The 72,089-nt window shown below is 47.2% G+C and overlaps 2 protein-coding genes and 1 pseudogene across 2 annotated transcripts in view; all 3 read left to right on the top strand.

Annotated features, from left to right (window-relative positions):
• Window positions 1–1,394, top strand: part of LOC137536332 (zinc finger protein 665-like) — a 15,841-nt gene extending 14,447 nt beyond the window's left edge. The window contains exon 2 of the mRNA XM_068258505.1: window positions 1–1,394. This exon is cut by the window's left edge and continues 854 nt beyond it. Within this exon, the coding sequence (XP_068114606.1) occupies window positions 1–900 (900 nt within the window). The 3' untranslated portion in view covers window positions 901–1,394.
• An 897-nt stretch (window positions 1,395–2,291) lies between these two features.
• Window positions 2,292–4,308, top strand: LOC137536333 (oocyte zinc finger protein XlCOF6-like). Its single transcript, XM_068258506.1, has one exon. The coding sequence runs from the start codon at window positions 3,043–3,045 to the stop codon at window positions 3,742–3,744; it is 702 nt and encodes a 233-aa protein (XP_068114607.1). The 5' UTR covers window positions 2,292–3,042; the 3' UTR covers window positions 3,745–4,308.
• A 7,771-nt stretch (window positions 4,309–12,079) lies between these two features.
• LOC137536823 (zinc finger protein 665-like) lies at window positions 12,080–40,734 on the top strand (annotated as a pseudogene).
• Window positions 40,735–72,089: the final 31,355 nt, after the last annotated feature.

Raw genomic sequence — 72,089 nt, 5'->3', positions numbered from 1 at the left:
CAGAAGAGTGATCTTCTTAAACACGAGAGAAGTCACACAGAAGAAAAACCATTTGACTGCCGTGAATGTGGGAAGGGGTTTTCCACTAAGTCTAATCTTCATGTACATGAGAGAATTCACACAGGAGAGAAACCGTTTGAGTGCCCTGAATGTGGGAAGGGGTTTTCCACTAAGTCTTATCTTCATATACATGAGAGAATTCACACAGGAGAGAAACCGTTTGAGTGCCCTGAATGTGGGAAGGGGTTTTCCACTAAGTCTTATCTTCATATACATGAGAGAATTCACACAGGAGAGAACCCGTTTGAGTGCCCTGAATGTGGGAAGGGGTTTTCCACTAAGTCTAATCTTCATGTACATGAGAGAAGTCACACAGAAGAGAAACCATTTGACTGCCGTGAATGTGGGAAGGGGTTTTCCACTAAGTCTAATCTTTATAAACATGAGAGAAGTCACACAGGAAAGAAACCGTTTGAGTGCCCTGAATGTGGGAAGGGGTTTTCCACTAAGTCTTATCTTCATATACATGAGAGAATTCACACGGGAGAGAAACCGTTTGAGTGCAATGAATGCGGGAAGGGGTTTTCAGTGAAGTCTTATCTTCATATACATGAGAGAAGTCACACGGGAGAGAAACCGTTTGAGTGCCATGAATGCGGGAAGGGGTTTTCAGTGAAGTCTTGTCTTCATATACATGAGAGAAGTCACACGGGAGAGAAACCATTTGAGTGCCGTGAATGTGGGAAGGGGTTTTCAGTGAAGTCTAATCTTCATATACATGAGAGAATTCACACAAGAGAGAAACTGTTTGGGTGCCCTGAATGTGGGAAAAAGTTTAGCCAGAAGAATGAACTTCTTAAACACAAGAGAAGTCACACTGGAGAGAATCTGTTTGAGTGAAATGAATGCAGGAAAAAGTTCTTCTGCAAGTCTAAACTTCATAGACATGAGAGAAGTCACACAGGAGAGAAACCGTTTCTTTGTGCAAACCGCATATTGACAACACACATGCTCATTCCTTGGGTCCAAAAAGGTTGGGGACCTCTGCCCTACATCATCACCTCTCTACTGTGCATACATTAACTCTAGCATCCAGTATATCCAGGTCCACAAATAATGTCCAGATATCAGCCCATACAGAGGAGGGTCCTTTACAAAGTCCCAGATCTCGCCTTGGTGCCCCTAAAAATAATGTTTGGTTTGATTTTCCTTCTTCAAATAGAAGGTACTTGCGATAATTCAGCTTTAAAGGAACCCTATTGATTAACAGCATGTTTTTTTTTCAGTTGAGATAGGAATTGTTTGGTAAGTGCTGTTAAGTACATTTGACTGCTAATCTGTTTGTTAACTGTTATCAAATTCCTTTCACACTTCCCTGATGCTGATTCAGCTGATTCTGACAGACCAGTGAACCTTGAGAGGAGGGGGGGGGGATTCCCTCACACTACATCTGTTAACCCTGTGTGTAACCCTGTGTGTGAGGGAAAGCTCTTAGCAGCTGCTGTGACTATGAGAGCTGTTTTCAGAAAGCAGTGGCAAAGTATATTATGTGCAACATGAACATTTGTAATATAGTGTATGAAACCAGATTCCAGAGGCATTTCATATAACTCAGCTTCAATATTACAGTTATCAGTATGTCAGACTGCTGAGAATCACCTATGCAAATGAGATATTCCAAACGTAGCTAAAATCTACACACAATGAATTAAAGCTTTTGCCTCTGATAATATTTAACATGAAAAGTAGGAAAATGTTTACAGAGCTACTTAGACATTTATTTTACATTGTCATTTTAGAACACTTGGTTTGATGTGTTCCTTTAACCTCCCTGGCGGTATGCCCGACACAGTGTCCGGCTAGCCACCGCAGGGGATCGCATGGCCCCGGGAGGATTTTTGCCCATAAAATGTTATTTATAGCCTTCAGCTAGCACTGCGCTAGCTAAGTGTGCCCCCCCAAGTGGCTCCCATCCCCTCTGATCGCCACCCATTGCCGCCGGTATGCGTACCCCCAGGGATCCCGCGATGGCGCAGCCTCCCAATCAGCTCCTGGCTTCGCTATGGGGAGGATCGGGACTGCGCATGACGTCGATGACGTAATGTCCGGTTGTCGCCATAGCGACAGTGAAGCTGCTTGGAGAAGCTGCGGCTCTCGCGGGATTGCGGATGGGTAAATATTACCGGCGGCGATTGGGGGGGATCAGAGGGGACCGGAGCCACTTGGGGGGCACACTTAGCTAGCGCAGTGCTAGCTGAGAGCTATAAATAACATTTTATGGGCAAAAATCCTCCTGCGGACGAGGTCATTTAAACTGCGTAACGTCAGGGAGGTTAAGTGAACATGTGTGGTTACCCACAACGCACTGCTAGTGAATATGCAAATTATCTCTTTATGCCCTTAAAGCCAGGCTTGCATCCAGAACCGCTGGTGTATAGCATGATTGTAGCTTTAAATTTGACAGCGCCACATCAACGCCACATGTAGACAGTCTGTTTTGTACTTTTTGTCCTCCTCATCAGTACATGGCAGCTGGCAGGGATTGATATGGCTCTATGGGATAGGGATTGGACCAGTACAACAGAGTAACCAAGCAGCTCAGGGTGACCCAAATCACTAGGAAAGTATAGGGGACTAAAAGAGCCCAAAAAGCCCTCCTACTAAAAGCAATGCTTGGTGTGATCTGTCTTCTTAAAACAGAAGATATTTGTGATAATTCGTCTTTAAGTGAACATCTGTGATTACCCACAATGTACCACTACTGAATATGCAAATTATCTCTTTATGCCCTTGAAGCCAGTCCTGCCTCCAGAACCGCTGGTGTATAGCAAGCCTATAGCTTTAAATTTTACAGAAAATGTATGAGTGTTCTGAGTGCCCCAAAGTATTTACATATAAAAAAAAAATCACTTCACTGTCCGCTGTAGAACTCCCTCCGGTTACAAAAAAATGTGCATACCAAGATTGTGGGAAGAACTTTACTCAGAAAGGGCAAATGGTTGCACATAAATTGAAACAACACGGAGGAGAGAAGACATTTCAATGCTCTTAATGTGGCAAATGCCACATTTTTTCCTGAAATCTGACCTCACATACCATAACAGAGACCACACTGATCTCACATACCATATGAGAGGCCACACTGAAAAGAGACCTTTTACTTGTTCAGAGTGTGGGAAATGTTTTAAAGTGAAAGCACATCTGGTCACTCACCAGAGAACCCACACTGGAGAAAACCCATATTCTTGCCCCATATGTGACAAATCTTTTGCTGACAGAGGCTCTCTGGCAAAGCACAAGATAATTCACACAGAAGAGAAGCCTTTTGTGTGCTCAGAGTGTGGGAAAAGCTTTAGGCAGATCCTGCACCTTGAGTCTCATCTGAGGATCCACACTGGTGAGAAACCTTTTGTGTGCACTGAATGTGGGAAGGCCTACAAAGATAAGGGAACCCTCATCCTACACCAGAAAAATCACAAGGGGGACAAACGTTTTACCTGCTCTGAATGTGGGAAAAGAATTTCTGTAAACTCTGAGCTTATGAAGCACAGGATGAGGCAGAGTGACGAGAGACCTGCCCCTTGTCTGGAGTGTGGCAAATGTTTTAGAGATAAGAAGAGTTTGGTCATACATCAACGAAGCCACACCGGAGAGAAACCATATGAGTGTCAGGAGTGTAGAAAATGCTTCAGAAATTATGGAAGCTTTGGAACTCATGTGAAAACACACAGCTCTCTAGACTGAAAGCTATTAACAGTGTGAGCTCTCTATAACAAAAATGGCTGACACAGCACTGGTCTGATCAAGGGCTGCTCTATTGGTAGCCAATAGCATGGGCAGGTACCCCAAATCTGAAAGACAAGAAGAACAAAAACACGTTTCTCTGGTGTATTAATGTTTTAGTCTTAAAGAGGAACTCCAGTGAAAATAATGTAATAAAAAAGTGCTAATTGTTACAATAATTATGTATAAATGATTTAATCAGTGTTTGCCGATTGTAAAATCTTTTCTCTCCCTGATTTAAATTCTGACATTTATCACAGGAGACATCTTTACTGCTGGCAGGAGATGTCAGTGAAAGGAGATGCTGCTTGCTTCTTTGGCAGTTGTAAACAGCTGTAAACAGTTGTTTTTCCCACAATGCAACAAGGCTCCCACAGTGTAATGTCAGAACCATGGTCATGACATCACACTGAGGGAGGGGTTTCACCACAATATCAGCCATACAGAACCCCCTGATGATCCATTTAAGAAAAGGAAAAGATTTCTCACGGGAAAGGGGATATAAGCTACTGATTGGGATGAAATTCAATTCTTGGTTATTTACATGGGGGGGGGGGGGGGGGCGTTTGGGGGGGTCAGGCAGCCGGATCCCCAGTGTTGCTTCCCGGTCCTCCCTTTAGCCAGCAGCATTTACTAACTTCCCTGGCTTCTCGCCGGCATCTCTGCTCGTACTGCCACTCAGTTCCGAGGTGCGGCTTAATGACATCATCAAGCCAGGACCCGGCACTGACATCAGAGCGAGAGAAGATGCCGGCCAGAGCGGAGGGGAGCATCGATCGCTGGGGGAACGGCAGGATGGTGAGTGGATGCATTTGCATAATGCATTTGCATTATGATGCAATTTCTAATGGTTTTTAGAATTTTTGTATGAATATTGGATTTATTAAAGATTTTTCTATTTTTTCACATGCCCCCAAGAGTCAATTCTTCCTTTGTATTATTTCATAGTTATTGTTGACATGGTGCATGTGAAGCAATCATTTATGATATTTACCCACATGCACATTCACTGTGTGTGGGTCTGTGTTTCTAATATTACATACTGTATATAGATTTTTTTCTGGTCTTTTCAGGCACCAATTCACTGTATTTAGCAATTATATTGAGGAACAAGCAATGTGCAAGCATGAGGCTCTGGCAACTGGAGATCCACCTGATTTTCCCCTTGCCAGCACACCATGCAGTGCAGGGGGGTGGGGCCCGGGGGGTCTTATCCCTTGTGGTACCTGGCTTATCTACACACTAACAACAGCACAACAAGGTGTGCTGGCAAAGGGAAAAACAAACAAATTTCCCTGTGCCAGCGCATCGGTTATGCATACCATCTCATGTCCTCGATGCTACCAAGAGAAACAGCTGCACAGGCAAATGTTCTGGCTTAAAGAGACACTGAAGCAAACTTATTTTCCCCATTCTACCTTATAAGTCGCTTCAGTGCTCTAATGCCAAGAAATCCGCCGTGTCCCCACCGCTAAACGAGGGCTGCAGAGCCCCCAAATCCCCGGGGGGCAATGCAGCCGGCATTTCCTGGATGGGTCAGAGCGTTCAGCATCAGCTCTGCCTCTCCTGACGTCAATTGCGGCGATGGCTGCCTCTCCCCGCCCCTCTCACTCTTCCTTCACAGAGAGGGGTGGGGAGAGGCGGCGATCCGTGCGGCGATTGACGTCAGGAGGGGCAGAGTTACAGCTGGAAGCTCTGCCCCTCAGCGCTGCAAAATCCACGACCAAGTTGGTCGTGGATATTTGCAGGGGGATTTGGGGGCTCTGCAGCCCTCGTTTAGCAGCGGGGGCGCGGCGGATTACTAGGTATTAGAGCACTGAAGCGACTTATAAGGTAAAATGGGGAAAATAAGTTCGCTTCAGTGTCATGTGCTTCTTCATTTTAGCTACTCAACGGGCCTGCTGTCTGATGTATGTCAACCATCCCTTGCCACAACATCACTACCCGCTGTGTGGCTACTTGTACCAGCTGTGTCGCTAGAAGCAAGAAGACAGCTGGCAAGAGACAAAGGGGGACGTAGACAAAGGGTCTTACCACCCATGTCCTGGCTGCACAAGACGCTTTCAGTAGCTCATCAGGGTGGATGGCAAATGAGAGAGATAATGATTTCTCCTTGGCTGGCACACCAGCGGTGCCACCTATGTCGATAGCAGCTACACGACACAGTGGTAAAAAATCTGGATGCCAGGTCAGGTATGGTATGGCCTTCAAAACAGCGTTTAGTTGTCAACAAAAAAAACAGAATCAACAGAGTTTAATTCTGTCTGCAATGTGCGGTGTAACCAAACAAAACACACTCCATACAGGAGTAATCTCTAAAACATGTGTCAAAAACACAGAGATAAAATATTCAATTGGAATTGCAGTTTGCGGCAAGTAAATCCTAACAGGATTAGCAAACTGGCATCTGCATTCTTTGCAGAGTCATCAGGGAAACATTGCACAATACCCCAAAGGTAGCAGCAGTGTGTCCTGCACACAAAAGTACCATGATTCAGTTGTTCCTTCTCCCACAAAATACACAGAATAAAAGATTGTCATCCTTGGAAGACCATTGTTCACAGAGAGCGCATACATACTGCCACAATAGGCAGATTTCAGCCTGTCTGGAAAGTGCAAAGGAAAACAATGTTTCCACATAATTGCTTTAAGTCAAACAAGAAAGTAAAACAATAAAAACAAACAAACGCCCCGAGTAGTCTGGTTCTCAGAATGGACATGCATGCCACCTGGCCAACCCAAAAATGGGAATATAGGCACATATTTCAAACAAAAACCCTCAATTTACCTGGCGCTTTCACCAGCCCCCATCAACTGATCTGCACCATGTTGCAAGCTCAGAGTTCCAATGCCGGGTTCATGGTAAGGTGCAGAAGAAGTAAGCATGCAGAAAACACTACACACCATGCTTGAGTGATTGACAGCACAGCACCACATTAAGCTAGCGCACTATTGGATGGCATTTGCAGGCCATACACTACACTGTCGGTGACCAGGGGCCAGCAGGTGAGAACGTAGCTGTGGCGAGGGACAGATCTGTTGCTAGGGGACAGAGAAAGACCCTGGTAAGGTACTGTCCTTTTTTGTATGCACCAAAGTATTTATAAGTGAAGTTGGGTTGCAATTACATTTGATCCCAAAAATTATAGTAAAAAAAAAAAAAAATCACCACCAAGCGCATCCTAGTTAAAGAAACTCTGTATTGAAAACAAAATGCCCCTGGGGGGTACTCACCTGACCTCGGGAGGGGGAAGCCACTGGATTCTATCGAGGCTTCCCCGTCCTCCTCCGTGCCACGGCGGTCTCGCTGCAGCACATGGAATGCACAGCTGCAATATTTACCTTGCAGGCTCCAGCGCAGGTGCAGTAGCAGCTCTCAGCTTGGAAAAAGGCGGAAATAGCCGATCTCAGTTGGGTCCGCTATACTGCGCAGGCACAGGAGACTTGTGCCTGCGCAGTAGAGCGGACCCCACTGGGATATGCTATTTCCGCCTATTTCCAAGCTGAGAGCCACTACTGCACCTGCGCTGGAGCCGGGAAGGTAAATATTTACATCCCCGCCGTTTGGGGAGCTCTATCACTGCCGCCGTGGGACGGAGGATGATGGGGGAATCCTTGATAGGATCCAGAGGCTTCCCCCTCCTGAGGTGAGTACCCCCCAGGGGCATTTTGTTTTCAATACAGATCCTCTTTAAAGTAATCATCAGGCATGTTAAGGTAGCACAGATCTAGAAACACAATGGGCTTGATTCACTAACCGGGGCTATACTAGGTGCCCCCAGTATAGGTAGCCAATTTTTCCCCCCTTTCCCCCACCCCTCCTTCACCTCCTCTAGCTGGAGTCTGGATCCCTGCTGCACTGTCCAGCACGCCGGGTGGTGGAAGTACTTCAGTCTTTAGATCAGCACACTAAAGACACAGGAGAGTGGTGTCCATGTCCCTGCCTCACTTCCTGTATATGCGCGCTAGCAGGCAGGCAGTGGCACAGCTACAGACCTCAGGGCCCGGATGCAGAATTTGGACCCGGGCTCCCCCACCCTACATTAACTAGCCAGGTATAGGGGCCTCCAGTATAGGTAGCCAGGAATAGGTGCCCCAGTATAGGTAGCCAGGATTCAGTGACCCAGTATAGTTGGCCAGGAATAGGTGCCCCAAGTATAGATAACCAGGAATAGGGATCTATCACATTTGGTAGCCAGAAATAGGTACTCCACTATAGGTAACCCAGGAATAAGTGCTCCCAGTATAGGTAGCCAGGCATAGGTGCCTCAGTATAGGTAACCAGGAATAGGTACTTACTATAGATAGCAAGAAATAGGTGTCTCAGTGTAGGCAGCCAGGTGCTCCCAGTGTAGATAGCTAGGAATAGGTGCCCCAGTATAGGTAGTCAGGAATAGGTGCCTCAGTATATAGATAGTAGTGATGACCGGAATGTGCAATTTCCGATTCCGCGTAATTCCGGAATTCCGTCGGAGCGAAATTCCGTAACCATTACATTCCGTCGGAATTTTTGCGGAATTTCAGTAATCTCAATTGAAACCTCGTTTTTGATAAATCGTAGGCCATGGGACCTAGTGACTGTTCCACCGGTCCTGCTCGGTATAGATAACCAGGGATAGGTGCCTCTATATGGATAGCCAGGGATAGGTGCCTTGTTATAGATAGCCAGGGATAGGTGCTTCAGTATAGATAGACAGGATTATATGCCTCAGTATAGGTAGCCAGGGATAGGTGACTCAGTATAGGTAGCCAGGCGGAGGCTGGGCGCAGCGGCACGCACCAGCAGAGGCAGAGGGGACATCAATTACTCACTTTGCCGCAATCCAATCAATGTCTGCATCTACTTACTTCTTCCTGTTCGTTGCGTTCCAACTCAGAGTAACAGCATCCCCTAGTGGGCACTGTTACTGTGAGCTGAAACGCAGGACAGGAAGAAGTAAGTAGATGCAGCGCTTGGATTGCAGTGAAGTGGGTAACTGATGTCCCCTCTGCTGCTGCTGATGCGCATGCCACTGTGCTCCCCCCCCCCCCCCCCCCACAGGTGACTGCTGTGTCTGTGGCCTCTGCAGGCAGGGACACGGACACTGCTCTCCTGTGTCTTCAGTACACTGGTCTGACGTACTGCCACTGCCCACTGCACCAGACAGTGCAGCAGGGATCCGGACTCCAGCCAGAGGAGGTAAAGAAGCATGGGGTGGGGGAAAGAAGGCAGGTGGGATGAGTAGGAAGGGTTGAGGTTAGGCATGGGGAAGGGGATGGTTAAGGTTAGGCATCGATAGTGAAAGGGTTCACTGTGAGAGTTTGCATAGGTTTAGCTATAGACAGGGCCGGTTTAAGCAACAATGGGGCCCCAGGGCAAAATAAACCTGGGCCCCCCCCCCCCCCAACAGATACCCCGGAGCAAAAATTGGCATTAAGGGACCTTTTTGGCAGCTGGTATAGTCAGGGTTTGAAGCCCCAATCGGTCGGGGCTCCACATTCTGGCTACCCCGGCCTGCAAGGGGGACAAGGGGTTAAAAAGTTTCAGGAGGGAGGACCCCACATAATTTAAAAAAAAAAAATTCCACACTCTAAACATAAAAAAAAAAATTGGGAAAATAGGAAAAAAAATGCCAGGGATCTTCATACAGCCATATTGCGGCTGTATAGCGATCCCTGGCCAAAGCGCTGCGGCTGCGTATGGACCCCCTGGAAACAACGTCAGGAAATGTATTGCTCTTTCTTTTGATACATGTAAAATTACACTACCGTTAGGTTTGCTACTAAAAGTGACATTTAAAAGTATACTTTTTTCCTTCGAAACTTTAACCGGTTCAGCGCCACAGTGCCGAAAATCTCATGCATCCGAGCAACGTTCACCTCCCATTCATTTGCCTATAACTTTATTGCTACTTATCACAATGAATTGATCTATATCTTGTTTTTTCCGCCACCAATTAGGCTTTCTTTGGGGGGTACATTTTGCTAAGAGCCACTTTACTGTAAATGCATTTTAACAGGAAGAATAAGAAAAAAACTGAAAAAATTCATTATTTCTCAGTTTTTGGCCATTCTAGTTTGAAATTAATATACGCTACCGTAATTAAAACGCATGTATTTTATTTGCCCATCTGTCCCGGTTATTACACCGTTTAAACGATGTCCCTATCACAATTTATGGTGCCGATATTTCATTTAGAAATAAAGGTGCATTTTTTCAATTTGCGTCCATCACTATTTATCTATATCAGGGGTCTTAAACTCGCGGCCCGCGGGCCATTTGCGGCCCTCGATACAATATTTTGTGGCCCCAGGGCCCCAGAGCTTGTAGGGGGCCCCAGTGGCTACAAGAGGAAAAAAAAATTTCAAATCGGCCTTATAGTTTTTGAGAAAATCGATTTTAAAGTTGCAAAGGAAAAAAATACACATTTAAAAACCCGCCGACTTTAATGGTTAATAGCAAATCCACCTTAAATGCTAGAAACCCTAAATTTGCAGGATATGTTAAGGAGATCATTAGGAATAAGAGGAAAAAACAATTTTTCAAAAAGACCTTATAGCTTTTGAGAAAATCGATTTTAAAGTTTCGAAGGAAAATAGTATACTTTTAAATGCGGTAAATGTCACTTTTAGTAGCAAGCCTAACGGTAGTGTAATTTTACATGTATCAAAAGAAAGAGCAATACATTTCCTGACAGGGTTTCCAGGGGGTCCATACGCAGCCGCAGCGCTTTGGCCAGGGTAGCGCTAAACAAGGGCTGCAGACCCCCAAATCCCCCGTGCAAACATCCACAACTGCGCTGAGGGGCAGAGCTTCCAGCTGTAGCTCTGCCCCTCCTGACGTCAATCGCCGAATGGATCGCCGCCTCTCCCCCGCCCCTCTCTGTGAAGGAAGAGTGAGAGGGGCGGGCAGAGGCGGCGATCCGGCGATTGACGTCAGGAGGGGCAGAGCTGAAGCTGAAAGCTCTGCCCCTTCCAGGAAATGCCGGCGGATTGCCCTCCGGGGCGATTTGGGGGCTCTGCAGCCCTCGTTTTGCGGCGGGGACACGTGAACTCCCTTATGCGGCCCAGCCTCATCCTGACTTTGCCTCCTGCGGCCCCCGGGTAAATTGAGTTTGAGACCCCTGATCTATATATATAAAATCTGATGTGTGTGTGTGTGTGTGTGTGTATGTATGTGCCGCGATCACGCGAAAAAGGCTTGACCGATTTGAATGAAACTTGGTACACAGATCCCTTACTACCTGGGATGATATGTTCTGGGGGTCTCGCGGCCCCCCTGCACACGTGGGCGGAGCTACAAACAGCAAATCAGTTTCCACCCATTCAAGTCAATGGAAAAAATGGAAAAGGCTGCCATTCTCACAGTAATCAAGCCAGAGTCCCCACACATGGCACAGTTGGTCACTTGGTGACCGAGGTTACAAATCCAGGAAAAGTGGGCGGAGCATAAAACAGCCAATCAAATTTCAGCCATTCATTTTACATGGTAAAATGTAAACTGCAGCCATTCTTAGACTGTTAATCGCAGGGTTCTAAAACTTGCCACCCATTCAAGAAAATGGGTGGAGCCTACAACAGCCAATCAAAATTCACCTATTGCTTTTCGAGGGGAATATTTAAACTGCTGCTATTCTTACACTTTTAATGGCCGAGACTTCAAACTTGCTACAGTCGGTCATTGGGTGACTGGGGTCCAAATTCACCAAAGGGGCGGGGCAACATACAGCCAATCAGATTTCTTTGGCAGATAAACTGCTTCCAATCACACATTTTTGATGCCAAGGACCTGACAGCTCACAAACTTGGTCATTGAGTGACTGTGTGCCAAGGTTACAAAAAGTGGGCGGAGCCAAAAAAAACTTTTATTGGGAAAATATAAACTGCAGCCATTCTTACACTGTTAATGGCAGGGTTCTCAAACTTTGCACAGTTGGTCATTGGGTGAAAGATTAGGATTTTGGAAGGTGGGTGGAGCCTACAACAGCCAATAAAAATTCACCTTTTGATTTTCAAATGGAATGTTTCCTCTGCTACCATTCTCTTATACTGGTAAAAGCAGATGCCTCAAACCTGGTACAGTTGGTCACTGGGTGACTAGGGTCCAAATTCAGGAAGGGGCGGAGTCACAAACAGCCAGATTTGTTTATTTTTCAATGGCAATATACAAAGTATTGATACCAAGGACCCCAAAGCTGATAACTTGATAATTGAGTGACTGTATGTCAAGGTTAGAAAAAGTGGGCGGTGCCAACAACTTCATTTTTTACATTGCAGGGTTCCCAAACTTTACACAATTGGCCACTGGGTGACTGGAATGAATATTCATAGGTCAAGCTTTCACCCTGAGCATGTAACCAAGGCGATACCCTATGGCCAGTTCCTCAGACTTCGCCGGAACAACGCGAGCGACGTAGAGTTTCGTCACCAGTCTGAGGAGCTGGGATCTAGGCTTATCGCCAGAGGTTATGAAAAGGAATTAATTCAGGAAGCCTTCAAGAGGGCCTCATCCCAAAGCAGGCAGACCCTCCTCCAAAGAAAAATAACTAAAAAGGAATATGAGAAAAAGAGAAAAATCCCCTTCTCGTTTGAATACACCGCCATGGCGGATGTTATAAAGGAATCGATAATTAATCATTGGGACATTCTGACCAAGGATGCAATTCTCAAACCCCTGGTGGAGGAAGGACCATTATTCTCCTTTAAGAAATGTCCTACTATTGGATCCTTCGTGAGCCGGAGTGAGTTCAATTCCCCTGATGGGAATGCCTGGCTACGCAGGGGTCAACCACAGGGCAACCACAGATGTGGCCGATGTAAGTCATGTAAGCAGATGGTCGTGGGTACAAATGTACAAATAGGACCAGTTCAACGGCGCATTCGTGCGTTTATCACATGCAAGACCAGGTTCGTGGTATATGCCCTGTGGTGCCCCTGCGGCAGGTTCTACATTGGAGAGACCACCCGATCCCTAGGAGAAAGATTCCGAGAGCATTACAATTCTATAAGCTCCGGGAAGGGATCACCAAGAGTAGTGGAACATATGAGAAACAATCATAAAGGGGACCCTAATGCATTGACTTTTGCAGGTTTACTACAGGTCATGCCCCTCTCTAGAGGGGGAGACCGGGAAAAGAAACTGAAACGTGAAGAAGTTTTATTAATTTTGAGAACTAATGCAATGGGCCCATTAGGTCTAAATGACTACACTGATCTATCATGCTTCTTGGACCCTTGAATTTAGTTACCTTTGTTCTACCCTGAAACAGTAAATAGATAACTATTATGCCACCAGATGTGCATTTTTACACCTGGTATTAACTATGCCTGAGTTTTACTAGCCGCCCATGACTTTACCTTCCATGTCTTTTTCGCTAATACCGTTCCATAGAATAGGTTGTCTTGGCATTTGACTCCTATGGGTACTTTTTACCACTTTAGGATCAGTGCAAATGGCAACCTCTTCTGTATTGATTTTAAATCACTTTCTTTCTCTAACTGTATTACGTTTTAGCAGTACACTGCTATTTCACTAATAGCACTGTTGCATTTTTAGCAGTATTTCTGCGGCTGGGACAGCATCCTGCAATGATGGTGTAAGGGCACTGATTCTTTTCCACCTGATTTTTCCCACTTTTCTAGTTACTGAATTTATATCCTTCACCTTTTTTTCTGCACTGCACTTACCCTGAAACCGCATTGGAGATGCTTTCTCTTTTTTCGCCACAAGATGGTGCCAAACTGGCCCAACTTGTGCTTAAGGCGTGCGATCGAGGCGTAATATACGCTACACTGACCAATTGATTCAGTGCGTTCTCGCCGCCATGACGTCAGACGCTACTGGCACGCAATGCGTTCCAGTCGCCTTCTGACGCGAGTAGGAAGTTAAGGGGCGGAACGGGCGAGCGGCATGTCACCGCTATGCGCGCAAGTTATATATACCGGCAGCCCGCCCCCCCCCCCACAATGCAGCCTCCGTAGATGCGCAGACGTGCGCGAAACGGCCGTCAGGCTTAAGCACCCAGCACCCACCGCACCACAACAGGTATTCCACTAGCTACTTGAACTTTGCTTTTTTTGTATCACAGCGCTAACAGCCTGTTTTATTGCACACGCATGTACCACTTATTTATCGGATAATAAATACAGCTTCTAGCAGTGCCGGTTTCCTCCATTTCCTGCCTCCTCTGCCACTCCAATCAAAATGTACCTATTGATTTTCAAGGGGAATATTCACATTGCTACCATTCTTACACTGTTAGTGGCAGAGGCCTCAAACCTGATACAGTCAGTCATTGGGTGACTGGAGTCCAAATTCACTGAATGGGTGGAGCCACAGCCAATCAGATTTGTTAGATTGATTTCAGCCATTCTGTTATTGGCAGGGTTCTCAAACTTGACACAGTCGGCCACTGGGTGACTGGGACTAATATTCATAAAAGTGGGTGGAGCCTACAGCAGCCAATCTAAATTCACCTTTTGATTTTCAAGGGGAATATTTACATTGCTGCCATTCATGCACTCTTAATGGCAGAGGCCTAACATCTGCTACAGTCAGTCACTGGGAGACTGGGGTTTAAATTCTGAAGGGAGCGGGCCAAAAACAGCCAATCAGATTTGTTTAATTTTAATGGTAAAATGCAACTTATTGATGCCAAACACCCCAAAGCTCATAAACTTGGTCTTTAAGTGACTGTATGTCAAGATTAGAAATAGTGGGCGGAGCCAAAAACAACTAACTTTTTACATGGGGAAATGTAAACTGCAGCTTTTCTTACACTGTTAATGGCAGGGTTCTCAAACTTCACACAGTTGGTCACTGGGTGACTAGGATTAATATTTGTAAAAGTAGGTGGAGCCTACAAGAGCCAATCAAAATTCGCATATTGATTTTCAAGGGGAATATTGAAACTGCAGCCATTCTCACACTGTTAATGGCAGAGGCCTCAAACCTGCTACAGTCGGTCGTTAAGTGTTTGGGGTTCAAATTCAGTAAAGGGGCAGAGCCAAAAACAGCCAGCTTTCTTTGCTGGATAAACTGCTTCCATTAGCACAATTTTGATGCCAGGAACCCAAAAGCTCACAAACTTGGTCATTGAGTAGTGACTGTGTGTCAAGGTTACAAAAAGTGGGTGGAGTTAAAAACAGATTTTTCTGGGAAATTGTAAACTGCAGCCCTTGTTCACTGTTAATGGCAGGGTTCTCAAACTTAGCATAGCTGGTTACTGGGTGACTGGGATTAATATTCAGAAAAGTGGGTGGAGCGTAAAAATGCCAATCAAAAATCACATGTCACTTTTCAAGGAGAATATTAAAATTGCTGCCATTCTTGCACTGTTAATGGCACAAGCCTCAAACCTGGTACAGTTGCTCATTGGTTCACTGAGGTTCAAATTCAGAAAAGGGACAGAGCCACAAACAGTGAATCAGATTTGTTTCATTTCATGGGAAAATACAAATTATTGATGCCAAGGTCCCCAAAACTCACAAACTTGGGCATTGAGTAGTGACTTTGTGTCCAGGTTACAAAAAGTGGGCGGAGCCAAAAACAAATTTCACTGGGAAAGTGTAAACTGCAGCCCTTCTTACACTGTTTATTTCAGGGTTCCCAATCTTTTCCCTGATGGTCACTGAGTGACTGAGATTAATATTCAGGGAAGTGGGTGGAGCCTATAATAGCCAATCAAAATTCACCTGTTGATTTTCAAGTGGAATATTTAACGTGCTGCCATTTTTACACTGTTAATAGCAGATGCCTCAAACCTGCTACAGTTGGTCATTGGGTGACTGGGGTTCAAATGCTGGAGAGGGGTGGAGCCACAAACAGCCTATCTGATTTGTTTAATTTCTATGGGAATATACAAATTATTGATGCCAAGGACCCCAAAGCTCACAAACTTGGTCATTGAGTGTTTGTGTGTTAGGGTTAGAAAGTGGGCGGAGCCAACACCAGTCAAATACATACCAACGCCGGGTCATCAGTGGGTGGAGACAAATACAAATAGCGCTGGGAAAATGTAAACTGCAGCCATTCTGTTAATGGCAGGGTTTTTAAACTTTGCACAGCTGGTCACTGGGTGACTGGGATTAATATTCAAAAAAATGGGTGGAGCCTACAAAAGTGAATCAATCTTCACCCGTTGTTTTTCAAGGGGAATATTTAATTGCTACCATTCTTGAACTGTTAATGGCACAGGCCTCAAACCTGGTACAGTTGGTTATTGGGTGACTGGGGTTCAAATTCAGACAAGGGGGTGGAGCCACACACAGCCAATCAGATGTGTTTCATTTCAATGCAGATTATTGATACCAAAGACATCAAAGCTCACAAACTTGGTCAGTGAGTAATTGTGTGTTAGGGTTAGAAAAAGTAGGCGGAGCCAACACCAGCCAAATACATTCCCGGGCAACGCCGGGCAATCAGCTAGTAAGCTTATAATTTTAAATAATATAATAACATATTCTCTTGACATGCATATTTAAAAAGTTCAGACCCTTGGGAAACTATTTATGTTGTTTTTGTTTTTTTTAATTGTATTTTTTTTTTTTTAAGTGTATGTGGGTAATTTTTGGTGTGGGAGGGAAACTGCTAATTTTAAATGTAAAATTATATATTTTTTTAATCAAAAATGTATGTGGGTGCAGTGAAAAAAGTCCTGGATGCGAACGATCTCGCATCCAGGAACTAAAATGCTGGGGAGAAGTTTCCTGGGGGCAGAAATACCGCGCTCTCTGGAGAGAAAGCGTCGGTATTTCTGCGGGGAAGTTAGATCGGCGAATGGGAATTATATTCCCATTCACTGATCGGGGGGCTAGCGGCGGGCGGCGGGTGCACGCGGCCGACCGCGCGCACCACGCAGGGAAAGCAGCAAACTCGTCCAGAGAGGCCGAACTGGTTAAAATCGATTTTCTCAAAAACTATAAGGTCTTTTTAAAAAATTGTTTTTTCCCCTTATTCCCAATGATCTCCCTAACATATCCTGCAAATTTAGGGTTTCTAGAATTTAAGGTGGATTTGCTATTAACCATTAAAGTCGGCTGGCTTTTAAATGTGTATTTTTTTTCTTTTGAAACTTTTAAATCGATTTTCTCAAGAACTATAAGGTCGATTTGAAATTTTTTTTCCTCTTGTAGCCACTGGGGGCCCCTACAAGCTCTGGGGCCCTGGGGCAGCTGCCTCCTTTGCCTTTATGGTAGCGCCGGCCCTGGCTATAGAAAAATATCAGTATTTAAAGGAAACATCAGGCTTTAAAAAAGAAAAGAACAAACAGATCTACTTACCAGGGGCTTCCTCAAGGCCCTGGCAGCCTATGTGTTCCATGCTGCAGCTCCGCTCCCAGCCGTTTTCCTGGGGTCTCCTCCGTAGCACTGGTGACCGGTCGGGAAGTACAGCACCAGCATAGAGCGTTCCCAGTAACGGGAGTGGGACCACAAGTGGTGTGGCCATGCACAGGTGCAGAAGTGGCCAGGGGCGTATCTGGGTGACATAGCGCCTATGGCAAACACTGAAATTGCGCCTCCCCCTTCCCCTATCAGACCACCTTGTCCCATAATAACAGCTTATTTTCTTGCAATGATACAAGTCACCCCAGTATAGGTTGCTAGAGTTAACCGCCAAGTAAAGTAAGTACCAGAGGTAGCACCCTAGTATAGGTAGCCAGAGGTAGTTCACTCAGTATAAGTAGACCCATGTTTACGTTTCCCTCCCAGTATATGTCGTTAGAGATGTGATCCCAGTATAAGTAGCCTTCTTTAGCATAAGTGGTAAGAGGTATCGCCCCAGTATAAGTAATCCCACAGTATAGGTAATGAGAGGTTCTCCTCAGTATAAGTAACCCCCCCCCCCAGTATAAATTTGGCAGGTGTCCCCCCCGTATAAGTAGACACCCCACCCCCCCCAGGATAGGTAGTGAGAGATGTCCTCCAGTATAAGAGCAGGTACAAATGCCTGAGAGGCATCCTTAAGTATGGTGGTGAAGGATGAGGGAGGAGGGGGCAGCCATGGTGCCCATGGCACAAGCCATGCCCGCACCCCTCTAAATACGCCTCTGGTAGTGGCCGACTTCGCCAGGTCACTGACTGCTACAGAGGAGACCACGGGACAACGGCTGGGAGTGGAGCTGTGGCGAGGGGCACATTGGCTGCCAGGGGCAGGAGGAAGCCCCAGGTAAGTAGATCTGTTTGTTTTAATGCCCGATGTTTCCTTTAATACTGATATTTTACCATTAGGATTATTGGGAGCCAAAATTTCTATGCACCCTTTTTTGACATACGCATTACCTATAGCCTCGAGGCAGGTGAGCAGGTGGCGAAAGCAAAGACATATTAAAAAGTTTCACTTTGCAGCTACTAAGCAGCTCGGCTTTTCCATGGCCCTGGCTGGACACACATGAGCTGTGGATTTTATCATTTCAAGTGGAATTTGTATCTCTGCCCTTTGGTAACACCCAATGAATGGAGATCACACACCTGGATATTTACCCAGAGGTGTAGGGGGGCTGGGCACACTAGTGCTGCTGTGTAGTAGCTTCCAGCCCCTCTCACTGTCTCTTCTGGTGTATCACAGAGCAGGCTGTGTGTGCAGATCTCTGCCTGGCCCCACAGGTTATACATCTCTGAGCAGTATATTGCTGTGCAGGTCTGAGATGAGAGGAGTGCGCAGTGTGATGGTGACGGTGTGCCAGCAGGATGGAGCAGATACAAGTTACATTCTATCTGCAGGAAAAGAGCTGGAGAGGCCAGGAGAGCAGACAGGCAGCTCACAGCCCACTGGTGAGTAGACAGAGGCTGCTCAGCTAACTGGGACACTATTAGGGGGATGGTACTGGTGTGTGTTGTACTGTTAAGAAATTAGCTACATTTTTTGGAGTGCATATTGTTATGGTACTGGGCAGTTCAGTGCGGGACGAGCCGAATGACGCTGCCGCAAAACTCCCCGGCGGCGGTAATTACTATCCCCCCTCCGGGTTGTTGCAAATTGGAGGGAGATGTAATTCGGGGCCTGGCAGCTGCCAGAGCCCTGAATTGCCGATACATGCCGGCACAGCATTAAATTACCGCTGTTGGGCGCCCAGCCCCGCTTAGCACTGTCCCCCGAGATAACCTGCTTCAACATTTTTGATATCCTCCATTTTGTGTTGCCCATCTCCAATTGTGATCTCTTAGCTTAGCATAGCTTAGAAAAGTGTATTTTCTAAAAAAAAAGGTCTCTGACTCTCAGCTTCACATGCCAACTAGCACATGATCGCTATCAGAGGTTCTTCGCACACCCAGTCTAGACCCTCTGAGGACACAGGACAAACAACTTGCTACATGGACTATGTGCTCACATTTCTGACTTGATTGCATAGCTCCCAACTGTCCCTCTTTCGGAGGGACAGTCCCTCTTTGTGAATCCTGTCCCTCTGTCCCTCTTTCCTCCTCATGTATCCCTCTTTCAGGACTTTGTCCCTCTTTCTATGTAAATATATATATTTCTCTACTAAAAAATGTGTTTGATTGACTCTAAACTTTATTCCTATCCTTTAAAGAGAATCTGAAGCGAGTATAAAACTCGCTTCTTCTCTTATATTCAGCAGGGGCATGTGTGCCCCTGCTAAACCGCCGCTATCCCGCCGCACAACGGGGGTCCCTTATCCCCCAAATCCCCTCCGTCCTCGCCGGGGATCTCTTCCTGGTGAGGCAGGGCTAATGTCCGCAGCCCTGCCTCTCACGCGTCTGTCAGCGCGTATCTTCGCCTCTCGCCCGCCCCTCTCCCTCTTCCTTCACTGAGAGGGGCGGGGAGAGGCGGAGATCCGCCGCTGATAGACGGCGCTGAGAGGCAGGGCTGCATCTATTAGCCCTGCCTCTAGGAGCAGCAAAATATATGACAAAGTTGGTCGTAGATTTTGCAGGGGGGGAATTGGGGGGTAAGGGACCCCCGTTGTGCGGCGGGATAGCGGTGGTTTAGCAGGGGCACACATGCCCCTGCTGAATATAAGAGAAGAAGCGAGTTTTTTACTCGCTTCAGTGTCTCTTTAAATAGATACAGGGGCGTCGCTAGGCCTGTTTTAAGGGGGCATGTGCCCCCAATCTGTCCTGGGGTGCCACGGATCTCCGCCCGGCCGCCCCCTCTGTCAAGACTCAGCGGCTCCCTCCAGCCGCCGCGTCACTGACAGTCTCAGACCTCAGGATCAGGCGGAGAGCCGGCGACCAATCGTGCGGGCGCTGGGTCCTAGTGACATCACTTCCGCATATCGAGCGGGTGCGTCCAGCGCCCGCTCGTACATCTGGTCGGGTCGCCGCTGATCCTGAGGTCTGCTGAGAGGTAGGGGGGGAGCGGCGGCGGCTAGAGGGGGGGCCTCCCTGTCACTCACTCACTCACTAAAGGGGCTCCCTGGCACGCACTCACTCCCTAAAGGGGCTCCCTGGCACGCACTCACTCCCTAAAGGGGCTCCCTGGCACGCACTCACTCCCTAAAGGGGCTCCCTGTCACTCACTCACTGCCTAAAGGGGCTCCCTGTCACTCACTCACTCCCTAAAGGGGCTCCCTGTCACTCACTCACTCCCTAAAGGGGCTCCCCTGGCACTCACTCACTCCCTAAAGGGGCTCCCTGGCACTCACTCACTCCCTAAAGGGGCTCCCTGGCACGCACTCACTCACTCCCTAAAGGGGCTCCCTGTCACTCACTCACTCCCTAAAGGGGCTCCCTGGCACGCACCCACTCCCTAAAGGGGCTCCCTGGCACGCACTCACTCCCTAAAGGGGCTCCCTGTCACTCACTCACTCCCTAAAGGGGCTCCCTGTCACTCACTCACTCCCTAAAGGGGCTCCCTGTCACTCACTCACTTCCTAAAGGGGCTCCCTGTCACTCACTCACTCCCTAAAGGGGCTCCCTGGCACGCACTCACTTCCTAAAGGGGCTCCCTGGCACGCACTCACTCCCTAAAGGGGCTCCCTGGCACGCACTCACTCCCTAAAGGGGCTCCCTGGCACGCACGCACTCACTCACTCCCTAAAGGGGCTCCCTGTCACTCACTCACTCCCTAAAGGGGCTCCCTGGCACGCACCCACTCCCTAAAGGGGCTCCCTGGCACGCACTCACTCCCTAAAGGGGCTCCCTGTCACTCACTCCCTAAAGGTGCTCCCTGGCACTCACTCACTCACTCCCTAAAGGGGCTCCCTGTCACTCACTCACTCCCTAAAGGGGCTCCCTGGCACGCACTCACTCCCTAAAGGGACTCCCTGGCACGCACTCACTCCCTAAAGGGGCTCCCTGGCACGCACTCACTCCCTAAAGGGGCTCCCTGGCACGCACTCACTCCCTAAAGGGGCTCCCTGGCACGCACTCACTCCCTAAAGGGGCTCCCTGGCACGCACTCACTCCCTAAAGGGCCTCCCTGTCACTCACTCCCTAAAGGGGCTCCCTGGCACGCACTCACTCCCTAAAGGGGCTCCCTGGCACTCACTCATTTCCTAAAGGGGCTCCCTGTCACTCACTCACTACCTAAAGGGCCTCCCTGTCACTCACTCACTCCCTAAAGGGGCTCCCTGTCACTCACTCACTGCCTAAAGGGGCTCCCTGTCACTCACTCACTGCCTAAAGGGGCTCCCTGTCACTCACTCACTTCCTAAAGGGGCTCCCTGGCACTCACTCACTGCCTAAAGGGGCTCCCTGTCACTCACTCACTTCCTAAAGGGGCTCCCTGGCACTCACTCACTTCCTAAAGGGGCTCCCTGGCACTCACTCACTCCCTAAAGGGCCTCCCTGTCACTCACTCACTCCCTAAAGGGGCTCCCTGGCATGCACTCACTCCCTAAAGGGCCTCCCTGTCACTCACTCACTCCCTGAAAGGGGCTCCCTGGCACGCACTCACTCACTAAAGGGGCTCCCTGGCACGCACTCACTCACTCCCTAAAGGGGCTCCCTGTCACTCACTCACTCCCTAAAGGGGCTCCCTGGCACGCACCCACTCCCTAAAGGGGCTCCCTGGCACGCACTCACTCCCTAAAGGGGCTCCCTGTCACTCACTCACTCCCTAAAGGGGCTCCCTGTCACTCACTCACTCCCTAAAGGGGCTCCCTGTCACTCACTCACTCCCTAAAGGGGCTCCCTGTCACTCACTCACTCCCTAAAGGGGCTCCCTGGCACGCACTCACTTCCTAAAGGGGCTCCCTGGCACGCACTCACTCCCTAAAGGGGCTCCCTGGCACGCACTCACTCCCTAAAGGGGCTCCCTGGCACGCACGCACTCACTCACTCCCTAAAGGGGCTCCCTGTCACTCACTCACTCCCTAAAGGGGCTCCCTGGCACGCACCCACTCCCTAAAGGGGCTCCCTGGCACGCACTCACTCCCTAAAGGGGCTCCCTGTCACTCACTCCCTAAAGGTGCTCCCTGGCACTCACTCACTCCCTAAAGGGGCTCCCTGTCACTCACTCACTCCCTAAAGGGGCTCCCTGGCACGCACTCACTCCCTAAAGGGGCTCCCTGGCACACACTCACTCCCTAAAGGGGCTCCCTGGCACGCACTCACTCCCTAAAGGGGCTCCCTGTCACTCACTCACTTACTAAAGGGTCTCCCTGTCACTCACTCACTCCCTAAAGGGGCTCCCTGTCACTCACTCACTGCCTAAAGGGGCTTCCTGTCACTCACTCACTGCCTAAAGGGGCTCCCTGGCACTCACTCACTGCCTAAAGGGGCTTCCTGTCACTCACTCACTGCCTAAAGGGGCTCCCTGGCACTCACTCACTACCTAAAGGTGCTCCCTGTCACTCACTATCGGGGTCCCGGTCACTCACTACCTAACTGGAGGCGCCTGTCACTCACTAGCTAACCTGGGGGTCCCTGTCACTCACTACTTAACTTGGGGGGCTACCATATTAAGGGGGCATTCTGCCTATTTATGTGAAATGCTGTCTATTTATGTGCCTCATGACTGCTGAATGTGTCTTGTTGGGAGCCTTATGATTTGTTGGGGGCCTCATGATGGCTGAATTTGTCTTGTTGGGGGCCTCATGATTTGTTGGGGGCCTCATGATTGCTGAATTTGTCTTGTTGGGGGCCTCATGATTTGTTGGGGGCCTCATGATTGCTGAATTTGTCTTGTTGGGGGCCTCATGATTTGTTGGAGGCCTCATGATAGCTGAATTTGTCTTGTTGGGGGCCTCATGATTTGTTGGGGGCCTCATGATTGCTGAATATGTCTTGTTGGGGGTCACATGATTGCTAACTGCGAGACTATGGGAAAAGCTGAATCCTTATCATATGAGACAATAGCATTAAACCTACTTTTTTAGCGTTTTAAAACAGAAAATAAAACTGGGAGGTTCTAAAAAATTGAATACATTTTTCAGGAGTAGGATGGATGAAATTGTTTATCTTCACAGTTTATTTTCAACTTGGATTTTCCACAATGTTCATGTATGAGTTAAAACGTTTGTACAGTATTTAGTTTAAATTGCTGTTGCCACTTTGCGATAGATAAGTGACTTTTGGGTTGCAGTTTGGGCACTCGGCCTCCAAAAGGTTCGCCACCACTGTCCTAATCTGATGTCCCACCATTGCTAGGTTCATGTAAATTTGTCTCCACCCGTTACCACACCTATATTCTGGTCCATGGCCCACCCATTTTTTGGTGCGGCGCGATAAGCACGCCGCACAACGTGATCGTCATATTTTTGGCACGCTAGCTGCAGTGTGCTGAATTCTGCTGCCTACAGTATGTACAGTATACGCTGTTATCTAGTGCTTGCACTGTGTGCTGATTTACCTCCAGTGCGTACAGTGTAAGGTGTTACTCTGTGCCTTTATTGATTGTAAACCAGCTGTATTGTATGCTGATCCCTGCTACTTTCAGTATGTACAGTATTAGCTGTAAAGCCTGGTACACACATACAATTTTGATTAGCCAATTTTAGCTCTGTTCATAAAATTCATTGTCTGTTGGCCCACTTACTGCACGGGGGTGGGAAAATTGGGGGTCAGTGATTGACCAATCAAAATTGTATGTGCGTATACATCTTTGATCTATGCCTATACTGATTGTAAATGATCGAAATAAAGGACAGGGGGCTCCGTCCAATATTTCGATGGGCAGGCCCGTTATCCGTAGCTTACACCGCTGCTAAGTTCATGTACATCTGGCCCCACCCATGGCCACGCCCACTCACCTCATGGCCACGCCCATTTTTTTGCCCCGCGCGCGCCGCATGTACCTCCCCGCCTGGTGCCCACAGGTGCCACTGATCTCCAAGGACCCTAGAGACGCCCCTGAATAGATATATTACTAATTTTAAAATGTTAATATGAAGGAAAATGAACCAGGATAGAAAGGACCAGTGTGGTTTGAATTATAAAACAACATATTTTTCTTATGAAATCTTTATGGCATGTTTGACTAGGTGTGTGATGGGGGCGTGTTTAGGTTGTGGCAGGGGTGTGGCTTAAGTGTCCTTTTTTCTCATTTCAAAAAGTTGGGAGGTATGCTTGATGCCATATGCTTAACAAGTGTGATTGGTTTAACCACTTGTGGACCGTAGGCTTACACCTCCTAGTGACCAGGCTATTTTTTACAATTTAGGCCACTGCAGCTTTAAGACCTTGCTTCAGAGCCATACAACTCAGCACATAAGAGATCCCCCTCCCTTTCTGCCTGTTGGTGGGCTCTGATTCCTGACAGCATGTTTGTTTATTTATTTTTTATTTGTTTGTCCTTTAACCACTTCGGTACCAGCAGCCCCTGCCCTCTTAAGGACCAGAGGCTGCTGGTACAGTAAAACGGCGCTTTCCAACGTATCGGTACAAAAATCCGCTGCTCCCGCCGGTCACGCCACTCTGTCCCCGCCACAGGCTACTCTCTATGCCGTCTCTATGACGGCAGAGCGCTGTGCGCCGGTCAGGAGCCACTTTCATTGGCTCCTGACCCTGTCACTCAATGTAAGCCAATGGGATTGGCTTACAGTGATGACAGGGCCAGGAGCCAATGAAAACGGCTCCTGCCCAGCTCAAAGTGTTCTGCCGTCATAGAGACGGCTGAGCGAGCAAATTGCGGCGGGGAGAAAGCGGCGGTAACGGCGGAGATGCGCAGTGAATGGGACATAGCGTTTACGTCCGGGCAGAACCGCAGGGCCACCTGCCCGACATAGATTCGTACTGCGTTGGTCCGCATTAGCTTAAAAAAAAAAAATTTACGCGTTTTTTTAATTACAGGCTCAACACCCCCCCCCTCCGCTAGCCAATCACCGCAATCGGCTGTCCTAGGCATCAGCCTATGACAGCCGATCGCTCCTGGTGCTCTGTAGGGACACGGCTGTCCCCAGTACAGCGTTGCCTTATATTGGAAATACTGTACATTGTAACAGATTCTCCGTCTAACAGTCTCCTAGCGGGAATCGCCGATGGGAGACTGATGAGATGCATGCATTGGCATGCGCAATCTCCTGCAAAACCCCACCCCAGGACTGCATGCCAATTGGTGTTAAGCGGTCCAGGGGCTGCTGTGTCCCCGCCAATTGTCCTGGAGCGGTCGTTAACAAGTTAAATATCAAAAAGGTTAAATAAACGGGGGAAATAAAGGGGGGGGGGGAGCAGGCATATACTTTTACCTGTCCTGATGGCTGTCGCTCCCCTCCCCCCATTCTCCTCTCTGTCCCACACATTGTGCTTAAAAGCACCCCCCCCCTTCAGGACGCTCTTCCGGGTTGCAGGAATTGTACTTTAATACACAGGCGCTGTCCAGGCTGCCCGAATCCAGCAGCATACATCCATGCCCGGGAGCAATCTGCACATGCGTATAACATCACTATGCCTGACGAATGTGGGCTGTTGGATTCCGGCAGCCCGGGCAGCGCCTGTGCATTAAAGTCCAACTCCTGCAATCTGGGAGAGGGGGTGGTGGCTTGTTTTAAGCATAATGTGGGGGGCAGAGAAGCGAACGGGGGGAGCGACCGGCATCAGGGAAGGTAAAAGTATATGCCGGCTCCCTCTGTTTCTTCTACCTTTTTGACATCTGGTATCCTTTAATCCCTAGCGGTATGGACACATATATCCGTCCATAAAAACATGCTGTGAACAGTATAAACGTGCATACACGTCAATACTCTCCTGCACTGTATACTAGACTCTTGCTTGACACATTTTGGCAAGTTACAGGAAAAAAAAAAGTTTTAAAAAGAAATTTTATCACTTTTTGCACAGAAATCCTGGGGAAATTAAACGCCAGGGAGGTTAAAGCTTTGTTCTATGTATGTAAATTCCCACTGTTAACAGATGCAATTTGGTACTTACCCCATATGCTGGTGACATTTATTTTACCCTTGCTTGAGCAATAAAAGCAAGATATATTTTTTTCTTGAAACATCTGATTCATTGTTAATTTATTTTATACAACACACCCCAGGCAAGACGTCCTGTCCTGCACTCAGTCCAGCCCTGTGTGTAAATGCAGAGTATAGAGCAGCACAAGCTGTGTTCTAATCTACTTGCCAGAGTCCAGTGCTGTGCTTCCACCTGTGCGTTCGCTGCTCAGCCTAGTGCCCGGCATCTCCTACCACATGTAGGGTGATTACACATGACATGAGAAGAATGAGATACCGGCAGTGGCGTACCTAGGGCATTTGACACCCGGTGCTAGGTATTGAAAGACACCCCCCACCCACAACACACCACCTGCGGCGCGCGAAGCGCGGTGAAAAAATGGGCGTGGCTATGACTGGATGGGGCGGAGCTAATTTAAAAGTGCACCCAAGTTTTAGTCAACCTTTCTCCAGAAAATTCTCATCATTGCGCAGCTTTTCTCCAGAAAATACACAAAATGTCAGAAGCTTTCAACATAAAATACACGTAATGCGAGAAAATTTCACCAGACATTACACGTTATGTGAGCAGATTTCACAAGAAAATACATTCAATCATGTCGGCAGATTTGACCAGAAAAAAAATCATTCAATCTTGCGGCACATTTGACCAGAACATACACAATGTCAGCACCAGATTTCACCACAAAAAACACAATATCGGTAGTTAAACTGACCACAAAATACACAATGACGGTAGTTAAACTGACCACAAAATACACAATGTCGGCAGTTAATCTGACCACAAAATACACAATGTCGGTAGCAGATTTGAGTGTTGGCAAGCTGATAGCCTGGTGGGTAGGTGGTAAAGGGTGAGCAGTCTGATTGCCTAGTGGGTAGGTGGGCAGCCTGCTGGGTAGCAGTGGTGGGTAAGGGGGGCAGCAGTGGTGGGTAGGTGGGCAGCCTGCTGGGTAGCCTGGTGGGTAGGTGGGCAGCCTGGTGGGTAGGTGGGCAGCAGTGGTGGGTAGCATGGTGGGTAGGCTGCTGGGTAGCCTGGTGGGTAGGGGGGCAGCAGTGGTGGGTAGATGTGCATCAGCAGTGGGTATGTGGGCAGCAGCAGTGGGTAGGTGGGCAGCAGCGGTGGGTAGGTGGGCAGCAGCGGTGGGTACGTGGGCAGCAGCGGTGGGTAGGTGGACCGGTGCACCTGTAAAAGAAAAAAAAACATTCACTTACCTGCAGATGAAACCTCTCTTCCGAATCCCAGGCAGCCTCTCTCTCCGCAGCTCCTCTTGAATGTCCAGCGCCGTCTCCCGCTGCGTCATCTATTTTTGTCTCCAGTGCGGGCGTCGGCGGCCATCTTCCCGTAGCCCTGCTCGGGTAAACTGAGGGCGGCTATCAGCCGCCCTGTCAGTGCCCGTTGCCGGCCCCCGTCGAGGGGAAGCGCCTAAGGAGGGGACCCAGGTGAGGGAGATGTGGGGGGGTATTTCCCCCCTCCCCACCGACGCTGCCACCCCTCCTTCAGCGCTGCTTCCCCTCCTGTGTCATCAAGGCTTCTGGGGAGGCCTTGATGACACCCCCCCTGGAGCTGACACCCGGAGCGGAGCGCTCCTGGCCGCCCCATGGTAGCGACGCCATACCGGCACTAGAGGGAGCAGGAGATGGATGGACAGGATGGTTGCACAGCCACAGGCACAGCACTGGACTTCAGCACAGAGGGAGGCACAACGGAGGGCAGAAAGAGGCACAGTGGGACTGAGGGATGCACAAAGGCCAGAGGTAACACAAGGAGACATGGCGGACAGAAGGCGTCACAAGGGGGGAAGAAGGAAGTACAGGGAACTGAAGGAAGCACTATGGGGGAAGAATGCAGAACAAAGGGGTACAGAAAGAGGCACATGGGGGACAGAAAGAGACACAGGGGGACAGGAGGAGGTGCAGGGGCATAACAACCAAGCAACCTCCACAGCGGATGACATGGGGGGGGGGCATGGGGGAAGGCCTCGGCCTGTCGGCTCTGGGGCTGCTTGCACAGGGCCATTTTTATGTGCAGTCTGGGTGCAGCCCAGGAGGGGGGTGCAGCAGACACACACAGCCGTTGGATGGTTGCCAAACTTCCCCTTCCCTCTCCTCCAGAAATAAGGAGCAAGAGAAACAGAAGATCCGAGCACCAACCAATACTTGCAAAGTCACCTTTTATTTACCCCTCACACCATTTGTGATTTATTGCCTTTGAAGAAGCTGGACATCCTGTGAAAGGGCTGTTAGGCCAGAAACTTGTATTGTATGTCGGATGGTGTGAGGGGTGATAAAAAGGTGACTTTGCAAGTATTGGCTGGGCCTGGATCTTCTGTTTCTCTTGCTGCCACTTTGAGTCTCCATTCCGGAGGCACAGCCATTGCACCTGCCACCCCTCTACTGCTAGTCAGACATCTCTACCTCTCATTACACATCCAGAAATGAGAGCAGCAGCCAGTCAGGCAGACTCACCTCTTCCACGTTCCATGCGCTTCCAGTTTTCTAAATTTTCATTACTTACTGTACTTCCTATTTAGCAGAAGTAGAGTGAGCAGTGGAGACAGAGAAGACGGGTGGCCATGGAGCTCTAGTGCATGAAATGTGGAAGAGGTGAGTCTCCCTACCCTGCCACTGCTCTAATTTCATGAAGGTGGAGCGCTGAAGGGAGGCCCGAGGTGAGGGAAGGGGGAAGTCGGGCCCCCTTCCCTGCGGCTGTGTTCCCACTGCTCCTACCTCCGGCTACCTATACTGGGGGCACCTATGCCTGGCTACCTATACTGGGGGCACCTATACATATACTGGGGGCATCTATACCAGGCTACCTATACTGGGGGCACCTATGCCTGGCTACCTATACTGGGGGCACCTATACCAGGCTACCTATACGGGGGGCACCTATGCCTGGCTATCTATACTGGGGGCACCTATGCCTGGCTATCTATACTGGGGGCACCTATGCCTGGCTATCTATACTGGGGGCACCTATACCAGGCTACCTATACTGGGGGCACCTATACCAGGCTACCTATACTGGGGGCACCTATGTCTGGCTACCTATACTGCGGGCACCTATACCAGGCCGACTATACTGGAGGCACCTATGCCTGGCTACCTATACTGGAGGCACCTATGCCTGGCTACCTATACTGGGGGCACCTATACCTGGCTACCTATACTGGGGGCACCTATGTCTGGCTACCTATACTGGGGGCACCTATACCAGGCTGATTACACTGGAAGCACCTATACCTGACTACCTACAATAGCAATAAGAAGTATGTTATCCCTTTGGAGTTATATGGATTTTTGTACAAATTGGTCAGTGGCTGGATAGTGTACTGGTTAAAGGCACCGCCTTTGATATGGCAGACCAGGGTTTGAATCCTGGCTAGGGTCAGTACCTATTCAGCAAGGAGTTCAAGGCAAGACTCCCTAACACTACAGGGTGGCCTCTTGAGCGCGTCCCAGTGGCTGCAGCTCTTGAGCACTTTGAGTCCAACAGGAGAAAAGCGCTATACAGATGTTCGGATTATTATAAAATACGATCTGATCTTCATCCAAGTTACAACAACAGACATTCACAGTCTGCTTAAACTAATACCACTCCAGCTGGCTGACACCTCAGTCCAATTAGCTCTTGGAGATGTCATTAGTCTAGGAGCTCACATACCTTTTCCAGCTGAACTGTGAAAGTAAGGCCACATCTGGAATATGGAATTCAGTTCTGGGCACCACATTACAAAAAAGATATTGCAGTTTTAGAGCAGGTGCAGAGACGAGTAACAAAATTGATATGTGGGATGGAGGGTCTCACTTATCGAGAAAGGTTAGATAAACTGGGTTTCTTTAGTCTAGAGAAAAGACGCCTTAGAGGGGATCTAATTAACATGTTTAAATACATCAGAGGGCAATATAATACCTTGGCGGATGAGCTTTTTGTCCCTAGGCCTTCTCAAAGGACTAGAGGACATGATCTGCGCATGGAGGAAAAACGTTTTAGCCATTTATTTAGGAAAGGGTTCTTTACAGTTAGAGTGATTAAGATGTGGAATGCATTGCCACAGGAAGTCGTTATGGCAAACCCTATACCTGCATTTAAAGGGGGCTTAGATGCTTTCCTTGCGTTGAAAGACATCCATGGCTACAATTGCTAGGTAATGCCTAATGATGTTGATCCAGGGATTTTATCTGATTGCCATCTGGAGTCGGGAAGGAATTTTTCCCTTTAGGGGCTAATTGGACCATGCCTTGTAAGGGTTTTTTCGCCTTCCTCTGGATCAACAGGGATATGTGAGGGAGCGGGCTGGTGTTGTACTTTATACTGGTTGAACTTGATGGACGTATGTCTTTTTTCAACCAAAATAACTATGTAACTATGTAACTATGTAATGTTTACATGGTGTGTTCAATAAAAACATGGAAACATTTAATTGTGTGGTATTAGTTCAAGCAGACTGTGATTGTCTATTGTTGTGAGGCGCTACACCTGCTATTGCTGAAATTCTGTCTTGTCCCCACTTTTATTGCCTGATGGAGCGGGCTGGGCCTGCGAAACGCGTTGCACTGTTTTGGGGTACTAATTAATAAATGTGACTACTATTCAGACAGTCTTTCGTGTCTGCTTTATGGAGGTAAGTCCACCACTTCCTCCTAGCAAATTTTAAAGTTTTTATCCACTTTTATCCTGCTGGCGCCTCTGTTCTCCTACTGCTATTTCACCGTGTGTGACACTCCACAGCCCACTGGCACCCATAGCTGTGTTCTGAATGTAATATGTTTTCTGCCCTTTAGGCATTAAAACCTGACTGTTTTAAGGGGAAGGAGGAGGGCCCCATCCAAAGTTTTGCAGGGGGGGCGGTTCCTCCCATGAACAGGGGGGGGGGCAAAAGGAGGAACAGGGGGACGGAAGGAGGAACAGGGGGACAGAAGGAGGCACAAAGTGGGACAGAAGAAGGCACATGGGGAAGGAAGGAGGCACGGGGGACAGGGGGATGCACGGGAGGGAGAGGAGGGACAGTGGTGGCTGCTTGCAACTTGCAAACAAAGTACTCAACCAGTCAGAGTGTGCTTTAGGCACAAAAGTTGGAATGTGGGAGTAAGGGGTTGCCCTTGAAACAGCACCACCCTAGTATCTATCTAATATTATAAATGCGAAAGTTTGGATGTTTGTTTGTTACTCAATCATGCAGGAATGGCTGAACGGATTTGAATGAAATTTGGCACACACATAGTACATTTCCTGGAATAACATATAGGATACTTTTTATCCCCATAACCAAAAAGTGGACTGAGACAAATACACATTTCACTGGGAAAATGTACACTGCACTCATTCTTACACTGTTAACCACCTGAGCGGTCTGGACGAGCTCAGCTCGTCCAACACCGCCGGAGGTCGCCGCTCAGGCCCTGCTGGGCCGATTTTCATCAAATAAAAAGCAGCACACGCAGCCGGCACTTTGCCAGCCGCGTGTGCTGCCTGATCGCCGCCGCTCTGCGGCGATCCGCCGCGAGCAGCGGCGAAAGAGGGTCCCCCCAGCCGCCTGAGCCCAGCGTAGCCGGAACAAAAAGTTCCGGCCAGCGCTAAGGGCTGGATCGGAGGCGGCTGACGTCAGGACGTCGGCTGACGTCGATGACGTCACTTCGCTCGTCGCTATGGCGACGATATAAGCAAAACAAGGAAGGCCGCTCATTGCGGCCTTCCTTGTTTATTCTGGGCGCCGGAGGCGATCGGAAGATCGCCTCCGGAGCGCCCTCTAGTGGGCTTTCATGCAGCCAACTTTCAGTTGGCTGCATGAAATAGTTTTTTTTTTATTTAAAAAAAACCCTCCCGCAGCCACCCTGGCGATTTAATCAGAACGCCAGGGTGGTTAATGGTAGGGTTCTCAAACTTTGCACAGTTGGTGACTGGGTGACTGGGATTAAAGTGGATCTGAGATAAACTTTTACTCAATGCATAATTGTGTTCTTTTCATATAGTTTATAGTGCATTCCACAAGCCAAATACTTTTTTTGTTTTGTTTTAATACTTTAATTCCTTTTAAACTAAACAACCCTCGCCCACAGGATCTTCAGAGAGCCTTGGCACTGTAGCAAGGGCTTATGGGAGCTCAGTCTAGGCAGGAGGAGGAGGAGGTTACTAGCCAAAGATTTCAGAGGCAGAGCGGAGAAGGGAGGAGGAGAGCAGAGTGAATTTGCTAGAGATGCTATCAGTTTGCCTGTGTGTAATGTGACAAACAAAACATGGTTGCCCTCATTGTATATACAAATTATAAACTGTTGAAGCTGTTTGCAGCTAGATTTGCTGTGTAAATTATCTAAACTTTAGAAAAGATATATAGAGTTATAGTTGTTATAGTTAGTTTTTCATCTCGGATCCGCTTTAATGTTCACCTATTGATTTTCAAGGGGAATATTTAATTGCTGACATTCTTGCGCTGTTAATGGCACAAGCCTCAAACCTGGTACAGTTGGTCATTTGGGTCACTGAGGTTTAAATTCAGAAAAGGGGTGGAGCCACAAACAGCCAATCAGATTTGTTTCATTTCAACGCAAATTATAAAGCCAAAGACCACAAAGCTCACAAACTAGGCCATTGAGTAACTGATTAATTGTGTGTTAGGGTTAGAGAAAGTGGGTGGAGCCAACAGCAGCCAGATACATACCCGGCCAATGCTGGGCCATCAGCTAGTTTAGAAGTAAATGACATATCTGTATTCAATAATTTTGCAATCCATATGAAAATCTTCAAAAGATAAAAACAATTAAAAACAAGCCTCAGATACCAATCCATATATGATATAAACATGTATCAATAATCCATAAACTGAGTGAAAAATAGACCTGGTATACCAATAATTAGACCGTGTGTCAGTATGACACAGATTCAAGATACTGTGTCTGACCTACAAATCTGTCCACAAAACCTGTCCAACCTACATTTCTTACTCAGAGGTACACACCTAGCCGCTCACTCCGCTCTTCCAATGAACTTCGCCTAACCGCCCCCCGCATCACCCAGTCCCATGCACGCCTCCAGGACTTCTCAAGAGCTGCTCCAACACTATGAAACTCCCTACCTCCACCCATTAGGGCAGCCCCCTCCTTCAACAATTTCAAGAAAGCCCTCAAAACTCACCTTTTCACTCTGGCCTACTACCCCTCACAAGTGCTCTAAACCTACAGCTGAACTCTGGTCCCCTACCATTCGTGTCCTTACCTCTCCCTCTAGATTGTAAGCCTTTGGGCAGGGTCCTCCTCCTTTTGTGTCCTACCTGATCTTGCACCTCCATTACTGTGAACCCATGCTTTGCATCTGAGTGAACCTAATTTGCCTAATCTCCATGCTCCATCCAGTGACTGACTAAGCATTACCTTGTACTCATACTGTGCTGCATGATCTGGTCTTTCTTGCATTCCTGTATTGTCATATTGCTGTATGTCACCCTTAAATATTGTCTGTAACCTAAATTAATGTTCAGCGCTGCGTAATATGTTGGCGCTTTATAAATACAATAAATAATAATAATAATAATATGTGAACCCGGGTTCAGTACTGTTTAAGACGGGGAGCCGTGTACAAGGTAAAGTGCCAAACGTGCAATAAAAAGTATTCAGAAAATCAAAGTAATATCAAAGTTATGAATACATTGTGCAAAACATGATTAGTAGAGACGAACATCAAATTTGCCTTTCACAAACGGCAAATTTCCGGAAAAGTTCGAGTTCGCACAAACCGCCATAGACCTCAATGGGCAGGCGGATTTAGGAACCTACAAAGACTGTTTCTGGCCACAAAAGTGATGGAAAACTTGTTTCAAGGGTCTAACACCTGGATAGGGGCATGCCGGAGGGGGATCCATGCCAAAAGTCCTACCAAAAATGACAGAGTTGATGCAGAGTCGGGTTTTCATCCCTAAAGGGCAGTAATCACAGTACATTCCAACATTTGAGGAATAAAGGGCTGCTTTTAAATGTCCAGAGTAGGGATATAAGGGTTATGCCTGCTTCATACTGACAGACCAAATACCACATTTACTAAGATTGGGCACTAACAGGTCTTTAAGGCCCTTAGGTGTGTGTGAACTGACCAATGTGGCGTATAGCAGAGGCCAGGATGGGAAGTTAAAAATGGAGCTATATGGTGAAGACAAACTGACAGACTTTTAAGCCTATTTGTGAACTCCTTCATGCCAACTAGTTTCACAACCAAGCAGCTATGCGAGATTGAGTTTAACCGGTCTATAAGGCCCTTAGATGTGCGGGTGCTGCATGCGCGCTCAGCAGAAGCAGACACTAGACAGGCTCAGTCTACAACCTATGGGGTTTTTTGGGGTTTTTTCTTAAAGCATATGTGTCAAATTTATTTAAAAAAAATATTTTGAAAGTCTTTTATGAAAAAAATAATAAAAACAACACAAATACAAAGTTATTTTTGGAAAAAAAACGGACAATGTTATTTAAATTTCATTTTTTTTTAAATTACAATAACAAAATTATAGCATAGTGGAAGCCTGCCTGGCAGGCAATAAAATGCAGACTACACCAGACAGGCTCAGTCTACAACCTATTTTCTGAAAGGAATCGTCAGGCAAAAACAAAAAATGAGTTTCACTTACCTGGGGCTTCTACCAGCCCAATGCAGCCATCCTGTGCCCTCGTAGTCACTCACTGCTGCTCCGGTTCCCTTATGCCAGCTAGTTTTGCTTTTGCCGACCTTGGGGTCGGTGGGCCGCATTGCGTACATTTTTACGCATTCCCGCTGGTGCAGGTACATTAACGCAGACATTTTACGGTTTAGTGGTGCAATGCGTACATTTTTACGTGTTGCATCACCGCTGATCTTCCCCTCTCTGCATAGCTGCTGATACACACGCTGCTTCCTGCTAAACAGGAAGCAGCGTGTGTATCAGCATCTATGCAGAGCAGGAGGAGACCGGCGGCGAGTTAGCGGCGATTGGAACCAGGGAGGTGAGTAGTTTATTACAGCGCTTCCCTGCGCATTACTCTGCACTCCGAGGGAGGGGCATGGAGGGCAGCCTGGGGAAAGGAAGGGAGGGAGAGGTCGGGCTGCCCTCCCCACGGCTGCGGCTCCCCCCTCCATTATGGGGGTGGGGGGCACCTACCTAACCTATACTGGGGGGGCACCTACCTAATCTAACCTATACTGGGGGGCAGCTACCTAACCTATCCTGGGGGGCACCAACCTAATCTAACCTTTACTGGGGGGCAGCTACCTAACCTATCCTGGGGGGCAGCTACCTAATCTAACATATACTGGGGGGCACCTACCTAATCTAACCTATACTGCGGGGCACCTACCTAATCTAACCTATACTGGGGGCACCTACCTATCTAACCTATGCTGGAGGCAGCTATTCTGGCTACCTATATTAGAGGCACCCACCTAGCTAACCTGTACTGGGGGCACCCACCTATCTAACTTATACCAGGGGCGCCTGCCTATCTAACCTATACTGGGGGCAACTATACTGGCTACCTATGCTGGAGGCACCTACCTGGCTAACCTATACCGGGGGCAACTATACTGGCTTACCTATGCCTGGCTACCTATACTGGGGAGACCTATAGCTGGCTACCTATACAGGGGTACCTATTCTTGGCTTCCAATACTGGGGGGACCTATACTGAGTGCAACTAGACCTGGCTAACCTATACTGCGGGCACCCATACCCTGCTTTGGGGGGGGGGGGCGCAATTTTTGAGTATGCAAGGGAGAATGCAAGGCCAGTGCTTCTGTGTGTAACTCTGCTTACAGAATAAGAGGAGGTGAGCCAGAAGACAGCCGGGTGTTCACCAAAACTAGCCGGGTGGAGCACCCGGCTAAAAGAGCCTGGGGAGAACACTGAATAAGATTGCATTTGTGGGGAAGTCTACTGCAAATAAGATTGCATTTGTGGGTAAAACTGCTGCCAATAAGACTTCATTTGTGGAGAAATTTGCTGCCCATCTCATTGCATTTGTGGGGAAATCTACTGCCAATCTCATTGCATTTGTGGAGAAATCTGCTGCCAATAAGATTGTATTTGTGGGGAAATCTGCAGCCAATTTTATTGCATTTGTGGGGAAATGTGCTGCCAATCTCATAGCATTTGTGGGGAAATCTGCTGCCAATCTCATAGCTTTTGTGGGGAAATATGCTGCCAATCTGATTCCATTTGTGGGGAAATATGCTGCCAATCTCATTGCATTTGTGGGGAAATGTGCTGCCAATCTCATAGTATTTGTGGGGAAATCTGCTGCCAACCTCATGGCATTTGTGGGGAAATAGGCTGCCAATCTGATTCCATTTGTGGGGAAGTATGCTGCCAATCTCATTGCATTTGTAGAGAAATATGCTGCCAATCTGATTCTATTTGTGGGGAAAACTGTTGCCAATCTCATTGCATTTAGTGGGGAAAATTTCTGCGAATCTGATTGCATTTTGTGGTCGGCCTGCCCTCCACCATGTGTTTTCTTTTTTATCGGTTGTCCATAGCGGCAGTGTGTGCTGATCTCTGCTACTTCCGGTATGTTCACTATAATCTGTTGCTCTTTGCCTGTAGGGATAGTAAACTAGCTGTAGTGTGTGCTGATCTCTGCTACCCCAGTATGTACAGTATAAGGTTACTCTGTGCCTGTAAGGATAGTAAAATAGCTGCAGCGTGTGCTGATCTCTGCTACCTACAGTATGTACAGTATAAGCTGTTACTCTTTGCCTTTACTGATTGTAAACTAGTTGCAGTGTGTGCTGATCTTTTACCTCCAGTATGTACAGTATAAGCTGTTACTCTGTGCCTTTACTGATTGTAAACTAGCTGCAGTGTGTGCTGATCTGTTACCTCCAGTATGTACAGTATAAGGTGTTGCTCTGTGCCTGTACTGATTGTAAACCAGCTGTATTATATATGTACAGTATTGGCTGTAAAGCCTGGTACACACATACAATTTTGAATAGCCAATTTTACTACTTCTAGGTATTATGAGAGCTCAGCTCTGTTCACAGTATTCAAAGTCTCTTGGCCCTCATACTACATGCAGTGGTAAAATTGGTCAGTGATTTACCAATCAAAATTGAATGTGTGTATGCATCTTTATTCTATGCCTATACTGATAGTAATCTATCTAATTAAAGGCTAGGGGGCTCCATCCAACATTTTGCTGGGCAGGCCCATTAGTATTAGGTTACAATCGCTGTTAAGTTGAAAACCAGTCTGCTCAAAACCAGATTTTTCCGTGATCACGATCATGGAAATCCGATTCGAATTAGAGTGCAAATTAGGTATTGAATTCGGAATCACGACGCGTAATTATGAATGGCCTTTAAATTGCTTCCAAAACTTTTTTTTTTATAGTAAATGATGCATGAAGCATCAAGTTTTTTTTTTTTTAAAGAAAAACAACAATTATTTATGTGGAGAGGTATAGTTAAAAAAAAAAGTTGTATTTGTTTGTTTGTTTATTCTTCTTCACCATCTTCTTCTTCATCTTTTTTTCATCTTCTTCTACTCCATCTTCATCTTCTTCTTCTGCTCCTTCTTCTTCTTCATCAAGTTCTTCTACATCTTTTTCTTCTTCTCCTTCTTCTTCTTCATCGTCTTCTCCATCTTCTTCAGCACAGCAGTAGATAACTAGAGTGAGTGATACTAAAAGACTGTCTGTCACGCACACTCAATACAGGCAGCCACAGCAGTCAAAAAGAATCAAACAGATGCTTGCCTGCCCACTTAATAGTAGTGCTGCTGCTAGTCTAACACTAATTCAACTAACAATACAAATGAACTACACTACACAACAACTAACTAATCCCTAACCTGCCTACAGGCTAGTAGGCTAAGGCTACCTAGGCTAGCAGGTCTAGCTTGCACACAGACCTAACAGCTAGCCTAGCACAGTATAATACAGTATACACTAGCTACTGACTGAAAACCATCACAATCAAATCACTATCTATCTATAGAGCAATACAATAAATGCGTTCAAAATGTGTTAATATGCAAAAACGCTGCGTAAACAGTGAGAAAAGCACTTGCTCAGACCAACAATAGCACTGGAGATGCTCTCAGTACCACAGAGTCACAAGCAAGGACGACATCCTCAACATGGCTGCCGCCTTATATAGAGGAGGGTAGGGCCAGGCTCCCCTCCTCTGATTGGTTGCTAGGGCCTCATCTGGGGGCCCTCTGATTGGCCCAGGGCCGAGGCAGAGGCAAGAGAGACTCCAGCCTCAGGGCACAGTGTAGGAGGGGGCGCACAACTCGCTCAGGTATCATTCCCCTATTGTGTTTGAAGCAATGAGAAATAAGAAACGGGATACATGGCCAGTGACTGCAAGCCAGATAACTAGAGATTAAGGTGTTGGGGGCCCTTGGTAACCTCTTAGTCTAATAGCAATCAATGTGTGACGGCTAAAGTAGTAGGGATGGAGGGGTGCACTTTGGTGTCTCAGCCTTGGGTGCTAGAGGACCTTGTCCCGGTTCTGGATTGGCCCAATGATGTAATCTCCCGGATTCATGATCAATTGTTAACCCGTGATCACGACTGAAATTCAAGTGCAATCACGGGTGCACTTGAATTCTGACCCGTGATCTGAATACTGAGCCCGTGATTTGAAAAATCGGCTGGTGATCACGGGTTAGCCGTGATCACGAGTTCGTGATGAGCAACCCTGCTTGCAAGCAGGTGTAGCTTGCGCTTGTACGGGGCCCCATAAACTCCTTTTACCCGGGGGGCCCCATGAGTTGTCAGTCTGCCCCTGTATAAGGAATAATGACACAAACAGAAACAAATAAAGAGTTGTGCTGTAAGTGATAATTGACTGTTGTTTTCTCTTACAGAGGTTGTTACATGTTCCAAAAGAGCTTCCAAGAAAACAGACATCATGCCTGATTCCATCCATGGTGAGCAGGAAACAGTCAAAGAGCAGAATGTGACAGATGACAGATTAGTGACATCAGATGAACAGGATGACAGCAGCAATGAGTCAAAGTACAACCCCTCTAATGATGAGTTGGACACCCACTCTGACACAGAGGAGCAAGAGCAAAAGACAACATCTAAAGGAAAGTCAGAGTTATCCTGTGATGAGTGTGGGAAACACTTCATATATAAATCCCATCTAACTATCCACCAGAGGCTTCATACGGGAGAGCGGCCTTATGAATGTTCAGAGTGTGGGAAACATTTCACTCAAAAATCACATCTTCAGATTCATCAGCATATCCATGCTGGGGTGAAGCCACATCACTGTGATGAGTGTGGGAAGGGGTTTCGCAATAAATCAGCACTTTTCACTCACCAGAGGCTTCATACGGGAGAGCGTCCTTATGATTGTTCAGAGTGTGGGAAACGCTTCACTCAAAAATCAACTCTTCAGACTCATCAGAGTATTCACACTGGAGTGAAGCCACATCACTGTGATGAGTGTGGGAAGGGGTTTAATTATAAAGCAGAGCTTATAACCCACCAGAGGTATCATATAGGGGAAATGCCTTTCCAGTGTACTGAGTGTGGGAAGAGTTATGCTACAAATCGTATACTTAGTAGACTTAAACTGTCCCACATGGAAGTCAAACAATTTTCATGTTCTAAGTGCACTAAAAGCTTCCCCACCAGAGCCCAACTACAAGCCCACCACCTTGTCCATACCGGAGAGAAGCCACATGAGTGCCCTGAGTGTGGGAAATGTTTCTCTACAAAGTCACATCTCAGCAGCCACCTGACAACCCATAGCAAAGAGAAACACTATAAGTGTTCTGAATGTGGAGAAGGTTTCCACCTTAAAATTCACCTTGTTCAACATGAAAGCTGTTATATGGTAGAGAAACCATTTAAGTGCCGTGACTGTGGGAAGGGGTTTTCTGCTAAGTCTCAGCTTCATGTACATGAGAGAAGTCACGCAGGAGAGAAACTGTTTGAGTGCCGTGAATGTGGGAAGGGGTTTTCCTTTGAGTCTACTCTTCATGTACATGAGAGATGTCACACAGGAGAGAAACCGTTTGAGTGCCGTGAATGTGGGAAGAGGTTTTCCACTAAGTCTTATCTTCATGTACACGAGAGAAGTCACACAGGAGAGAAACCATTTCAGTGCCGTGAATGTGGAAAGAGGTTTTCCCTGAAGTTTCAGCTTCATGTACATGAAAGAAGTCACACAGGAGAGAAACCGTTTGAGTGCCATGAATGTGGGAAGAGGTTTTCCCTGAAGTATAATCTTTATGTACATGAGAGAAGTCACACAGGAGAGAAACCGTTTGAGTGCCGTGAATGTGGGAAGGGGTTTACCACTAAGTTTTATCTTCAGGTACATGAGAGAAGACACACGGGAGAGAAACCGTTTGAATGCCGTGAATGTGGGAAGGGGTTTTGCACTAATGCTGAGCTTCATATACATGAGAGACGTCACACAGGAGAGAAACCGTTTGATTGCCATAAATGTGGGAAGGGGTTTACCACTAAGTCTTATCTTTATATACATGAGATGAGACATACGGGAGAGAAACCTTTTGAATGCCGTGAATGTGGGAAAGGGTTTTCCACTAATGTTGAGCTTCATATACATAAGACAATTCACACAGGAGAGAAACCGTTTTAGTGCCGTGAATGTGGGAAAAAGTTTAGCCAGAAGAATGATTTTCTTAGACATGAGAGAAGTCACACAGGAGAGAATTTGTTTGAGTAAAATGAATGCAGGAAAAAGTTCCTCTGCAAGTCTAAACTTCATAGACATGAGAAAAGTCACACAGGAGAGAAACCATTTCCATGTGCAGAATGTGGGAAATATTTTGCTGCAAAATACACATTGACAACACATATGCTCATTCACACGGATGACAAGCAGTTTGCCTGCTCAGAGTGTGGGAAGCAGTTTCCTGGTAAGAGAGCCCTACATCATCACCTCTCTACTGTGCATACATTAACTCAAGCATCCAGTATTTCGCGTACGTACAAAAAGGGCGCCTGGACAAGAAGGGCGCGGGGTGTAAACTCTAAATAATAATTAATCATTAATAGGGTTTATAAAAATAGTGTGCTATATTTCGTTTACAAATAAAGTATAACAAAATTATAAATCATTAAATAATGTTTATAAAATCGGAAATTGTGAAAACGTTAATCTTCCCTATTTGTAAAGTTAAACTTATAATTACGTTTATTAAAAAAACAATAATATATGTTTAATTGTTATAATTGTATATTATTGTGAATAACCTTCGGAAGCAGTAGATTTGGGCGCATGAGACAAGTGGACAAAAAGGGCGCCCCATTCACTTCCATTATAAATATCGTTTAATGGGCGCCGAACAGGGAAAAAAAGGCGCCGGAGATTATTAACGTTTTAACAAACGGCGCCCGGAGATTTTTAAGGATTTATAACTATGTTTGTGATGATTTAACTTTACAAAATGAGCCCGTGACGAATAACGTTTATGAAGATACTAAATCACTATTTCTAAAACATTTCTAAAACATTATTATCCACCCAAAAAAATAATTTACATTTTTTTATTTACATTTTTTATTTATTAATGTCTGTAAAACATTATTATCCATAGGGGGTCTTAGGTTTAGGCACCACCAGGGGGGTCTTAGGTTTAGGCACCAACAGGGGGGTCTTAGGTTTAGGCACCAACACGGGGGTCTTAGGTTTAGGCACCAACTGGGGGGTCTTAGGTTTAGGCACCAACTGGGGGGTCTTAGGTTTAGGCACCAACTGGGGGGTCTTAGGTTTAGGCACCAACAGGGGGGTCTTAGGTTTAGGTACAAACAGGGGGGTCTTAGGTTTAGGCACCAACAGGGGGGTCTTAGGTTTAGGCACCAACTGGGGGGTCTTAGGTTTAGGCACCAACTGGGGGGTCTTAGGTTTAGGCACCAACAGGGGGGTCTTAGGTTTAGGCACCAACAGGGGGGTCTTAGGTTTAGGCACCAACAGGGGGGTCTTAGGTTTAGGCACCAACCTTACGTAAATATAAGTTTCACTTTACAAACAGGGAAGATTAACGTTTTAAGAATTGCGGATCTCATACACATTATTTAGTGATTTATAAATTCTTAAAACACTATTTCTAAACGAAATTCTACACAATATTTCTATAAACGATATTTCCATTTAACGTTTATACCACGCGCCCTTTTTTCCCGACGCCCTTTTCGTACGTACGCATAACCTTCATTTATGGTTTGTTCTTATAATAAAATCTGAAAATATTCTTTATAACGATGATATAAATATAAGTACGTTCGTAATAAGTGTTGTAAAACATTAGTAATTATTACTAAAATTTTACTAAAACTATACCTAAGCCTACTCTTACACAGAACCCTCCCTGTACCTATCCCTAACCCCTAGACCCCCCTGTTGGTGCCTAAACCTAAGACCCCCCTGTTGGTGCCTAAACCTAAGACCCCCCTGTTGGTGCCTAAACCTAAGCCCCCCCCCCTGTTGGTGCCTAAGTAACCCTCCCTGTACCTACCCCTAACCCCTAGACCCCCCTGTTGGTGCCTAAACCTAAGACCCCCCTGTTGGTGCCTAAACCTAAGACCCCCCCTGTTGGTGCCTAAGTAACCCTCCCTGTACCTACCCCTAACCCCTAGACCCCCCTGTTGGTGCCTAAACCTAAGACCCCCCTGTTGGTGCCTAAACCTAAGACCCCCCTGGTGGTGCCTAAACCTAAGACCCCCCTGTTGGTGCCTAAACCTAAGACCCCCCTGTTGGTGCCTAAACCTAAGACCCCCCTGTTGGTGCCTAAACCTAAGACCCCCCTGTTGGTGCCTAAACCTAAGACCCCCTGTTGGTGCCTAAACCTAAGACCCCCCCTGGTGGTGCCTAAACCTAAGACCCCCCTGTTAGTGCCTAAACCTAAGACCCCCCTGTTGGTGCCTAAACCTAAGACCCCCCTTTATTATGTGGATAATAATGTTTTACTAATTATGGATGCAAAAAATATTTAGCAATTTACGTAACGTACTGATCGCTTTATTTTGTGAATAATAATGTTTTTTATTATGTGGATAATAATGTTTTACAAATTGTGACTCCAAAAAATATATTCCAATTTACATTACGTACTGATCACTTTATTTTGTGAATAATGTTTTAAAAACAGTAAGAAATAAAACTTTAAATAAAAAAATATATTGCAATTTACATTACGTACTGATCGCTTTATTTTGTGAATAATGTTTTAAAAACAGTAAGGGATAAAACTTTAAATAATGTTTTAATTATTTAAATAAGATAAATATATTTAGTATTTTCATAAACGTTATTCAGCACGGGTGCATTTTATAAACGTAAATCAACACAAGCTCAGTTATAAATCATTAAACAGCTCCGGGCGCCTTTTGTAAACTTTATTTAGCTCCGGGCGCCGTTTGTAAACTTTATTTAGCTCCGGCGCCCTTTTTTCCTGCTCGGCGCCCATTAAACGTTATTTATTATGGGAGTGAATGGCGGCGCCCTTTTTGTCCACTAGCTGCCTGCGCCCTTTTTTCCCAGCTCCAGTATTTCCAGGTACACAAATGTCCAGATATCAGTCCATACAGAGGAGGGTCCTTTACAAAGTTCCAGATCTCATCTTGTCTCCCCTAAAAATAATGTTTTGTGGGATCTACCTTCTTAACCACTTGAGGACCACAGTCTTTTCGCCCCTTAAGGACCAGAGCCTTTTTCTCCATTCAGACCACTGCAGCTTTCATATGGTTTATTGCTCGGTCATACAACCTACCACCTAAATGAATTTTACCTCCTTTTCTTGTCACTAATACAGCTTTCTTTTGGTGCTATTTGATTGCTGCTGCGAGTTTTAGTTTTTATTATATTCATCAAAAAAGACATGAATTTTGTCAAACTTTTTTTTAATTTTCTGTGCTGACATTTTTCAAATAAAGTAAAATTTCCTATACATTTGAGCGCGAAAGTTATTCTGCTACATGTCTTTGATAAAAAAAACATTCAGTGTATATTTATTGGATTGGGGAAAAGTTATAGCGTTTACAAACTATGGGGCCAAAAGTGAATTTTCCCATTTTGAAGCATCTCTGACTTTTCTGACCACCTGTCATGTTTCATGAGGTGCTAAAATTCCAGGATAGTATAAATACCCCCCAAATGACCCCATTTTGGAAAGAAGACATCCCAAAGTATTCACTGAGAGGCATAGTGAGTTCATAGAAGATATTATTTTTTGTCACAAGTAAGCGGAAAATGACACTTTGTGACAAAAAAAAAATAAGTTTCCATTTCTTCTAACTTGCGACAAAAAAAAAATAAATCTGCCACGGACTCACTATGCTCCTCTCTGAATACCTTGAAGTGTCTACTTTCCAAAATGGGGTCATTTGTGGGTTGTGTTCACTGTCCTGGCATTTTGGGGGTGCCTAATTGTAAGCACCCCTGTAAAGCCTAAAGGTGCTCATTGGACTTTGGGCCCCTTAGCGCACCTAGGCTGCAAAAAAGTGCCACACATGTGGTATTGCCGTACTCAGTAGAAGTAGTATAATGTGTTTTGGGGTGTATTTTTACACATGCCCATGCTGGGTGGGAGAAATATCTCTGTAAATGACATTTTTTGGATTTTTTTTACACACAATTGTCCATTTACAGAGATATTTCTCCCACTCAGCATGGGTATGTGTAAAAATACACCACAAAACACATTATACTACTTCTCCTGAATACGGCGATACCACATGTGTGGCACTTTTTTGCACCCTAACTGCGCTAAGGGGCCCAAAGTCCAATGAGTACCTTTAGGATTTCACAGGTCATTTTGCGACATTTGGTTTCAAGACTACTCCTCACGGTTTATGGCCCCTAAAATGCCAGGGCAGTATAGGAACCCCACAAATGACCCTATTTTAGAAAGAAGACACCCCAAGGTATTCCGTTAGGAGTATGGTGAGTTCATAGAAGTTTTTTTTTTTTTTTGGTCACAAGTTAGCGGAAATTGATTTTTTTTTTTAAAGATTCTTTATTTTGAAGTTTTCAAGGAAATAACAGTACATGAAAGAAAGTAATACCATTCCAAATGGCGCAATGTTACATACATATTAAATTGTATATTATACATAAACATAGGAGCCAAGCAGCGGCTCCTTTTAAGACAAATTCGTAACAGAGCGAGAGTATGCTTGTGCACTGATACTAAGTCTGATTAAGGAAATAATTGAATACTGTCCCCGGTGAATGAGAGGTTACACATATCTGCCCCTATGTGTAAATAATGCGAGACTCTACTTTATGTAACAGAGCTATCCAGAATGAGGGGGTGAGGACGCCGGGGCCCAGAGGGATCATACACCCAGCGAGCTCATCCCCTACTGCAAGTATCTAAGAGACTCAGAGATAGACGGAGACATAGCCATATCTATCAGTGTTTAATCAAATGTATGAAGAGGTAAGTGTGCAATAGTGATATAAGAGAAGAAGAGAAAAGACAGGAAAGGAAAAGGTAAGATGAAACAAAGAAAATAGAAAGAGAGAAAGTAAGGAGGAAAAGTAAAGGTACGATCTGGATCGGACGTCTCGGGCTCATCTGATGGGTCTACTGAAAAAGATTCTCTAAAAAACATAACATGTCGCAGGGTGTAAGTGACGCTGCTTCAACGACAGGGAACTTAGGGGCTAATAGCCTACTCCGGGGGATATTAAGTTTTTGTAGGTATCCGTTTCCTCGAATTCCCACCAAGGTGACCATGTGCGGTTAAATTGTTCTAGACGGTCTTGGATGGAATGTGTAAGATCCTCCATATATTTAATAGATTGAATCTCTCTTAACCATTCTGCAATAAGGGGTGCCTGATTTGACTTCCAGTGGCGTGCAATAACAAGTCTGGCCGCATTAATGAGGTGTTTTGACAATGATTTCTTATATTTGCCCAGTCTCCTCGGGGTATTGTGCAATAGGTAATATGAAGGGTCATCCGAGGGTTCTACATCTGTGATTTTAGTGATGATAGATTTGACGGCATTCCAAAAAGGCACTATAATTGGGCAGCTCCAGAAAATATGAAGCAAGGTACCCTTGTGAGCCGTACATCACCAGCACAGAGGGCTAGAGTTAGGGAACATCTTGTGTATTCTATCTGGGGTATGGTACCAGTGTGTCAACATTTTGTAACCGGACTCCTGTATACGCGCTGATATAGATGATTTCTGGGATAGTATGAGAATCTTTTGCCATTGAGGATCTGAAAAAGTTCTGTCAAGGGAGGATTCCCATTTAGAGTGTAATGAGGTTGATAGCCCAGCATCCGAAAGAAGCAGTGAGTATATTTGGGAGATACCTCGTTGGACATGCCCATCCCCACTACACAGTTTCTCAAAGGGGGAGAGAGCTCTGGAGAACGCCTCAGCCCTCCCAAGGCCCGAGAGAAAGTGTATGAACTGAGAGTGGGACCAAACGTCCAGTGTGGGCGATTTCAGACGGGTCCTGAGAGCCGACAGAGTCGCCCAGTTATTATTTTCAAGTAGTTGGCAGGCTCTAATGGGGCCGGGAATTCTCCATTGTTTATAAGCATTTTTACATAGCCCTGGCGCGAAATCAGGGTTGTCTAGTAGGGGAGTCAAAGGTGATGGCAGAGTAAAGAGGGTATTTGATCTATTAAGTTGGCCTAAAATCTTGAGGGTGCACTCAGTCAACGGGGAGGCTTTGACTATAGGAGACACTGTCCTATTGGACCATGGTAAGTGTGGTAAATGGGGCGAAGCTAAGTCACTCTCCATTCCCACCCATTGCTTGAGGGCACCATGTCGATGCCAGTCAACAATCCGTATGAGTGACGAGGCCCCATAGTATAGTGAGAGGTCGGGGATTGACATACCTCCCTGAGTTTTAGGAAGGATCGTTAAAGCATATTTAAGTCTAGGAGGTCTATTTTTCCATATGAATTTCTGAAGCAGTACCCTGAGTTCTTTAAAATATGATGCAGGTGCCAGTACCGGAAGGGCCTGAAAAATGTAGAGGAATCGTGGTAACACATTCATTTTGATAATATTCACTCTACCAAACCACGAGAATTTTGCTACATCCCATCTTTTCAAGTCAGTCCTAATCTTAGAGAGCAACGGGACATAGTTAAGGGCAAAGACTTCTGTAAGGTTACTGGGTATTTTAGTGCCTAGGTATGTTAAAGCTCGAGGGGACCAGGTGAAAGGGAAGTTGGACTCTAATTGAGACTTTAGGGTGGAGGAGAGGCCGACATTTAACGCCTCACATTTGCTATAGTTTATTTTAAAGTTAGATAGGTCACTGTATTTGGAAAATTCCAACATAAGGTTAGGAAGGGAGATGTGTGGGTTAGTTATATAGAATAAGAGATCATCCGCATACGCGGCGGTTTTGTGTTCAACTGTCGGGAACTTAAGTCCACTGATGTCCGGGTTTGCTCTAATATTACGGAGTAGGGGTTCCAGGGATAGGGCAAAAATAAAGGGAGAAAGGGGGCATCCCTGTCGGGTGCCATTATAAATAGGAAATGATTCGGATAGTTCTCCATTTATTTTGATCCTAGCGGAGGGGGACTTATACAGGGCCATAATGTGATCTATCATATTTCTAGGAAGGCCGATGTGCTGTAAGGTACTATTAACAAAATCCCATCGGACTCGGTCGAAGGCCTTCTCCGCATCAGTGGATAAGAGCATCATGGGCGAGGCCCTCGACCGTGCCCAATGTACTGCCAACAGGGTTCTAAGGGTGTTATCCCTAGCTTCACGGGTGGGTATGAAGCCAACCTGATCAAGGTGAATTAGACTAGACATCAAAGGGGAGAGGCGATTTGCTAAAATCTTGGCATAGAGTTTCAGGTCAATGTTAAGTAGGGAGATGGGCCTATAGTTTGAACAAAGAGAAGGGTCTTTACCTGTCTTGTGGATCACAGTAATATGCGATAGTAGCATATCTGTAGGGAAGGAAGTCGGTGTATCAGGGTCGGCTGAGGAGTTGAGGGCCTTAAGAAGGAAGGGGTGTAATAAAGAAAGATAATGCTTGTAATACTCCAGCGTGAAGCCATCTGGGCCTGGGGCCTTGCCCGATGGAGTTTGTGAGATGGCGAGTTTAAGCTCAGAGAAGGACATTGGTTCACCTAATTCCTCTAGCGACCCCTCCGGTACCCTAGGTAGGCCTGACTGCTTAATGTAGTCTTGTATTCTTTCTACGGTGGGTGTGCCTGAACGGCTCGGTTTCTGATTTGGTAGGTTGTATAAAGACTTGTAAAATTCCCGGAACACACGGGCTATTGAGGATGTTCTGTGGTGTTTTTTGGACATAGAGTCATTTATATGAGGAATATAGTTTGCATTTTGTTGGATCCTAAGGGCTCTAGCCAAGAGACGGCTGCATTTGTTGCCGAATTCATAGTAATGGCGCTTACATCTGGATGCAGCGTATCTGGCTTTAAAATATAGCAGGGACTTTAACTTTTCACGCTCAGCAGTCAGAGCTTCTAGATCAGTACCTGACATAGAGCGCTTATGGAGCGTTTCCAATCTGTGGATTTCCCCAAGTGCCCTATTAATCTCCTCTGTTTTTTCCTTTTTTAGCCTACTCCCCTCCTGGATTAAGACTCCCCGGATCACACATTTGTGCGCAGCCCACAGTGTCATAGGGGACATACCCTCTACATCATTAGCTTTAAAATAATCAGTAATGGCAATCTCTACCCTGTCTGCTATATCTCTGTTCTTAAGAAGAGAGGTATTGAGCCGCCAGGAAAATGGGCCTCGTCTCCCTTCAAGGATGGCAACTGAGACAGATACAAATGAGTGATCCGAAAATGGGCATGTATCGATCTGAGCTAGCGATGTCAGTGACAAGAGGTTATGAGAGACAAAAATATGATCGATGCAGGAGTAGATCCCGTGAGGGGTGGAGAAAAAGGTATAGTCCTTAACTGAAGGATTTAAAATACGCCAAGTGTCCACTAGTTGCCTAGATCGTAAAGCATTTTTGCATTTATAAATTAGCCTATACGGTAAGGCTGTTTTACCTGAGGAAGTGTCAAGGGCCGGGTCCAAGGGAACGTTTAGATCGCCTCCAATAACCAGGCTTCCTTCAGCAAACGCGTCCAGCTCCTGTAGGAAGTGTTCCAGAAAGGTTTGTTGCCCTGAATTTGGAGCGTAATATGACCCAAAAGTATACATTTGGTTATTAATTCGACCCTTTATTATAATAAACCTGCCCTCTTGATCTTTACATATTTGAATCTGGGAAATGGGGACATCTTTAGATAGTAGTATTGCTACTCCTTTTGATTTGGAGTCAGGGGAATTGCTCAGGAAGGCATTAGGGAAATATTTGTTGTCTATTCTAGGATGTTCCTCACCACGTAAATGCGTCTCCTGGAGGAAGGCCACATGTGTTTTGGTCCTGCGGAGCTCCGCAAGTAGCGCAGATCTCTGTTCGGGAATGTTTAATCCCCTGACGTTAAGCGTCTGTATTTTAAGTAATGCCATTAGATTGTGTTATTGTTGGGCATATATGCCCCACCAGGGTCCCTGACGCCGAACCAGATCGTTTAGAAAAAGAGAGGAGAGAGACAGGAAAGTAGACAACAAGGAAAGTAACAAGTATAAAGAGGTGGGGAAAAAATCCCCAGGTACATGCCGTGTAAAGCTCAAGCTCCACACAGCATAACACTCTCGTTAGGCCAGTCCCCTCGTTCGTAATTGAAGAGAGGAAAATTAACGTTCTGGCCAGAGAGAAAAGGAGGGGGAAATGTACCACCATCACGGATGGAGTCCATTGCCCCCGGCCATAAGATAATAAGGAGCGCATATTTGGTATCCCTTAGTATAGGACAGGTATGGAGAACTGAAAATAGATACAACAGCTGAGAAAAAACTTTGTCTTATGAAATTTACAAAAGAATAACCCTATTGGGATAGGACGACGTCGTATAGTTGCTAGTACCCCATTGCACCCCCGCCCACCCCCGTCTCAACATAAGATCCAACTCAACCCCCTCCCCACCACCAACCTCCCCCTCCCCCCTCCCCCCCCACACAAGATCCTCCATGTCACATTTAAGTGAGGCATCATACAAAGGTTATTGATTCATCTATGACGGTGCAGTTGTTATGCAGGTACATACCTTTTCAGACCTAAGCAATGGGTATGCCGATCATACTTATCCTGATCACAGATGTATATAAACATAGAATAAAACCTTTGTTGCAAGGAAGTGACATATCATGTATAACTATAGATAGTAAGTCTCGTGCTATGTGGGAAGTGAGGGGAGGGAAAGGGAGGACAAAGATCCACGCCCGCGGCAAAAGGCTAAGCGTACCTATATCCGGCGAAGTGCCAAGGTATGTGACAGTAGTGTCCCGTACGTGAGCATAACACAACCATTGTTAATACGGGGAGGACGCTTCTAGTGTACAGGAAATAAAGTTTTGTGAGGTAGCGTCTGTGTCCGAGGAGGAGGCAGTGCACTGTGGCAAAGAGTATTGCAGGGCGTGGGGGCGAGAGGAAAGGGAGCACCGAAGGAGGTCCAAGCTTCTAATATTAGCTCGGGTGGGCAAAGTGGTCTATGGGTCTTACCAGTAGACGGTCCCATGAGGAGGAAGAAAGAGTTTCCCATTACACTCACATGTTAGAGTCTGAGGCGGCGTCTCTTTGTCGTCTTACGCGTGATGGTTTAGGCATAGTTAGGGAATCCGGGTCCCACTCAGGTACGGTGACCTGTGCGATATGCAAGGTTGAGAAGAACTCTGGTAGGTCTCTAGGGTGCCGTAGTGTGAAGGAGGTCTCGTTCAGGGTTGCATAAAGATAGAAGGGGAAACCCCAGCGGTAGGTGGCCCCAGCTTGTTGCAGGGCAGTCAGTATCGGCTTCAGAGCTCGTCGTTGCGCCAAGGTGGAAGGCGCTAGGTCCTGATAAAAAGTGATGATAGCGCCATCAAAGTCATATGAGCCAGCAGAGCGTGCCGCTTTCATGATTGCGTCTTTGATAGGGAAGTCATGAATGCGGCATATCACATCGCGAGGAGGTTCTGCATTGCGAGGTGTTGGGCGTAATGCGCGATGGGCTCTGTCCATCTTTATAGGAGTGTCGACTGGTCTGTTTAGCAGGCCGTTAAAAATAGCTTGCAGAGAGGGCCCAAGATCTTCTTGCCTCGTGGCCTCCGGGAGGCCGCGCACTCTCACGTTGTTGCGGAGGCTCCGGTTCTGCAGATCTTCCAGCTGGGCACGTGTGTGGCTCTGCAAGAGGGATTCCTTCAGCGAGGCAACATCAGCCTGTAGTGCCTTCACCATGTCCTCGAGTCCCGTAACCCGTTGTGACGTCGCTGCGATATCTGACCTTATGGCGGCAATCTCCTCCCTAGTGGACCGCACTATTTGCTCAGTCTGGTGGATCAAATCTTCTTTGGTTGGCATGCCCCGCAGAAATGCCCACATCTCCTCCAACGCTGTTGTTCTATCGGAGGCTCCTGGGGAGCTAGCTGGGGAGAGGCCCGAGGCCGGGGTGTCCGCCATTTTAGGTGTGCTGCTCCGGGTGACCCGTTGGGAAAAAAAGCTATCTAAAGGTCCTTTAGAGGTCTTTTGAGTCTGCCGTCGTCTGCTCTGTCTTCTGGGCTTACTTGCCATACCCTGTCGGGCTTCAGCTGGGTGATTATAGAGGGCTAAACCGGCTAAATCTCTGTATGTGGCCGGGAGCTCTGGAACCACACGTCCTCACACTTCCATGGCACGCTCCGCCCCCTGCGGAAATTGATTTTAATTGTTTTTTTTCACAAAGTGTCATTTTCCGCTAACTTGTGACAAAAAATAAAATCTTCTATGAACTCACCATACTCCTAACTGAGTGCCACACATGTGGTACCGCCGTACTCAGGAGAAGTAGTATAATGTGTTTTGTGGTGTATTTTTACACATACCCATGCTGGGTGGGAGAAATATCTCTGTAAATGACAATTTTTTGATTTTTTTTTTTACACACAATTGTCCATTTACAGAGAGATTTCTCCCACCCAGCATGGGTATGTGTAAGGTGCTAGGTGCGCTAAGGGGCCCAACGTCCTATTCACAGGTCATTTTAAGGCATTTGTTTTCTAGACTACTCCTCATGGTTTAGGGCCCCTAAAATGCCAGGGCAGTATAGAAACCCCACAAGTGTCCCCATTTTAGAAAGAAGACACCCCAAGGTATTCTGTTAGGTGTATGATGAGTTCATAGAAGATTTAATTTTTTGTCACAAGTTAGTGAAAAATGACACTTTGTGAAAAAAAACAATAAAAATCAATTTCTGCTAACTTTTGACAAAAAATAAAATCTTCTATGAACTCGTCATACACCTAACAGAATACCTTGGGGTGTCTTTTTTCTAAAATGGGGTCACTTGTAGGGTTCCTATACTGCCCTGGCATTTTTACAGGCCCAAAACCGTGAGTAGTCTGGAAACCAAATGTCTCAAAATGACTGTTCAGGGGTATAAGCATCTGCAAATTTTGATGATAGGTGGACTATGAGGGGGCGAATTTTGTGGAACCGGTCATAAGCAGGGTGGCCTCTTAGATGACAGGTTGTATTGGGCCTGATCTGATGGATAGGAGTGCTAGCGGGGGTGACAGGAGGTGATTGATGGGTGTCTCAGGGGGTGGTTAGAGGGGAAAATAGATGCAATCAATGCACTGGGGAGGTGATCGGAAGGGGGTCTGAGGGGGATCTGAGGGTTTGGCAGAGTGATCAGGAGCCCACATGGGGCAAATTAGGGCCTGATCTGATGGGTAGCTGTGCTAGGGGGTGACAGGTGGTGACAGGAGGTGATTTATGGGTGTCTCAAGAGTGATTAGAGGGGGAAAATAGATGCAAGCAATGCACTGGCGAGTAGATCAGGGCTGGGGTCTGAGGGCGTTCTGAGCGTGTGGGCGGGTGATTGGGTGCCCTAGGGGCAGATAGGGGTCTAATCTGATGGGTAGCAGTGACAGGGGTTGATTTATGGGTGATTGATGGGTGATCAGTGGGTGATTAGATGTAAACAATGCACTTTGGAGGTGATCTGAGGGTAGGTCTGGGGCAATCTGATGGTGTGGGAGGGTGATCAGATGCCCGTAAGAGGCAGGTTAGGGTCTGATCTGATAAGTGGTAGTGACAGGTGGTGATTGACGGGTGAATGAGGGGTGAATGACAGGTGATTAACAGGTGATTCACAGGTGATTACAGGGGAGAATAGATGTATACAGTACACAGGGGGGGGAGGTCTGGGGGGGGGGGTCTGAGGTCGTTCTGAGAGTGTGGGTGGGTGATTGGGTGCCCTAGGGGCAGATAGGGGTCTAATCTGATGGGTAGCAGTGACAGGTGGTGACAGGTGGTGATTGATGAGTGATTGATGGGTAATTAGTGGGTGTTTAGAGGAGAGAACAGATGTAAACAGTGCACTTGGAAGGTAATCTGACGGCGGGTCTGCAGGCGATCTGATGGTGTGGGTGGGTGATCAGATTGCCCGCAAGGGGCAGGTTAGGGGCTGATTGATGGGTGGCAGTGACAGGGGGTGATTGATGGGTGGCAGTGACAGGGGGTGATTGATGGATGATTGATAGGTGATTGACAGGTGATCAGTGGGTTGTTACAGGGAAGAACAGATGTAAATAATGCACTGGCGAATTGATAAGGGGGGGGGGGGTCTGAGGGCAATCTGAGCGTGTGGGCGGGTGATTGGGTGCCCGCAAGGGGCAGAATAGGGTCTAATCTGATGGGTAACAGTGACAGGTGGTGATAGGGTGTGATTGATGGGTGATTGATGGGTATTAGGGGGTGTTTAGAGGAGAGAATAGATGTAAACAATGCACTTGGGAGGTGATCTGACGTCGGATCTGAGGGCGATCTTATGGTGTGGGTGGGTGATCAGATTGCCCGCAAGGGGCAGGTTAGGGGCTGATTGATGGGTGGCAGTGACAGAGGGTGATTGATGGGTGATTGACAGGTGATTGACAGGTGATCAGTGGGTTATTACAGGGGGGATAGAGGCATACAGTACACAGGAAGGGGGGTCTGGGGGGGGGGGTCTGGGGAGAATCTGAGGGGTGGGGGGTGATCAGGAGGGAGCAGGGGGCAGTTTAGGGTTAAAAAAAATAGCGTTGACAGATAGTGACAGGGAGTGATTTATGGGTGATTAGGGGGGGTGACTGAGTGTAAACAGTGGTCTGGGGGGTGGGCAGGGGGGGGCCTGAGGGGTGCTGTGGGCGATCAGAGGGAAGGGGGGGAGATCAGCGTGCTTGGGTGCAGACTAGGGTGGCTGCAGCCTGCCCTGGTGGTCCCTCGGACACTGGGACCACCAGGGCAGGAGGCAGCCTGTATAATAGGCTTTGTATACATTACAAAGCCTATTACACCTATTACATGCGGCGATCCGGGTGCTAGAAACCTGCCGGCGCTTCCGAACGGTCGGCGGGTTACAGCGCGGGGGGGGGGCGGAGCCTGCCGCCGGTGGCTGATCACGTCACGAATGACGCGATCGCCGCATAACCACGTCCGCCGCCGCCACCGCCGATGGGCGTATTGCGGTCGTTTGGGCCCAGCCCTTGCCGCCGCCCATCGGCTTAAGGCGGTCGGCAAGTGGTTAACTACTTGCCAACTGCTCCACGCCAATTGGTGTGAGCAGTGCGGCAGCCCCAGGACCGCTCCACGCCCATTGGCATGAACGGCCATCTATGGAGCTAGCAGGCGATCGCGCGCACGCTGCACGCGCATCTCTTGCTCGGGGGCGGAGCTCCGAATCCCCTTCAGTCTCCGAGCGGCGATCGCCACTCGGGAGACTTAGATGGTGAAACCGCCGTCTAATTATTTTGTACAGCGCTGCGATGTCACACGGCTGTCCCCCTGGGACACTGGGAAGCAATCCGCTGTGATAGGCTGAAGCCTATCACAGCCGATCGCGCTGATAGGCTGGCGGGGGGAGGGAGGGAGAGTTATAAATGATAAAAGAAGCAGCATTTTTTTTTTAAAAAAAACAACATAAATGGGGGGGGGGCGATCAGACCCCACCAACAGAGAGCTCTGTTGGTGGGGAGAAAAGGAAGGGGGGGATCACTCGTGTGCTGTGTTGAACAGCCCTGCAGCTTGGCCTTAAAACTGCAGTGGCCTATTTAACTAAAAATGGCCTGACCACTAGGGGGGGTTTAACACTGCGGTCCTCAAGTGGTTAAAACAGAAGGTACTTGCGATAATTCAGCTTTAAAGGAACACTATCGATTAACATGATTTTTTTAAATTGAGATAGGAACTGCTTGGTAAGTGCTGTTAAGTGCGAGTGTATACATTTGACCGATAATCTGTTTTTTTACTGTTATTAAGTTCCTTTCACACTTCCCTGATGCTCATTCTGCTGATTCTGATGGACCAGTGAACCTTGAGAGGAGGGGGATTCCCTCACACTACATCTGTTAATCTGTGTGTAACCTTGTGTGTGAGAGAAAGCTCTTAGCAGCTGCAGCTGCTGTGTCTCTGCACCTTATGTGCAACATAAACATTTGTAATATATGGTGCGAAACCTAATACCAGAGACATTTCATATAACTCTGCTTCAATATTACACTGTTCTCAACATGTCATACTGCAGAGATTCACCTATGCAAATGAGCCATTCCAAACATAGCTAAACTCTACACACAATGAAATAAAGCTTTTGCCTTTGATAATATACATGAAAAGTAGGAAAATGTCTACACAGCTACATTGACATTATTTGTACATTGTCATTTTAGAACACTTGGTTTGATAGTGTTCCTTTAAGGGAGTATCTGTGGTTACCCAAAATGCACTGCTACTGAATATGAAAATGTTCTCTTTAGGTCCTTGAAGCCAGGTTTGCCTCCAGAACCACTTGCCTTCAATTTTACAGAGCCGTATCAACCCCACATGTAGACAGCCTGTTTCAGCCTTTTGGTCCTCTTCAGTACATGGCAAGGATTGATATGGCTGTATGAGATAGGGCTTGGACCAGTACAACAGAGTAACCAAGCAGCTCGGGGTGACCCAAACCACTAGGAGAGTATAGGGGACTAAAAGAGCCTGAAAAGCTCTCCTACTAAAAGCAATGCTTGGTGTGATCTGTCTCCTTAACCTCTTGACGACCAGCTAATGCCGATCGTCGTAAACTGGTTGTCTGCAGGTTTCCATGGAAACGGCTGCTCGTTCGAGTGGCCGTTCCATGTCAGTTCTGCCTGCGAGCCTCCGATTGTGGCTCGTAGGCAAAATGTAAACACGCGGGGAAGAAATCCCCGCTGTTTACATCATACGGCGCCGTAAGGCAGATCGGCGATCCCCGGCCTCTGTTTGGCCGGGGATCGCCGCCGTCTGATAGGCTGAAGCCTATCAGAGGCGGTACAGGATGTATCGCCGTCCTGTACCGCGCACAGAACCAGGGAGAGGGAGGGAAGGAGAGGGAGGGGTGAATATCGCTGCGGAGGGGGGCTTCGAGGAGCCCCCCCCCCGCAAGGCACAGCAGAGTGGCGGCGATCAGACCCCCCCAGCAGGACATCCCCCTAGTGGGGAAAAAAGGGGGGGAAGTCTGATCGCCCTGCCTGCAATACGATCTGTGCTGGGGGCTGAAGAGCCAACCCAGCACAGATCAATGGGAAATCACTTGGTCGGCAAGTGGTTAAAACAGAAGGTACTTGTGATAATTCAGTTTTAAGTGAACATCTGTAATTACCCACAATGCACCACTACTGACTATGCAAATGATCTCTTTATGCCCTTGAAGCCAGGCCTGCCTCCAGAACTGCTGGTGTATAACAAGCCTATAGCCTTACATTTTACAGAAAATGTATGAGTGTTCTGCATTTCCCAAAGTATTTAAATTAAAAAAATCACTTCACTGTCCACTGGAGAACTCACACCAGTGCAAAAAATCATTTGCATACCCAGATTGTTGGAAGAACTTTACTCAGAAAGAGCAGATGGTTGCACATACACTCACCTAAAGGATTATTAGGAACACCATACTAATACGCTGTTTGACCCCCTTTTGCCTTCAGAACTGCCTTAATTCTATGTGGCATTGATTCAACAAGGTGCTGAAAGCATTCTTTAGAAATGTTGGCTCATATTATTGATAGGATAGCATCTTGCAGTTGAAGGAGATTTGTGGGATGCACATTCTGGGCAAGAAGCTCACGTTCCATCACATCCCAAAGATGCTCTATTGGGTTGAGATCTGGTGACTGTGGGGGCCATTTTAGTACAGTGAACAGGCATGCTCGAATAATGTACCCAAATTCGATTCGAGTACATTCGAATTTGGGTCCAGGGCAAATTCGGATTCGATTTCGACCGCGACCATCGAATTTGATTCGAATTCAATTCATGATCGGTAACTGAATTCGGGAAAAATTTGTGTTCGTGAATTCGCATGGCATTTTTTTTTTTTTACGGGTTTAAGGGAAAAAAAATTGATCTTGACCGTCTTCACCTTCTTCTTTTTGTTCTCTCCATCTTTTTCTGTTTTACCATCTTCTTTCTCGTCATCAATCATTACTATCATTTTCATCATCTTCTTCACTTGCATCTGGTTCTTCAAGTTCTTCTTCTTATTCACCTGGTTCTTCTTCTTCTGGTTCATCTTTAATTGGTTTTTCATCATCTTCTTCTTCACCTGGTTCTTCTTCTTCATCATCATCAGGATATTCTTCATCATCATCTAGTACATCTTCTTCATCATCTGGCTCTTCTTTTTCTTCTTCAATCATCTGGTTCTTCTTCTTCTTCATCATCATCTATTTCTTCTTCACCTGGTTCTTCTTTTTCTTCTACACCTGGCTTTTCTTCTTCTTCACCTGGTTCTTCTTCTTCTTCACCTGTTTCTTCTTCTTCTTCACCTTGTTCTTCTTCTTCACCTGGTTCTTCTTCTTCTTTTTCTTCACCTGGTTCTTCTTCTTCTTCACCTGTTTCCTGGAGGATAAATACAGCAGGAGGAGGAGGAGTGACGTTTGGCAGCAGGCAATGTATTCTGTGGACCCTGGCAGTGGGAACACAGACAGCAGGAGGATAAATCCAATAGCAGCAGCAGTAGGAGGAGGAGGAGTCACAGACAGCAGGAGGATAAAAATCAGCGCTGCGTAATATGTTGGCGCTTTATAAATACAATAAATAATTAAATAAATATAGCAGCAGCAGGAGGAGGAGTGATGTTTGGCAGCAGGCAATGTATTCTGTGGACCCTAGCGGTGGGACCACAGACAGCAGGATGTTAAATAGGGTTGCTCGGGTAGTGCTTTTAATTACCCGCCCGGATCTGGGTACCCAGATATCCAGATCCGATTTGGATATCCGGATCCGACCTTGCGGATATCCGGATCCGATTCGGATATCCAACCAAATTACCCACGGGTACCCGACCTATTCGGGTATCCGGATAGAAAAACCGGAAGTGCCCTTTAAATAGCTTTAAAAAGGGTTTTTAGGGTAAATGATGCATGTAGCATCATGTTTTTTTTTAAAGGGAAACACTAATTAATTATTTGGTGGACTTAAAAGAAATGTAAAAAAAAAAAGCTGTCAATTAACATCAGGACTAGGTTCCAGACAGCGGTCGTGCAGCCCACATTGTGTCCAAAGTCCAATCGCACAACTGGGACATGGCAGTTTTTAGCTCTGACATCACCAAAAAATTAAAGCTATTGTAGTGGTCTAGTGGCGTGATAGTTGGTGGCAGGCTATTGTATTTGTAGTGGCATAATAGCTGGTGGCAGCAGACGATGCAGTTTAGTGTGCACCCTGGTGTTGGTGAGTACCACAGACAGCAGGAGCAGGATGAGTAGGTTGATGAAGCTATTGGAGTGGCGTAATAGCTGGTGGCAACAGAATAAATAGTTGTGTGGACCCTGGTGTTGGTGGGTACCACAGACAGGAGCAGCAGGATGAGTAGGTTGATGCAGCTGTTGGAGTGGCATAATTGCTGGTGGCAGCAGAAGAAATAGTTGTGTGGACCCTGGTGTTGGTGGGTACCACAGACAGAAGCAGCAGGAGCAGCAGGATGAGTAGGTCGATGAAGCTATTGGAGTGGCGTAGTAGCTGGTGGCAACAGAATAAATAGTTGTGTGGCCCCTGGTGTTAGTGGGTACCACAGACAGGAGCAGCAGGATGAGTAGGTTGATGCAGCTGTTGGAGTGGCGTAGTAGCTGGTGACAGCAGAAGAAATAGTTGTGTGGAACCTGGTGTTGGTGGGTACCACAGACAGGAGCAGCAGGATGAGTAGGTCGATGCAGCTGTTGGAGTGGCATAGTAGCCGGTGGCAGCAGAAGAAATAGTTGTGTGGACCCTGGTGTTGGAGGTTCCAGGAAGAAAATTTTTTGAAACAGGCTTATGCGGAGCCTGGAGTGGTGGTAAAGGGTGGTAGTAAGGCAGGCATAGTGCGATTTCCAGACGCTTCATTTCCCCCTCTTGCCAACAACAGGGGCCAGGAATTCACCGACTACCCAAGCCTGGTTTATTTTAAGAAACGTCAGTCTTTCCACAGACTGGGTGGACAGACGAGAGCGCTTCTCTGTTACCACGCCACCGGCCGCGCTGAAGCACCTTTCGGACAGCATGCTGGAAGGGCGGCAAGCAAGGACTTCCAGGGCGTACTGCGCCAGCTCACTCTAAATTTCCAGGGGCTGGACCCAGTAATCCAAGGGGTCCACAGTGGTGTCGCTGTCAAGGCCACTGTAGGACCTCATATAGTCAGGGACGGATCTAGGGGGGGCAGGCGGGTCTCTTGCCCCAGACGCAGTTTGTTGAATTATTAAAAAGGCGGCAAAAGTTGGATGGGGAATTGCAATTTAGGTGCCAAAACCTGACCTTTAGGCGCCAAAACCTGACCTTTAGGCGCCATTTTGGTGCCCAAACCTGACCTTTAGGCACCAAAATCTGACCTTTAGGCGCCAAAACCTGACCGTGCCCCAGGCGCAACTTTGTCTAGATCCGTCCCTGCATATAGTCTGCCACCATCTGGGTCAGGCGCTGGTTCTGGCTTTGAGAGCCAAATGCTGTTGCTGCAGGCACCTCCCCACTCGTCAGCTGTACCGGCGTGGCATACAGTTCCTTTGTGAGAGACAGCAGGTTTGATGGGCACCTGCTGCTGATGGACGCAGGCACCTGCTGCTGTGCTGGCTGGACTGTGACAGTAGGGGGGGGAGTCTGGGGGAAGGCTTCCTCCAAGCACCGAACCAGGGACCGCTGCAACTCCCTCATTTGGCGCTCAGGGTCTCCTTCTGCTGCAGGCAGGAACTGATGCAGCTTCCCCTTCAACCGTGGGTCCAGCATCAGGGTGATCCACATGTCCTCCCGACCACGCATCTCTATGACCCTTGGGTCCCTGAGCACAGAGGCGCTTCTAGAGACCAGCTGACCAGCTAATTGCCTAGAGCGGCAGATTTATTGCAGGGTGGCTTTGAGGGAAAAAAAAAGTTTATTTCTCCTGTCCTTAGAGGCTGAAAACTCAGGGAACGGAGATAAAAAGTTCTAATAAAAGCCTCTACTGCTCAGCCTCAAATAAGGAATCTACAAACCTTTTGTCTACAACACTTTGTATGACATTCCCTAATGTGTTATCTCGGGATCTAGAGTGTCTGTGTCACTCCTGTCCTGCCCTCCTTATGACTTGAAAAGAAGAGGAGGATGCACTAGCATTGTAACCGGGTGCGTGGAGTGCGACCCCCACCAGGGTGTGATGTTGCCTTTAGAGGGGGTGACAGTAGATGCCACTTCAACAGAGCTGAATTTTAACTCCCCAAAAACGTGCTATTTTAGCTTTAAACATTCATTCACTGAGGCTGGGAGAGGAACAGCCTCCCCTCTTTAGCTGGATCTGCAGCTGCTGGCTCATGGAGCCGATCTTTGTTTACACACCCCCCTGTAGACTGGGCTGTATTGGGCTGTGCTGCCAGAGCATGTGACCGGGGCTATGGAGCGTCTGCTTGAACCTAGCCTGTGCTTAAAGTGAACCTCCGGACTAAAAATCTACTCAGCAGAACTGAAAAGGCTTTTTGTTTCTTAAACAGTTTCACAGCATCAGAACTTTGTTTTTCTTACCAAAGCATCATTTTTAGCTGCATTTTTAGGTAAGCTTCACCCATCAAAGAAAAAAAGCCCGGGCTTTTTTTCCCTGATGCTGTGCAGAGCATGATAGGATTTCCTATGTTGTTCACGTTGCCTAGCAACTGGGAGAGGTGCTCAGGACAGAGGACAGTTGGAACTGTGTCTCATGCTCCCTGTCACCTTCTTTCAACCAAAAAGATGGCTACCATCATGAAATCAAACATTTGCCTGTTCTTTTAAAACCAGGTGGGTAAGAGATTATATTACCGATCTATTTTAATTAAAATAATTAATGTAACTTAATGACAGTATGTTTGTTTAGGCTGAAGTTCCTCTTTAAGTTATCTCTGCTCCTGTCAAAACCCTGATTGATGGAGTGTAGATCTGAGATCTGAGTGAGCCATGCACCACTGGAGGGGATGAAGAAGGGAGCAGGATATATGGATTGGATATGAAGCCTGTGTAAGCATCCAGTCCCCCTGCCATGCTGTCACGGTAACAGTAAATTCGGGCGCCTGAGGCTAGTGGACAAATCGGGCGCCGCCATTCACTCCTATAATAAATATCGTTTAATGGGCGCCCGATAGGAAAAAAGGGCGCCGGAGAAAACTAACGTTTTAAAAGCGGCGCCCGGAGACTTAATGTTTTATTACTGTTTCTCATGATTACACATTATTTAATGATTTATACATTTTTAAATATTATTTTTAAACGAAAAACAGTACAATATTTTTTTCCAAACATTATTTTTAAACGAAAAACAGTACTTTTTTTTTTTTTTAAATTATTTTTAAACGAAAAAACCAACAGGGGGGTCTTAGGTTTAGGCACCAACAGGGGGGTCTTAGGTTTAGGCACCAACAGGGGGTCTTAGGTTTAGGCACCAAAAGGGGGGTCTTAGGTTTAGGCACCAACAGGGGGGTCTTAGGTTTAGGCACCAACAGGGGGTCTTAGGTTTAGGCACCAACAGGGGGGTCTTAGGTTTAGGCACCAACAGGGGGGTCTTAGGTTTAGGCACTAACAGGGGGGTCTTAGGTTTAGGCACCAACAGGGGGGTCTTAGGTTTAGGCACTAACAGGGGGGTCTAGGGGTTAGGGGTAGGTACAGGGAGGGTTACTTAAGCACCAACAGGGGGGGTCTTAGGTTTAGGCATCAACAGGGGGGTCTAGGGGTTAGGGGTAGGTACAGGGAGGGTTACCTAGTAAATTTTTTTTAAACGTTATTATACGTTTCACTATTTAAACGAAAGATTAACGTTTTTACAATTGCCGATTTAATGCACATTATTTAATGATTTATAACTTTAAAAAACATTAATTTTAAACGAAATACAGTACAATACATTTTTAAACGTTATCCATGCTTAAAAACCCGGCGCCCTTTTTTCCCAGCGCCCCTTTTTAACGTACGCTGCTGTCACAGCCTCTCTCTCAGCACACACACACACACACTGCACATATGCCAGCCTATCAGGCTGGCTGGAAGCTTTTACAGGCTGGAGGAAGTGCCCTTGTAATGGATTGACTATTCTCTGCACAGCATTTACAACAAAAATGCATGCTTTCCTGTATCTTGTCTCACTTTCTACTTGTCCCCTGCCCCCTCCTTCTCTCTTATGTGTCCTCTGTCACTCTTCCTGCTCCCTAGTTCAATGGCAGGCAATCTATGTACAGCTTTCCCCCTTCCAATTGATCTGCTATCAACTATTCATGCATTGCATGATGTGTACCGGCCTTTCTCCATCCCTCTCTTCCTTGCTTACATTCTCCCTCCTTTTCTATTTCTCATTCGCTTTCTTTCTTTCTTTCTTTCTTTCTTATTTCCTCTTTGTCTTCCCAGCCTCCTTCATCTCTTGCTAAGGGCCAGTTTCCACTAGGAGCCATGGCCGTTTCTGATTCGGTTGCGGTTTCTGTTCTGCTGTGCAGCCGCAGCCTGAATCGCTAAAAACGGCTATAGGGATTCGGCTGCGTGCTGCATAAAGCTGCAGCATGCCATCCAGATTCGCACCAAAGTGCAATCTGAACTGCAAAACCATAGGTGAGATGGGCAGCGTTTCCCACCCTCTTGTATTGCGCTTTGAGTCCTATGGGAGAGAAAGGCTATAGAAATATTACTGTTATTGTTGTATCGGGCCCAAATTCGGAGTGGAAATATGGTCTCCTTCCTCCTTCATGACCTGCAGCACTTTAGATAGTACATAGTCATATCCCTGAATGGCCTCAGAGGAGCTCACAATCTAATCCTACCATAGCCATAGTCTAATGTCTTACCATATTATTATTATGTATTTATATAGCACTGACATCTTCTGCAGCTCTTTAGATAGTACATAGTCATGTCACTGACTGTCCTCAGAGGAGCTCACAATATAATTGTGAAGATACGCGGAAAAGCCGCCGTTTCTCAAGGTGAGGCGGCTGTTTCCGCGCCCAGCATGGCGTCACAATGCGGAAAAACCGCCGCATGCCGCATAGGCAGAGCGGCGGAATCCGCATCGGAGGCGGCGAACTTGCCACATGGCAGTGGTCCTGACAAAAGGGTTGAGCATGGGGAAGTTGCCTCTGGTGTAGTGAGCGGTGCGGTGACTCCCACGCTCGGTTCACTGGATACATTGCAAAACAGTACTGGTGTGGCTGGGACTGATAGTCCACCAAGATTCAGAGTGACACGCGCGCGCGCACAGAGGCAGAGCTTATATAACAGCCAGAAGTGAGTCAGCTGACCAGGCCGGTCAGCTGACAATTATTACACCTCTCATTGGTCCAGCATTTGGGAGGGGCCTGGAGAGTGTTCTGGTATATATACTGCTGGCTTTTCAGTTGCTGGTTGTCTGGCGTTGCGATCACTATGTGGTAGCACGCAGACCTGAGTCAGATCCGAAAGTGTGCCGGGACCAGCTGGAGCTGTAATCCTACACTTGGCTATATTTGTTGATAGTTTAAAGTACTAGTTTGATTGTGATTATCTGTTATGACCTTCTGCCTGCCTGACCATTCTCCTGAACTCTGATCCTGTACTTTGTCATTCTGATACTCTGTTGCCGAACCCCGGCTCGTCCTTAGACTCTGCATCTGCCTTCTGATTTTGTACCTCGATATTTCTGATACCCTGTTGCCGAATCCTGCCTGTACTTTAGACTTCGCCTCTGCCTTCTGAATCTGTACTTTATCTGTCCGTGTGTTTACGACCTGGCTTGTCCGACCTCGAGAACCGACCTTACTGTTAGAGGCGGTTCCTAGTCCTGATAGTGACACTCCCTCTTGAGTGTCACTCTCGTTCAATCGTTCCTTCTCTCAGCCTGACTCCTCCCTCCGGGAGAGTCCAGAAGGAATTAGGCAGTACTCCTTACTGCCCTGAGGCCCAGTCCTTTAAATATTACTGTTTGCACCAAACACCCTCACTCTACTCAGGTGTCCAGAGGTTAGCTGGTATATCGGATTATCGGTGATACTGCAGATAATCTATAATCTGGTATATATCTGTATTCCCAGTGATACTGCAGATCACCGGTAATCAGATACTCTCTGTGTTCAGGGGCGCCGCGAGGCATAAAGCGAACCAAGCGGTCGCTTGGGGCCTCACAATCTTAGGGGCCTCGGCGGCTCCGTGACGTCGGCGTGACGTCACTTTTTCCCCGCAGCCCCGCCGGGCTGGCAGAGCAGAGCAGGGCTACAGGAAGATGGCCGCCGCCGAAGCCCTGCTCTGGAGACTATGTCTCCAGTACAGGGCTTCGGGTGGCCATCTTCCCGACCCGTAGCCCTGCATGAATCAGCGCGGGAGATTGGAGGAGGAAGCCAGGAAGGGAGCTCCGTGGGAACTGCGCGCCTGAGAAGCCGGCCGGGAGAGGAGACCAGGGAGAGAAGACTTCTGCCAGTGCCAGCCTGCCAGGTGAGTAAATTCTTTTCTTTTTGCAGCCGCAGCCCTAATTGCGAATTTGCGATTGATTTCTGCTGAACTGTGCCCTAATTGCATTTGATATCTGCTGAAAATGTGGCCCTAATTGCGATTGATTTCTGCTGAACTGTGCCCTAATTGCGTTTGATATCTGCTGAAAATGTGGCCCTAATTGCGATTGATTTCTGCTGAACTGTGCCCTAATTGCGTTTGATATCTGCTGAAAATGTGGCCCTAATTGCGATTGATTTCTGCTGAACTGTGCCCTAAATGCGTTTGATATCTGCTGAAAATGTGGCCCTAATTGCGATTGATTTCTGCTGAACTGTGCCCTAAATGCGTTTGATATCTGCTGAAAATGTGGCCCTAATTGCGATTGATTTCTGCTGAACTGTGCCCTAAATGCGTTTGATATCTGCTGAAAATGTGGCCCTAATTGCGATTGATTTCTGCTGAACTGTGCCCTAAATGCGTTTGATATCTGCTGAAAATGTGGCCCTAATTGCGATTGATTTCTGCTGAACTGTGCCCTAAATGCGTTTGATATCTGCTGAAAATGTGGCCCTAATTGCGATTGATTTCTTCTGAACTGTGCCCTAAATGCGTTTGATATCTGCTGAAAATGTGGCCCTAATTGCGATTGATTTCTGCTGAACTGTGCCCTAATTGCGTTTGATATCTGCTGAAAATGTGGCCCTAATTGCGATTGATTTCTGCTGAACTGTGCCCTAAATGCGTTTGATATCTGCTGAAAATGTGGCCCTAATTGCGTTTGATTTCTGCTGAAAATGTGCCCTAATTGCGTTTGATTTCGGCTGAAAATGTGCCCTAATTGCGTTTGATTTCTGCTGAAAATGTGCCCTAATTGCGTTTGATTTCTGCTGAAATGTGGCCCAAATTGCGTTTTTATTTTCTGGTGTCTGGGGTAACTGTTGCTGCATTTATTATTTAATGGTCATAGTTGGCTATATTTGCTGTGCTACGGTTAAGCTTCGCCCATACAATGTCATGGCCGCGCCAATCTTTCGGCGCGCTACGCGCGCCTCAATCACCCCAACATCCATTTTTTCCCCGCAAACAGCCCCGCCCCAATCCGCCCTCCTGCTCCACCCACATGTCATGGCCACGCCCACTTATGCGGGATAGCCACACCCATTTTTCGCGCGCCGCAGGATAGGGCCTCTTGCTACAGTCCGCTTGGGGCCACAAAAACCTTAGCTGCACCCCTGTCTGTGTTACACCGATCGTTACAATAATCCTGCCATAGTCATAGTCTAATACTCAACCATATTATCATTATTATTATGTATTTATATAGCACTGACATATTTTGCAGCACATTACAGAGTACATAGTCATGTCACTTATTGACCATAGTTTATCTAATATCTCTTATGTAGTCTAAGGTCATTTTTAGGAAGCAGAAACCATTTGTATGCCAGCACACAGGTACCATGTGATGCAGTCTTATTTAGGAAGGGAGTTACTGCACCAGGTGTCACAAACCTTAGCAAAGCCACTGGGAGGATGGTGTCTTTGTGTGCATTCCAGAACGGACTAGCCAGGAGGAAGGAGGGAGATTTTCCCCCAGGCTGCTGGTACAGTGTATAAGGCAATGTGAAGCACTAGGCTGGTTGAGGTAAATAAATGAACAAGTTGATGGCAAGCTGGTAAATGTACACAGCATGATGCAGAAGAGAGGCTTGCCTCCTACAGTGCCCTTAGAAAAAAACTCTGTCTGCTCTCTCATCATTGTAAAGACTGCATGTGGTCAGCTAGATAAGGTATTACACAGGTTGAAAAGATTTAGACTGTCCCTAGACTCCAGGAGGGCTGCTTTCTGACTTGTGTGAGAGATTGGCAGGACAGAACAGGAGTCACATTACAGGCAAGTTGCCTCTGTGTTATGTGGCTGCAATACAGATAAGCTCTCTGCTCCATGTCAGGCTATTCTCAGTCCCTCTCCACTCCTCCTCTCTCCCTCATTCACCTCTGTTCCCCCCCTTCCCCTAGTGCTGGCTGTCTTTTCCTCCTCTCTCTGGATAGTGTAATTGTTAAGAGCTCTGCCTCTGGCACAGGCAACCTGGGTTCAAATCTCTGCTTCTTTCTACTCAGTAAGCCAGCACCTATTCAGTAGGAGACCTTAGGCAAGACTCCCTAACACTGCTACTGCCTACTGAGCGAGTCAGCACTGAGTCCGCCAGGAGAAAAGTAATTATAAATGTTCCTTGTTACTCTACTTTTCCCCCTCCCCCCCCCCACTCTTACCCTTATAATTGAATCACCCAATCTTTTTATTAGTAACCCTAGCCTATAGCTGTCAATACATGCATTCATTTTTACAGACAGATTCTTTCAAAATGATCGAATATGGCGATTATCAACCACCACATCGACCAGAATTTCAATCAATCCATGGCAAAAATGTACCAAAAGTACAATCAAGTAGTACATTTTTACAATTGGACACAGTGGTATAGTGGCGGCCGCATTGCGAATATTTTCATGGAGAGGTGGGGGGGGGGACGGGCGCCACAGGTTTCCTTGCCTGGAGTGACAAAATGGCCAGAGGCGCCCCTGCCTGAGCAGGCACTGCAACATGTGCGCTGCCATGGGGAAGAGGGCTGCCATATCTGCTGGCACATGATCTTCCGAAGTGCTGTCCTCCTCTTCTTCCTCAAACTCCCCCTGGTCTCTCCACCCCCGCACCACTGCAGCTGCACTCGGCAGTGCCTCCTGATCCTCAACGTCAGGGACCTCCAACTCCTCCAACTCCAAGTCCTCAACCTCCTCCTCCTGCTGCACAGAGGTGGACTGCGCAGGTGCCTGCTGCTCCTGCTGGATCAAGTCTCCCTCTCCCACTTGAATCAGACATCCAGGGCCTTGTGCAGCATGCACACCATGGTCACCCACTGACAAACTGACGCCCGGTCCCGGCTGACCATGTCGGTGGCCTCCAGGAAGGGTGCCAGGACCATGCACACCAGCTGCATTTTTCTCCATTCAGCAATGCATATAATCTCCGGGAGGTGGCTGCTGGTGCTGCTCCTGTACATGGTGGTGGAATTGGCGGTGGCTTTGGCCAAGTAGTGGTTGACAGCCTGCCTCTGCTCAACCAGACGTTCCAACATGGCCAGGGTGGAATTCCACCGTGTTGGAACGTCGATAATCAGACGGTGCCGTGGCAGGTTCAGCTCCAGCTGCACAGCTTCCAGGGCCGATGAGGCACCACCCGAGCGACAGAAATAACCCACGGTTTTGCAAGCAGCTTTTAAAAGTGGCTCCATCCCTTGGTAGGTGCTCAAAAATTTCTGAACCACCAGGTTCAGGACGTAGGCCAGACAGGGGATGTGGGTGAGGTCTCCCCGGCAAATGGCAGCAACAAGGTTGGCCCCATTATCGGACACCATCTCTCCGACTCTGAGGCCTCTGGGGGTCAGCCAACACCTCTCCTGCTCCTGGAGTTTGTCCAGGACGTGGTCTGCGGTCAGGCTTTGCTTGCCCAGGCTGATCATCTCCAGCAGTGCTTGGCAGTGGCGGGCCTTCACACTGCTGCTGCTAAGGTGGGGGCGTTTGGCGGCGGAGGGTGGAACCGGAGCAGAGGAACTTGATGCACTTACCCTGACCCTACTGCGGGGTGGCACCACCCACTGGCTTGATGATGAGGCTGTCCCCTCCTCACCCACTTCCACCAAACTGACCCAGTGTGCAGTGAAGGTCAGATAGCGGCCTGTCCTGAAACGGCTGCTCCACGAGTCCATAGTGACATGGACCTGCTCACCCACCGAATGATCAAGACCACGTTCCACATTGGCCTTTGCAAAGCGGTGTAGTGCTGACATGGCCGTCCGTGAGAAATAGTGCTGGCTGGGGACAGGCCAATCCGGCGCTGCGCACTGCAGGAGTGCACGCATGTTGCTCCCCTCCTGCACAAAGGAGTACGGGAGGTAAGCAGGCCGTTGAGCAGGCGGATCCGACGGCTGCTGGGAGGCTGAGCCCTGATGGCAAACGCCTCTGTCAGCAGGGTCTGGTGTCGCTTCTGGCTTGCACAGGAAGCCGAGGAGGGAGCAGAGGAGACCACTGAGGACTGGCTGCCTGAACAGGCCTCAGTGTCGGTAGGAGTGGAAAAGGGGGTTCCAGTGGTGGTTTGGGGTGGAACACTGACAGCGCCAGCTTCCTTCAACCTCAAGAACTCCTCATGCTCCATGTGATGTTTCCCAGCCAGGTGTTTTATGAAGCTGGAGGTGCCATAGTTGGCGGGGGTGCTACCTCTGCTCAGCTTCACCTGGCACACCTTCAGGGTTGCCAACCTAATTTCTAATTCTTGACGGACAAAAGGCCTAAAAAAGCAGGACACCCAAAATTTTGGACGGACAGGGGGCGGAGTTGGGGGCGGAGTCAAAAGCGCACTTTTAAAGTGCACTTGAACTGAGAGGGATATGGAGGTTTCCATTCAAACAATACCAGTTGCTTGGCAGTCCTGCTGATCTCTTCAGCTGCATTAACAGCTGAATCACACACCTGAAACAAGCATGCAGCTAATCCAGTCTGACTTCAGTCAGAGCACCTGATCTGCATGCTTGTTCAGGGGCTGTGGCTAAAAGTATTAGAGACACGGGAACAGCAGGAGAGTCAGGCAACTGGTATTATTTTAAAAGGAAAAATCAACATCCTTCTCAGTTTAGGTTTACTTCAAGTAGAGTTGTGGGTGGCGCAAAGCTCTGGGCATTATTAAAATTGACATGATCTTCCACAGCATTTAATATAGTCAGGTCAGTCACTGTCCTCAGGGGAACTCGCAATCTAATCTAATCCGTACCACAGTCAAAATGCAATGCCTGCTGTATTATTATTAAGTATTTATAGAGCACTGACATCCCCTGCAGCACATTACAGAGTACATAGTCATGTCACTGACTTTCCTCAGAGGAGCTCACAATCTAATCCTACCATACTCGGAGTCCAATGCCCTACCATATTATTATTATGTATTTATATAGCAGTGACATCTTCTGCAGCACTTTACAGAGTACATAGTCATGTCACTGACTGTCCTCAGAGGAGCTCACAATCTAATCTTACCATAGTCATAGCCTAATGTCCTACCATATTAATATGTATTTATATAGCACTGACATCTTCTGCAGCACTGTACAGAGTACATAGTCATGTCACTGACTTTCCTCAGAGGAGCTCACAATCTAATCCTAGCATAGTCTAATGTCCTACCAAATAATTATTGGCTGGATAATGTGATGGTTAAGGGCTCTTTCTATTCAGTAAGCCAGCACCTATTCAGTAAGGAGTTTTGGGCAAGACTCCCTAACACTGCTACTGCCTACTGAGTGCGCACTAGTGGCTGCCTCGCAAGCGCTTTGAGTCCGACAGGATAAAAGCGCTGTACAAAAAAAAGGAATTGAAGGAATTATTATGCATTTATATAGCAGTAAAGATCTTCTGCAGCACATTACAGAGTACATAGTCATGTCACTGACTGTCCTCAGAGGAGCTTAAACTCTAATCCAGTCATAGTCTAATGTCCTACCATATTATTATGTAGTTATACAGCACTGACATCTTCTGCAGCACTTTACTGTCCTCAGACTAGCTCACAATCTATAGACCCCAGCTTCTATATCAAATAGAGGGGAAAGCTGTACACTGGCCTGATCAGAGCAGCTCACAAGCCATTATAAAGTGACACCATGCAGAATTTCCCTTTCAGAGCAGGATTCTAGTGATTTTATCTGTACAAAGCTCGGCTCAGGTTTCAGCTGTGAATCACCCTGGCTTCACTCCTTGTCAATGCAAATAAGCCCCATGCCCTGTCTTGGGAACTGCTCCCATCCCTCCTGTGACCCCATTCAAATTTTTGAGGAATGCTGCCCAGCAGATAACAGTGCAGAGCAAGAAGGATTCTTCCATCTGAAGTCCCGCAGCCTGTCACACTGATCAGCTTCCTCCTGGCTTGCAGGAGAGCTGAATCTGACAGGCTGTGAGCAGCAGAGATAAGGAGGATTGCACACAGTGATACCTGGAGAAGGACTTCAGGGATAACAGTTACCTCCGCGTGGCAGAGACCAGGACTCCGGGGTTGTGGGGGCGTGGCACGCTTGGCTGTCTCTCTCGCTTCTATTGGCTGGAGAGAGCCGACAGCCGGAAAAGAAGGCTTCTGATTGGAGGGCGGGAGGAGGAGGAGGCGGCAGCAGACTTCTATCCCTGCTGTAACTGGTCTGGCTTGCTGAACTGTTCCGTTATAGTGGGAGCTGTGCTGGCTCTCTAGAAATGACCCAAAAACTGAAATTGATTTATTTTGACGGACAGCAAACTTGTAAATACGGACAGTACGGACATGATTAATTTTAAGTGGTTTGTACGGACTGCCCGTCCATAGACGGACGGTTGGCAACCCTGCACACCTTACAGGTGACAAACTTGCTCTCCAGTGACGGCAGATGAAAATAATTCCAGACGAGGGATAAAAATTTCCCCTTACGCCCTGCTGCTGTTACTTTTGTTGCTGCGGGAGTTGGGGCCTGGGGTTGAATGGTGCGGCTGGTGGTAGCGGCAGAAGATAAAGCAGCAGGCTGTTGGTCACTGCTGCTCCTACCAATGTCTGAGATCATGATCCTCCGTGACAGACCCACCAACGTATCCTCCTCCTCAGACTCAGAGGAGCTAACATGCCCCTCCTGTGGTTGGTAGTCTCTGTCCTTCACCTCATCATCATAATCATGACCAGACTCCCCCTCCACAAACAACTGCTGGGATGTTGTGGACCCCAACTCCTCTTCTGCTGAGTCTGACACATCAGGCAAGGAGAAGGACCCCTCCCCAACAACCACCATCACCATCTGTGACTCAGCCATAAATCCCATTTGCATAAGAAGATCCCCCTCAACCTCAGTGGTAACAGGCCTGATTGCAATTGCGGGGTCTGGAGTAAACAACTCAGCACTTGAGGGTAGGCTGCCCGCTGGGGTCGACATGACCGACGAGTCCCCATGCACTGCTGCTGGGCGGCTGCTGCTGCTCCTGCGAACAGGAGTGGTGGTGGGGGTGGAGCTCTCTGTTGCAGAGCTGCTGGTGCCCTGCTCATCCAACATTAGCTGAATAA

This window comes from Hyperolius riggenbachi, chromosome 10 (genome assembly GCF_040937935.1).
Source record: "Hyperolius riggenbachi isolate aHypRig1 chromosome 10, aHypRig1.pri, whole genome shotgun sequence".
NCBI lineage: Eukaryota > Metazoa > Chordata > Amphibia > Anura > Hyperoliidae > Hyperolius > Hyperolius riggenbachi.
This window is presented reverse-complemented; position numbering and strand designations above follow the sequence as displayed.

Bases quoted from the DNA above. Each gene is read 5' to 3' on its own strand.
- LOC137536333 (XM_068258506.1), top strand. From the start codon at position 3,043: ATGCTCTTAATGTGGCAAATGCCACATTTTTTCCTGAAATCTGACCTC.